This window comes from Dermacentor andersoni, chromosome 3 (assembly GCF_023375885.2).
Source record: "Dermacentor andersoni chromosome 3, qqDerAnde1_hic_scaffold, whole genome shotgun sequence".
Taxonomy (NCBI): domain Eukaryota; kingdom Metazoa; phylum Arthropoda; class Arachnida; order Ixodida; family Ixodidae; genus Dermacentor; species Dermacentor andersoni.
This window is the reverse complement of record NC_092816.1, coordinates 190249818-190321906: the sequence shown is the minus strand read 5'-3', so window position 1 is coordinate 190321906 and position 72089 is coordinate 190249818. Positions and strand designations below refer to the sequence as shown.

Genomic DNA, 72089 nt, shown 5'->3' with positions numbered 1-72089 from the left:
GGGGCGCGAAATATTGCTGTGCGCTCTTGCTACAACAGTAGAAAAAGGTTGCATCGCCCTGCTTTGCACAGGTAGTGTCCTCGGGCTTACGCTGCTCGCAGTACACTTTTCGGAAACTGAAACGCGTCGCATAACACTCGGGGCGCGAAATATTGCTGCGCGCTCTTGCTGCAACAGTAGGAAAAGGTTGCATCGCCCTGCTTTGCACAAGTAGTGTCCTCGGGCTTACGCTGCTCGCAATGCGCTTTTCGGAAACTGAGACACGTCGCATAACACTCGGGGCGCGAAATATTGCTGCGCGCTCTTGCTGCAACAGTAGAAAAAGGTTGCATCGCCCTGCTTTGCACAAGTAGTGTCCTCGGGCTTACGCTGCTCGCAGTGCGCTTTTCGGAAACTGAGACACGTCGCATAACACTCGGGGCGCGAAATATTGCTGCGCGCTCTTGCTGCAACAGTAGGAAAAGGTTGCATCGCCCTGCTTTGCCTAAGTAGTGTCCTCGGGCTTACGCTGCTCGCAATGCGCTTTTCGGAAACTGAGACACGTCGCATAACACTCGGGGCGCGAAATATTGCTGCGCGCTCTTGCTACAACAGTAGAAAAAGGTTGCATCGCCCTGCTTTGCACAAGTAGTGTCCTCGGGCTTACGCTGCTCGCAATGCGCTTTTCGGAAACTGAGACACGTCGCATAACACTCGGGGCGCGAAATATTGCTGCGCGCTCTTGCTGCAACAGTAGAAAAAGGTTGCATCGCCCTGCTTTGCACAAGTGGTGTCCTCGGGCTTACGCTGCTCGCAATACACTTTTCGGAAACTGAGACACGTCGCATAACACTCGGGGCGCGAAATATTGCTGCGCGCTCTTGCTACAACAGTAGAAAAAGGTTGCATCGCCCTGCTTTGCACAAGTAGTGTCCTCGGGCTTACGCTGCTCGCAATGCGCTTTTCGGAAACTGAGACACGTCGCATAACACTCGGGGCGCGAAATATTGCTGCGCGCTCTTGCCACAACAGTAGAAGTAGGTTGCATCGCCCTGCTTTGCACAAGTAGTGTCCTCGGGCTTACGCTCCTCGCAATACACTTTTCGGAAACTGAGACACGTCGCATAACACCCGGGGCGCGAAATATTGCTGCGCGCTCTTGCCACAACAGTAGAAAAAGGTTGCATCGCCCTGCTTTGCACAAGTAGTGTCCTCGGGCTTACGCTGCTCGCAATGCGCTTTTCGGAAACTGAGACACGTCGCATAACACTCGGGGCGCGAAATATTGCTGCGCGCTCTTGCTGCAACAGTAGAAAAAGGTTGCATCGCCCTGCTTTGCACAAGTGGTGTCCTCGGGCTTACGCTGCTCACAATACACTTTTCGGAAACTGAGACGCGTCGCATAACACTCGGGGCGCGAAATATTGCTGCGCGCTCTTGCCACAACAGTAGAAAAAGGTTGCATCGCCCTGCTTTGCACAGGTAGTGTCCTCGGGCTTACGCTGCTCGCAATACTCTTTTCGAAAACTGAGACGCGTCGCATAACACTCGGGGCGCGAAATATCGCTGCCCGCTCGTGATACAACAGTAGAAAAAGGTTGCATCGCCCTGCTTTGCACAAGTAGTGTCCTCGGGCTTACGCTGCTCGCAATGCGCTTTTCGGAAACTGAGACACGTCGCATAACACTCGGGGCGCGAAATATTGCTGCGCGCTCTTGCTGCAACAGTAGGAAAAGGTTGCATCGCCCTGCTTTGCCTAAGTAGTGTCCTCGGGCTTACGCTGCTCGCAATGCGCTTTTCGGAAACTGAGACACGTCGCATAACACTCGGGGCGCGAAATATTGCTGCGCGCTCTTGCTACAACAGTAGAAAAAGGTTGCATCGCCCTGCTTTGCACAAGTAGTGTCCTCGGGCTTACGCTGCTCGCAATGCGCTTTTCGGAAACTGAGACACGTCGCATAACACTCGGGGCGCGAAATATTGCTGCGCGCTCTTGCTGCAACAGTAGAAAAAGGTTGCATCGCCCTGCTTTGCACAAGTGGTGTCCTCGGGCTTACGCTGCTCGCAATACACTTTTCGGAAACTGAGACACGTCGCATAACACTCGGGGCGCGAAATATTGCTGCGCGCTCTTGCTACAACAGTAGAAAAAGGTTGCATCGCCCTGCTTTGCACAAGTAGTGTCCTCGGGCTTACGCTGCTCGCAATGCGCTTTTCGGAAACTGAGACACGTCGCATAACACTCGGGGCGCGAAATATTGCTGCGCGCTCTTGCCACAACAGTAGAAGTAGGTTGCATCGCCCTGCTTTGCACAAGTAGTGTCCTCGGGCGTACGCTGCTCGCAATACACTTTTCGGAAACTGAGACACGTCGCATAACACTCGGGGCGCGAAATATTGCTGCGCGCTCTTGCCACAACAGTAGAAAAAGGTTGCATCGCCCTGCTTTGCACAAGTAGTGTCCTCGGGCTTACGCTGCTCGCAATGCGCTTTTCGGAAACTGAGACACGTCGCATAACACTCGGGGCGCGAAATATTGCTGCGCGCTCTTGCTGCAACAGTAGAAAAAGGTTGCATCGCCCTGCTTTGCACAAGTGGTGTCCTCGGGCTTACGCTGCTCACAATACACTTTTCGGAAACTGAGACGCGTCGCATAACACTCGGGGCGCGAAATATTGCTGCGCGCTCTTGCCACAACAGTAGAAAAAGGTTGCATCGCCCTGCTTTGCACAGGTAGTGTCCTCGGGCTTACGCTGCTCGCAATACTCTTTTCGAAAACTGAGACGCGTCGCATAACACTCGGGGCGCAAAATATCGCTGCCCGCTCGTGATACAACAGTAGAAAAAGGTTGCATCGCCCTGCTTTGCACAGGTAGTGTCCTCGGGCGTACGCTGCTCGCAATACACTTTTCGGAAACTGAAACGCGTCGCATAACACTCGGGGCGCGAAATATTGCTGCGCGCTCTCGCTACAGCAGTAGAAAAGGGTTGCATCGCCTTGCTTTGCACAGGTACTCTCCTGAGGATTACGCTGCTCGCAATACACTTTTCCGAAACTGACACGTGTCGCATAACACTCGGGGCGCGATATATCGTTGCGCGCTCTCACTACAACGTTATTTCTATTTGCCTTAATAAGAACTGTCTGGGAGAAAGCATTTGATCATTTTTTTTCCGTAATTCGTAACAGATGGGGCAGTGCGGGTACGATTAGATCTGGGTTGGGACGGAAAATATGGAAAATCTAGGATTTGTGTTTTGAGGGAAATAGATTGATTGTCTAAGGTAAAATATAATAAATCCTTCCCTTGTACGACCAAAAACCACGACATAATTATGACGCACGTCGTACGGGAGGGGGGCGGGGGGGCTTCCGATGACTTTTGACCATTTGGTCGTTCTTTCAACTTGCACACAATGCACGGTACTCTTGCGCTCTTCCATTTCGCCGCCGTGGAAATGCGGCCGCCTCGGCTGGCATTCCATCATGCGCCCTTGGGCTTAGCAGCGCAACGCCAATCACTGCGTTAGGGTGGCTAGAACTGGGAGGCGTGAAAACCGGCCTCTCAAACCTTGTCGGCATGCGCGATCCCGTCAACGTGGCACTGTTTTGGGGGCGGGGGCAGGGGGGTAAAGGGGGCTGGGCGACTGGAAAACAGTTAATTAGGGTCTGATTTCTCTTGCATGAGTAATTGACAAACAGCGCAACAGAATGTCCCCGGACTGATGTTTGATGACGACACTCTGCCACTAGCGGAGAATGCACGTGTTTAGACACTTGCGAATACTTGTGGCAACGTAGCGACAAACCTAGGTTTTCAGTTTAGCACAGAGAAATCGGGAATTATGATCTTTAATGAAAATAGGAATAATTACGACGGCAAACAACACTACCTTCGTTCTGTCCAGCTACGTTGCATTTCATAGTTTTAATGTTTGGCTCAAGTTACGTGGGACAAACTGTATATTCGCATATGCATTTAGATTGTTTGACTATGGGCATGACTTCATGTTCAATTGAAGCAGTGTAATTATTCATCTTTTAATTAAACATCATAATTCCCGATTTCTCTGTGCTAAATTTAAGGCCTAGGTTTCTCGCTGCCTTGCCACAAATATACACAGCGTCCACGCGAGAGAAAGGGTGATTACGGAGATGAAGAGGCGGTATTTTCTGCAGCAACAAAGGAGTGAATGAATGAAGAATGAATTTATAAAGAAAATGGAGTGCGGAGTACAGGGAGAAGCACATCTTAGCGCACTACGAAAGGGGCGAAGGACATGAAAAGAAAGAAAGAGTCCCGGCGGCAGGCGAAGTCCCAAACAAGGGTCTAGAGAATACGAGAGGGCGTTGGTGAAACCAGTTGAATTCCAGTGTAGCTGTGTCATGTGGCGAGCAATCGATTGCAGTCACCACTCCACATCCGTCCTTTGTAGGGGTATAGGCGCCCGCAGTTCATGGTAATAAACGCTTTTTAAATACTATTCTTGGCAATTATTTCGTCATCGGCCATACCTTGTGGCGTATTTCTTAGCGGCAGGCGCTGTGAATTACAACTCCATTGTCGTGACAACTTACAACTTAGGGAACAGGTCATACTTCTCACTCTTGCGATTGTGGGAATAATATGGATTCAACGAAACGCTGTTCTCAACAGTCAGTTTGGAATAGCGTATCTCGGCTTACATACGTAGGAGAGATACATTACATGTGTTAAACGTAAGCAATACTACTGCATATTACGGTGCGCGTTCCTTCATAACTGAGTGTACTGCAGGAGAACGCCAGCATAATAAGACGTTAGAAGACATGGTGCTGTCTCGGGTCTCCTGACAAACATAACCAAGTCATCAAAATGCATTAGCAACCATCCTGTCGTTTCCAGGCGGACGGCACTGGTTAGATCTGAGGAGGCTGGACACAACGCCTGAGGCTCTGCGCTCGGCTCCAGCAGCTCAGCATCAACCGCTTGGATGGTAGACTGCGCTCGGAGGAAGATGCATCGGGAACTTGTCCTAAGTACTAATAGATGCTCAAGGCCACAAAGACCAACTGTGCTTCTCAAAAACCACTGCAGACTGTATACGAATGCTTGTGACTGCTAGCGGTTATTGCTGTTAGATTCGCCCACTCTGGCTATCGCTTCACCATTCTTCTTATCTTTTATTTCTGGCCTATCCTTCCCTAGATTTTCCTTCAGTTAGTATCAGCGTGCAAAGCAGAAACTCAAACGAATCGTTTCTAAGTGGACAGACTTTTAAATATGCTAAGGATATTTTTGTTGAATTTCCATTTCCTGCCGTCTCGCAAAACCTGCATAATAACCAATAAGATCTTCTTTTCTTTTGATACAACCTGCCAATATCCAAGTTCCGCTATTTTGCAATCTGTTAGAGGAAAAATTAGGTTGGGATTTATAAAATATTGTGATAGAACAGTAAAGGCAAGCGAAGCAAAAGTATATGACCTATTTACCCGTGTTCACTCAATGAAAATGTAGCATATCTTTACTGTCACGTAGAAGTGACAGTCGAGAACAAAGGCAGTTCCAAAATTGTGAGTCGCGTACCTAACTCCATATTTCTTGCACTTGTCCTCTGGAAAAGACGACAGCTCGAAGCACGATAGCGCAGCGCACTGTTTCGCTTTCACAGCGAAGCTGTATATGGCTAGAGTCCCGTGCATCTTTGTTCTACGCAAACAAAAACTATCATAATCAATGGCTCATACCTTCGTAAGCATTCATGCTTCCGTAAGCAAGCAAAAAATGCAATGCCTCATAGCCCCTTAAGGCGGGGTCTAGAAGCACTCAGCAAAGTGAAGCGAACAGTGCTTAAATCCTTTCTTATCACGTATACAACATACAAAACAGCACGTCAAAAAACGTCGTCATCAATGGCTCATACCCCAGTAAGCAAGCAATAAATGCAATGATTCATAGTCCCGTAAGGTTCATGGGTATTCAATGTGCGTAAATCAGCGGCGATGACATTACCTCTGTTGTCGTTGTCGGTGACTTCAATGTGTATGTGTCGGTACCGAAAAGGGAGCAGTTTACGCGTTTCGTGTTGCAGACATATCCCTTGCTTTGCCACTCCAATTGGGCCCAACCGACCACCCAGCTGCGTACGTGCATTGGTTTTACACTATAAAAGAATGTGATCTTGGATAGTAACGCGAATTGACACGGACAGACACTAGAAGCAGACAGAACGAGCGCTCGTCTTGTCTGCTTCTAGTCTCTGTCCGTGTTACTCCGCGCTACAATCCAAGATCGTGTTACCGTACCAACTCGCCCAACTTTTTATCCTTTTGCAAAGCACGTGATCGCAGTTGCGAGTGAAATAATGACGACCCATCAAGACAATAAATGAGTTCGTACCTTTGTTCAAGGAAGGAAGGAAATCAACTTTATTCGAGGTCCTGCAGGCCACGAGAGCTTTGGGCGCTCATGGAGTGGGCGTCTCCCACGACGGAACCGGGAGCTTGAGTTTCCTGGCGGCGTCGTGGACCTGCTGGACGGCCCAAAGTTGGGGAACGAGTTCTTCGCTCCGGAACCTTTGTTCAAAATTATGTGTCACCTACGTGTCATGTGCTAAACAGCTTCGCTCGTCAACCACCATCACAGAGTAAAATAGATGATGATTTTTCTTTCTTTCTTTCTTTCTTTCTTTTGTTCCTTCTTTCTTTCCTTCGTTCTTTTTTTTCTCGTATTTCTTCATTCATCGTCAGGCATTACGTTTTTGCTTGTTTACGAGGGTACGAGCCATTCATGATTATGTCATTTGTTTCGGGAATGAGCCATTGCTGCTAGTATTTTTTCTGCCATTCACCTACTTTTTTTATCACTCTCCTACTTTGTATCACTAGACTAGACACCGCTTTTTTTTCCGATATGAACCATTGCTACGAGCCAGTTCAGGCCTCCGCCCTAACAAACCAATATTTCATGTGCCAATGTAGCCGTGCAGTTTGGGACTTCTTCCAACACGGGTACTAGGTCGGATCTCATTCACTTGACTGTATACGTATATCAGCACTAATTCTAAAAAAAACACGGTATTTCTTTCTTTATGTGTTAAAAGTACGCAGTTAAAATATATTCCGCAAAGCGCTCATCCCAATACTTCAGTACGTTTTGTTCTAACACACACGTGCGTGCTACGCCATTTGATACAATGTACTAAAAAATTATCCATTGATTTCCGCCAGGCAGCTGTTGTTATTGTTAATGGCGCCAGGAAACCAAGCTTGATGCCACCAATGGTCATGTATGTAATCGGGAGCGCGCACAATGTACTCGCACACCTTGTGTGGTATAATACCATAGTGCTGATGTGCTTCTTGTATAACGTAAGAGAGTCCGTCGTAAAGGCAGAAGTGTACTGTTGGACGCATGTGCTTAAGTTTATGAATTTGAATTGCGCCAAGAAAACTCGTCCAAGCATTCGCACCTGCTTTATCAGAAGCTTAGTGCACCATGAATATCCAGGCAGGTATTTTTTAACGGTGCCAGACTTTAATAGAGCAATGTAAATCTTGCAGACATTATTGTTATCATTCGAGGGTTCAAATTTGCAACTTCTAGCTAGGGAGTAAGTTAAGCAGTTGTCTGCGTAATAAACGAAGCTGCGATAATAAAATTTTCAATAATTGATCTTAGGCGGCTAACAGAAATGAGTAATTTCGAGCCAGTCACCGAGATTATCTAGCTGAGTGAATAAATATTAAACATGCTTCTGTTCTGCCCAAATGTTTTGCAGATAAGCTCTTTTAAAGCATACCTAATGCTGAAAAAACGTTTTTAAGGGCGACCTGACCAAGCCCAGCCTTTTGTGATATTACCGTCGATGACTTCACTGCGCGAGCATATTCCTTGTAGTTAGTCCGCTTTCGACACGTATTTACGTTTTTTTTTTCGAAAGTAAGCAATGCAAAGTTTTAATGTCAATACAGCAGCGAACGTGTGCCGCCGAAAGCTTGCTTGGTCGCGGAAGGGATGCACGACGCAATGATGGTGCAGATTTAGCGTGTCAATGCGGTGAAGAGAATGGGCTGCCGCCTATTCAAGGAAGATAACGAACGCGAACCGCTAGCACCTCTTCGCGGGACAATGTCGATGGTGATGGTGCCATCGAAACAAAATAGAGGGTGGCAATACTGAGTGCACAGGCGCTTTCACAGCAAAAGTGTGAACCTTTGCTCCACCCGCCGTGGTTGCTCAGTGGCTATGGGGTTGGGCTGCTGAGCACGAGGTCGCGGGATCGAATCCCGGCCACGGCGGCCGCATTTCGATGGGGGCGAAATGCGAAAACACCCGTGTACTTAGATTTAGGTGCAGGTTAAAGAACCCCAGGTGGACAAAATTTCCGGAGTGCTCCACTACGGCGTGCCTCAATCAGAAAGTGGTTTTGGCACGTAAAACCCCATAATTTAATTTAACCTCTGCTCCGATATGCATTTGTCGCATGGGTGAGCAAAAATGTGGGCCGATCCCGGAGGTTGCGGTGTACCAGGCCGATATGCGGCGGAGGTGAAGCAGGCTTCAAGTGCCGCACCCCTAATAATAATAGTAATAATAATATGAAGAAGAAGAAGGAGGAAGATAAAATAAGTAAAGATGCATTGTTTCAAGACGATGGGTATGCTGGAATAGTTTGTGAACAGCACATAGACTCACGAGCAGAAGGCATTGCCGTGCACGCAGAAGAGGAAATGTATGTACAACTTTACAACCTGGACCCGTAAAAGGACAGGGGCACCGAATGTGGGGTTGTCTGCGCCGTAAAAACGAAAGACGGAATTATATCCACTGCAAATAAATATATATATATATATATACGTCCAGGCACACCCAAGTGTCATATCCAGAAGTTCATGACCACGCATTTTGCAATGGTTGACCACAATGAGACTACCCTTGTGATCAGCATTGCAGACTTCAACGTGGGCATTTCAAACCCAGAAAATAAATTGTTCACTGGGTTTCTGCGAGAAGAATTTGGTTAGTAGTGCAACACCTATCCAAGTAACTCAATTAGGTAACAACGGTCATGTATAGATTCTACTTTGGCCAAGATTTTGTCTGAGGTTGTAACAGCACGAACCCGCATATATCACAGTAATCACAAGGCTATCATTGCTACCATTACCAGATGACGAAAATAAATACATGCCCCCTTGTCTAATCCTCTGTGATGTACTACAGCTTAGCTGGTCATTCATCTTCACAGAGTGGAATGGCTCCTAATATTTCTTTTTCTTTTTGCGTCGGTTTCGCTTTCAGAAAGTGATAATGCTATAAAAGCAGTGTCGTTCGTTCTTGTCTCTGTGGATATAAATAAGGTTCAAGTAAACTCTATATCCGCGCCGGTTTTGCTTTGTGTCTGTAGTGTTGGGCTGCTAAGCACGAGATCGCGGCATTAAAACCCGGCCGCGGCGGTCGCATTTTGATGGGGGTGGAATGCGAAAACACCCGTGTATTAGATTTAGGTGCAAGTTAAAGAGCCCCAGGTGGTCGAAATTATTCCGGAGTCCCCCACTACGGCGTGCCTCATAACCAGATTGCAATTTGACACGTAAAAACCCCATAATTTTGAAGTATATAATAGCCATTTGCATCTGAGATTAGGTGTAAGCAAGGAAATGCTCGCTCGCTCACACACACATACACACAAACAGACATTCACCACACACACACACACTCTCTCTCTCTCTCTATCACGCATACACACGCACAGATAATAGGCACGTTTGCATCCATGCAAATTTACACGTGCCCACGCATGTACACATGCAGAAAAATGCGCACGAACGCACACAAAAATGCACGCATACACAAACACGCGTATGCTCGCAGATGCATAAACGCACTCGTGCGCATGCAGATTTGAATAGGAAGACCCAAGCGCGTGCGAAAACACAAACTCAAGTACACAGGCATGTACACTCAAGACGTGCACACACTTGCTCACACTCACACGTGAATCACACTTGCTCTGCAATTACAGTTCCAACGCCAGCTCTAATTAATCGCCTTACAGTTTAAATTGTGTGCTTCTTGAAATCAACAGGGCATTTTTGTTATCTACACTGGCTACACGAGTGTGTTATGTGCAGGAAGTCGTCATATTTTACTTGGTGTAGAAAAGTTTACCTCCGCCTACCTACACGAAGCCATGTTTTGTAGATGTAGCATGAAAACTACACCTTCTGCACTGTAGTTTCAATGAATGCGGGCAGCGAACGTCAAACAATATTAGTCATATAGCGATGATAGTAAATATTAACTGAAGACGGTAGCGAAGTGCTTGCATGACCATGTGTCACAGAGGGAGGTGAGCTAATCTTCCAAGAAGGTAAAATTGTCTTACTCATGGATGAAGCAGGCTGTTTCAGGCTCCACTCTGTCTTCGTGGACTGCGCATGCGCCGTGTATTTAGCTGCAGTTTGTCGACATTTGTTGAGAAAAAAAAATCGCACTCTGGAGTGTAGTTTCAGGGTAGCGTGATGTAGTTAATGCTACGGTCGTACGCGTCGTCGTTAGTCAGCGATTCCAGCCTGTGTGACGGCGATTCCTGCTCCTGAAAGGGGAAATGGCAAGAGGCTACGAGTAATGCTATGTTCAGACTACGTTCCTAAGGCGCCAATTTTTCATAACATGCGTAAACGGAAGCGCAACAAGCGTATGCGTCTAGTTCAGACTGCGAACGTGAAGGTGCGAACGTGCGCAATTCCCGCATAAATCGTGGGTGAGAGTGCTCACAGGTTCTCATAGGTTCATAGGTTCCAAGCGCTACGTATATGATGAAGGTTCGCGGACGATTAAAGAAGTATAGCAACCACTTCGTAATGAAAAAATAAATCGACGCCCCCGAATAGCAGTTGTAGCACGCACTTCTATCTCAGTAATCATTCCTAACATACGAAGCTTCATTGCAAAACGCGAACACGTGTCTAACCTTGTACTAACGTCTAAAAGCAACGTGCTGGTACTCACGGAAACCTGGCTTAGTGATCTTATTCCAGACTCGGAGGTGCTGGCTGATTTACCGAATTTTAACGTGTTTCGGAAAGATCGCATGACAACACGAGGAGGAGGCGTCCTTATAGCTGTCGGTCAACAATTATCGTGTTCTGTTGTTAACATCACATCCGACTTAGAAATCCTTTTCATTCATTGTCATGCCGCTCCACAATCAGTTCTTTTGGGCGTTTGCTATAGCCCCCTCGCAGTAGCCCAGATTTTGCCTCTCAACTTAGCAATGGACTCTGCAAACTAACTTTTCAGTACCCCAAAGCTGACCTCCTCCTCTTCGGAGACTTCAACTTTCCTGATGTCGATTGGCACAATATAGCTCCGTCTTTCGTAAATCAGACGGAAGCAAGAAATTTCCTTGATGTTTGTTTTAATTTTAACCTCGCTCAACTTGTATCTGAACCAACGCGCGTCACACCGGGCACAGCTAACATATTAGACCTAATACTAACGAGTCGACCAGACAGTTTATCGTCAATTACCTATCTGAAGGAAATTAGCGACCATAAGGTTATTCACGCTTCCTTTCACATTGCGCCAATTGCACGCCAGAAACTTCAAAAGAAAATATTTAACAAAGGCAACAACGAGGCTATACGCGATAATCTCTATTTCTTTATTTCATTCGAGGCATCCTTTAACAAACACGATATCGATACCAACTGGCAAAGCTTCAAAGAAAAAATAAATGATCTAGCTGACAGGTTCATTCCGAAGATAACGTTTCGAGGGCAACTTCAGAAGCCATGTTTCACCAATTATTTGAAGAGGCTTGATAATAATAATAATAAAAAAAGATTTGTACCGTGCAGCAAGCGGCAGGACAAACACATGTGCCTGGGATAAATACTACGCAGCGGAACGCGCATACTTATCAGCTATTCGGGAGGCAAAACAGTCTTTATTTCACGAAGATCTACTAAAAAATGCTGGCGACTAATCCAAGAAAGTTCTGGCAGGGGATAAATTCTCGGCAAATAAGCAGTATTGCGTTAGTCAACGAGAACGGTGAAACGGTCGATGATGTTGAATGTGCTAATGTTTTTATTACAGCTTTTGTGTCAGTCTTCTCCTGTGAACCTAGCTTGTCATTTTCCTGTATTGTTAACAACTCAACTAGTGTCATGCCACAAGTAACCTTCTTTGCCGATGGTATTTTGTCTCTAATTGACAATCTTAAACTAACCTTCTCAGCCGGAGTAGATAACATAAACTCAAAAGTGTTAGAAAATACTAAAGACATCAGTGCTGCTTATTTGTGCTTGCTGTTCTCGCAGTCACTCTCAACTGGCATCATACCATATGACTAGAAGGTGGGGAGAGTTGTTCCCATCTACAAATCAGATGACAAGAACTCTCCACTTAACTATCGCCCCATCTCACTAACAAGCCTACCTTGCAAAATCATAGAGCATGCCATTTATACAGAAATTGCATGCCCCGATTCTTTTCTCGTTTTCTCTGCCCCCCTTCTCTCTGGAATAGTATTCTATTTCAATTCATGCTGTTCCTGTGCACATGTTTGTTTGCCACGCTGAAGTGGAAAAGTTGTTTTCAGCAGCCTCAAAATGTTGTTCGACACTAACAGTTTATTTTAAAAATATAATCGCGTCCATTTCAATGTCAGTTTAAATCAATATTTATGTTTGAGTAATTTTGAAATCCTTCAGATCCAAAAAAATTGCACATAATGCATAGCATCTTCTTATTTTGAGTGGACACCTAATGCTGGCGGTCACAGATGTTGCTCTCATTTCTTTTGACGCAGCACTGTCCAACATGGAAAGAGGACCCAGCCATGTGACACCGAAAGTACGACGTCTGCGTACGTTTACTCCAAGCACTGATTCGAGCATGTCGGCAGAGGCACAGTTTCATTCATTGTATGTGGACAGCAGCGAAGATACCAATCTAATTGAAGGCGTTCCCATTGTCCAAGCTACAGACGTCACAGAAGTCGGCGACACACTAGCTCTGTCAACCTCACTGTCCGACAATGATTTCGTTGAAGGTAATCATCAAGGACATCCTCCAAGCAGGGCCAGCTGAAGTCTGTTTCGCTGCACGCCCCACCCCACCTACAGGCCACAAATAAAGCACTCTCCCAGAAGAGGAAGCAAGCGAACGTTGATGAGCTAATGGTCACGGCCTTATAGAAAATAGGGAGCGGCTAAATGAGCTAAAATCGTAATCGAATACCGATCAAGACTAACTTTTTTTGCTCAGCATGAAGCCGCTTTCAGCGAGACTGGATGACCGCAAGAAAGAAATTAAAAAGCTCCGAGTTCATAAGTTGTTAATGGAAGCTGGTTTCCCATCTTGTGTGCCGGGAAGTGACAATAAAGGTACTTGAAAAAGACACAGGAAGTGCTGCAAACAAAGTATTTTATTGCCATGTATTTGTTTCATGGAAATTGTTATATGTTTTATGCTAGCTCAGCTGCGCTCTTCTGCAAAATACACACTGCTTCTTTCTTCTGCGGTTCTTTTGTTCTGAGCGAAATAAATAATTGTTTCTTGAACACATGAAAATAAATTACCATGCGTTCACAGTGAAAGTACCCCGCAGGGGCGTCTGCGTCAGCAGGCGTTTGGTGTGTTGCGACACCACGTACCCGAGCACACGAGGGTTGGACCCTCCCGCGTGTAGCCGTGCGCGGCTTAGCCGTGTCCGGGGAAAGGGGGATCCTGGGGGTTGAGCCGATGCCGGGTGTTTGGACCTTTAAGGCCCCCCGGCGGAGGCAACACACCTTTTTGGCCTCTGCCTCACGTAGACGGCACCTCCGGACTGACCCACCCGGGGGAAATCGGCAGTCGCCTTTTCCTGTCCTCCTCTCCAATCTTCATCTTTCTCTTTCGCCTTTTTCATCTTTCCTGTCTTCTCATCACTTCTCCTCACTTCCTAGTTTCCCGGCGGCAAGGGTTAACCTTGTGTAGCTAGCCAGCCTTGATTATGCTGTATTTGGGTAGAGCAGCGATCTACGGCTGGCGTTGGCAGGGTTTCTCCAGCAGGAACTTCTGTCACGTCCCCCTGTTGGGCTCCATGGTGGGTGGTCGGCATCGCGGCCGAAAACCCAACTGTACCTATGGAAAACGCGTTTCCTAAACTACCTGATCGCCCTCAAAAACGAGGGCGCACCGAAGAAGTATTTCAGTTTTTCGGACGCCAAGTCCACAATTTTCCTCGTTTTCACGTGATCCACACAGAAAAACCAGCTAAACAAGTCCGAACAATCTCCCCCTTCCTTGTATCTAAGACCCTCACCGAAGTTTTTGGCCCAGGTTATAAGGCGTCGAGGATGGCCAGCGGTGACCTCCTCTTGGAGCTCCGCGATCAGAAACAATTCGAGAAACTGCCTAAACTAATATCATTTGGAGAGACCCAAGTAGTAGTAACCCCGCACCGCACGATGAATACCACCCGAGGCGTTGTCTCGGACGATGATTTGCTGGAGCTCACTGAGGCTGAACTCTTGGAGGGCTTCAGTGAACAAAATGTCATAAATGTCAAAAGAATCAAGATTAGGCGAGATGGAAAAGAAATCCAAACAAAACACCTGATACTCACTTTCAGCTCAAGTGTCCTCCCCGTGTCCATCGAGGCCGGTTACATCAAACTTCGTGTTAGGCCATACGTGCCCAATCCTCTCAGATGCTTTAAGTGCCAAGGTTCGGCCACAGTTCACAGAACTGTCGAGGCCGGCTGACATGTGCCAAGTGTAGTGACACTGAACATTCCTCCGAAACATGCCAGAAGACTCCCCATTGTGTCAACTGTGATGGCGAGCACGCCGCATACTCGCACGCCTGCCCGTCCTGGAAAAGAGAAAAAGAGATTGTGACAATCAAAGTCAAAGAAAAGATATCTTTCAAGGAGCCACGCAGGCGGGTGTCGTACCTGCCCAAGAAAACCTTTGCCGATGTGGCGCGTCAGGGGGCAGCGTCACAACGGCCTCCGGCGGCTGTCCGACCCACAGGCAGTGAGTCGGCAGTTACGCCATCTGCCCCCGCGGCGGTATCAGCTAGCGCTGCTCCGTCGACCCAGAATGAGGGACTGTCGACCCCGAAGGTGGCCGCCGCCGAGGCTGTCCCAACCTCCCCGGCCCCTTCCAGCGCTGCCAACAGCCGGCGCAGCCAAATCCCGCAGGGCGCCCCATCGACCTCTGGGCTGGTGGGCGCAGGGGTCTTGCCCTCCAAGGCAGGACTCTCTCTTGTAACTTCTCGCTCGCAAGAGCACGTGTCCGGAGCCTCACTAGAGGCAATGGGCACAACACCTATCCTCAAGGGCACAACACCAAGCGCCTAAGGAGCGGCGAGGCTCCCTCGAACGCTTCAAAAAGGGCAGAACTCCCGTTACAGGGCCTCGAAAGAGCTCTGTAACCTAAGACATCACCACCGTTTCCGTACACACAGCACTTATTTACTTCCAATATGGACACACAAATAATCCAATGGAACGTCAGAGGTCTTCTTAGGAATCTCGATGATCTACAAGAACTCATCTACCAACACAATCCAAAAGTCTGTGTTTACAGGAAACACACTTAAAACCAAAACACACAAATTTTCTTTGACAACACGTTACTTTTCGCAAAGACCGCGATGATGCTCTCGCATCATCGGGGGGCGTTGCTATTGTAATTCAAAAAAGCATAGCGTGTCAACGTTTGCAGCTACGAACGGCCCTCGAAGCAGTGGCGGTTCGAGTTGTCCTGCTAAACAAACTCATCACTATTTGTTCACTTTACATACCCCCACATTACAAGCTAAACAAACCTGAATTTCAGTCCTTCATAGATGAACTGCCAGAACCTCATGTTGTTCTTGGCGATTTCAATGCGCACAGCTCCCTGTGGGGCGACTCTCGTACAGACGCGCGAGGTCGTCTCGTTGAACAGTTCCTTTTTTCTTCAGGTGCGTGCCTTCTAAATAAGAAAGAACCCACATATTACTCTCTTGCAAACAGAACCTTTTCGTCAATAGACCTTAGTATAGTTTCCGCGTCTATACTGCCCGAACTCGAATGGGAAGTTACGAGCAATCCTTACGGGAGCGATCACTTCCCCGTACTGCTAAGAACGTCCAAAGAAAATGAATCTCCTCCACAAGCTCCTAGGTGGAAGATAGATACAGCCGACTGGGAGAAATTTCGAAATCTATCTAGCATCTCATGGGCTTATATGTCTTCTCTAGAAATTGATGCCGCTGTGGAGTATTTTACAGCGTTCATAATAGATGCCGCATCTCAATGCATATCTGAAGGAAGTGGTTTGGCATGCAGACGGCGTGTCCCGTGGTGGAACGACGAATGTAGGATTGCTCGTAAGAAACAGAACAAAGCGTGGGGGTTGCTACGCGCTTCCCCCACTGCAGAAAATCTTATTAACTTTAGGAAAGTAAAATCTCAAGGCAGGAGAACCCGCAGGCAGGCCAGAAGAGAAAGCTGGCAGAAGAATTTATCGAGTATTAACTCGTTTAGAGATGAGGCCAAAGCCTGGAACAGGGTGAATAGGATTAGAGGGCGCCAAACATATTCACTCCCTCTGGTAAACACAAAGGGCGATACACTGAAAGACCAGGCAGACTCACTTGGGGAGTATTTTGAGAGCGTGTCAAGTCTAACAAATTATTCGCAATCCTTTCTAAAATACAAACAAATAGAAGAATGTAAGCCACTCATAGGAAAATGTCGAAAGAATGAACCATACAACTGTCCATTTAATAGTGCCGAGTTCAGAGCTGCCTTGAGATCATGCAAGAGCTCCGCACCGGGTTCTGACAGAATTATGTATGAAATGACCAAAAACCTACACAATGACACCGAAGTTACACTACTCACAATTTTCAACACTATTTGGGCTGCGAGATACTTTCCAACTGCATGGAAAGAAGCAATTGTGGTCCCTGTTTTGAAGCATGGGAAAGACCCATCCATGGCGGCAAGCTATCGCCCAATAGCCCTTACAAGCTGCCTGTGTAAGGTTTTTGAAAAAATGATTAATCGCAGACTCATACACTTCCTTGAACTCAATAATATACTTGATCCCTATCAGTGTGGCTTCAGAGAAGGCCGGTCGACAACAGATCACCTTGTACGCATTGAAGGATATATTCGGGACGCATTTGTACATAAGCAGTTTTTCATGTCAATATTCCTTGACATGGAGAAGGCATATGACACAACATGGCGCTACGGCATCTTGCGAGACCTGTCGGAAATGGGCATCTGTGGCAATATGCTGAAAATAATTGAAAGCTATTTGTTGAATCGAATCTTCCGAGTGAAAATCGGCAACGTATTGTCGCGACCTTTCACACAAGAAACAGGTGTACCACAGGGAGGCGTGCTGAGTTGTACGCTCTTCATCGTGAAGATGAACTCGCTTCGTGCTTCGCTACCACCTGCCATTCTTTATTCTGTCTACGTTGACGACATTCAAATCGGCTTCAAATCCTGTAACCTCACAGTATGCGAGAGACAGGTGCAACAGGGCTTGAACAAGATTTCCAAGTGGGCAGACAAAAACGGATTTCAAGTCAACCCCCACAAAAGCACTTGCGTTCTTTTTACAAGAAAGAGAGGCCTGTTTCCGGATCCTTCCTTAGAACTGTGTGGATACCAAATACCTGTCAACAAAGAGCACAAATTTCTGGGTATTATACTTGATTACAGACTCACTTTCATTCCACACATTAAACAACTCAAAGAAAAGTGTCTGAAAACAATGAACCTAATGAAACGTCTATCCCAGATTACGTGGGGTAGTGACAGGAAGTGCCTAATGAATCTGTATAAGAGCCTCATCCGGTCACGATTAGATTATGGTGTCGTGGTATATAACTCTGCCGCCCCAAGCGCGCTAAAGATGCTAGACCCGGTTCACCATCTAGGCATCCGTTTAGCCACGGGCGCTTTCAGAACAAGCCCAATTGAAAGCTTATATGCCGAATCGAATGAATGGTCTCTCCACCTACAGAGATCATACAACAGCTTTACATATTTCCTTAAAGTACGCTCTAATCCTGAACATCCATGTTTTGACACCGTTACCGATATGACGTGCGCTACACTTTTCAGCAACCGTCCCTCCATAAGACAGCCTTTTTCGCTGCGTGTGAAGGAGCTTAGCAATGAAATGCATGTCCCACTCCTCGAGCATCGCCTAATGCACACAATCAAGCTCTTACCTCCCTGGGAGTGGCAGGTGATACAATGTGACATATCCTTTATAAAAGTCACAAAGCACGCTCCTGAGGCTGAAATCAGAATGCATTTCCTAGAACTACAGCACAAGCACTCCTGTGCAGATTTCTACACAGACGCTTCGAAGTCAAATGCCGGGGTATCCTATGCAGCAGTCGGCCCATCCTTCTCGCAATCCGACGTACTGCATCCCGAAACAAGCATTTTTACGGCCGAGGCCTACGCATTACTCTCTGCCGTGAAACATAGAAGATCAAAACTTTCAAAAGCAGCGATCTATACAGACTCCCTAAGCGTCGTGAAGGCCTTGATGTCAGTCTATACACACAAAAATCCTGTACTTAGTGAACTCTACACCGTCTTGTGTAAAGCGTACATATCTAACCAGCGTATCATTATATGCTGGGTGCCTGGCCACAGGAGCATTGAGGGTAATGTTCTGGCGGACGAGATGGCCACGTCAATCGCATCGCAAACTGTTAACCCTACCGCTGCGGTGCCTGTCACAGATCTGAGGCCTTTCTTGCGAAGGAGATTGCGGGACCACTGGCAACGCATGTGGGACGCGGAAACGAATAATAAGCTCCACCTGATAAAACCACAGTTAGGATTCTGGCCCTCTACTACAAAATCGCGCCGAACAGATGTCCTATTCTGTCGGCTCAGAATTGGACACACGTTTGGCACCCATAATTTTCTACTAACCGGAAGTGAGCCTCCAACCTGTGGTAGATGCGGGGAGAGGCTGACCGTACTCCACGTCCTTCTGGAGTGTCGCGAAGCCGAATTTGAAAGAACGAAACATTTTTCCTTAGCTTACAGACAGCACATCCCTCTCCATCCAGTAATGTTCCTCGGCCCAGAACCGCTTTTTAACACAGACACAGTCCTAGGTTTTCTGAGAGATGTGGTCCTACATGTTATTAGCCCCATGCATTCCTAGCGCTTCCTCTCTTTAGAGGATGCCGCTGGGATAGTTGTACGGTATAGCACATGCCTCCAGACCCTTGTGTTTCAAGGGCTCTAAGGAGGCAGTAGTGCTCTAGCATTTATTTTAATCTGATATATTTTACGTATTGTATCATTCTTTTTAAATGCATCGAAATGCTCATAGTACAGGTCATATGTCATCGCCATAATTTTGTTACACAGATTTTACGCAATGTAGAGCGTATATTTTAAGGCCCCTTTACAGCCACGTCACACCAATTTCATAGTAATCATAGTTACACTGCACACCCACTACCACAGACATGGCGCTCTTTGGCCATTCCTGGCCCTTGCGCCATAAAACCCCATACATCATCATCATGCAGCCATTGGCAAGCTTGGCTGCTGCCATGCGCGGGAGCACCAACTTGCTGATGCAAAATATCCTCGAACCTAGCCAGTGGAACTTCACAAAGAAAATCTTAAAGCGCACCATCAAGGATGTGGTTGACGTATCTTTCGACCGTAAGCACGTTATCAAAAAAGGAGGTGCCAGTGATAGTGCCACCGTAAGTTACCCAGCACTCGTTACCCGACCGTTGATATTGCTGATGTGAGTTCGAAACCCCTTGAGGGTTTTCGTCGCTATAATAGTGAGCGTTGTGGATGTTCACTTGGCCATTACAGGAGAAGCTAGCTTCATCGGTTCACACTATTTTGTTTACGAAGCCTGGGTACTCTTCCTTCTTGATTAAAAGCCAGTTTGGGAAGTCCTTTCGATTATGGGAATGGCGGCGCTCGAACAACTCGTGCAGCTGCTTGTGGCTCTACGCACTGAGGGTTTTGACAGTCCAGATTTAGCACTCGCACTACGAACACTTGCACGTTGGTCTCAAGAAAATTAGACAAAATATCAGCCTTCACGTCCTCGCCCAGTATTGAAGATTTCTTGTTTCTTCGTAAAACTCTGTCTCTCTCAGTGTTTCGTATGCACGCCCAATCGTAATTGACTTCCGACGCGTATCTGGATGCCAACGTTGAAATAGCTCAAATGCACGCCTTCTATGTCGACTTTACGCACATAAAGCCAAAACTATATCTGCATTCTCCTCATTGGAGCAAGCCTATCTGCTGATCAATGGTGGGCACGCCCAAATAGCGTTGCTGTGTGGGACACTCAGGGATACGGGCGCCTCAGGAGAAGTGAATGTGCTACAGTTCACTGGGATTTGTTTAAACAAGGAACATAAGGTATGGAGTACGACCGGTAAACTGGAACAGCCTGTGGGCGCACTCTGTCACGGACTCACGCACCGGTTGCGGTGCACAAGTGTGAAGCCAGACGCGGCCACCCGATACTGCGAAGCGATTCTGAGTGCGATATCAAAAAGAACGTCTGGTAGACAGTAAGTGTGGGAAGCAGAGCAGATTGTACCAGTGTGAAATGATTCATCGTGTGAAGGCATGCTTAACCTTCTTTGAATATGGCCAGGATTTTTTTTAGCATTACTTAGTTTTGTCCCCGTGTTATTGTCCGCCATTATTGGAGTCCTAAGGTTTAAAGTTGTAGCATCCTCGTTCAATTCAAAAACCACTACACGGTCATTTGTTTACAACGGGAAAATTGTAGCAGCCGTCATCGCCTTACGTCGTTCTCACGCGCTTCGCAATTTAATTCTTTCAAGCAGAATCAAAATGCTGCTTTCGTCTTTTCTATTTCGTGGCCTTAGATGCTTAATCAGCTCGGCAACGCTTGGCTAGGAGCATGTGAGCACCAAAGCACCACGTGAGATATATCATGTTGGAAACAATTTATTGAGAGGTATCTCAAGGTGCTCTGGAACATTGCGTATCGCACTTGGCCACTGCAACCAACACCTACGAAGTTGACTAATTAAACATCACTACTCCATTACTTAAGGCAAAAAATAAAAGCAATGGCCTGAATAACTCTAGGCCAGTGCCAGCATTATGCATTTGGTTCACCTTCCATTCTTTAAAAGATGACTCAACTTATGTGGGACAACCTGTATACCTACACAAATGTATATGAAATACGTGACATGTTCATTACTTCTAAACAATAAGCAAAAGACATGGCAGAAAGAAAATAACATTGTAATAAAAAGATAAATACACATTATCACATAATTTTGCAATCGTCCAGAACTGGAGCAATGGTGGCAAGGGGGAGCAGAAGGTAGTCAGCTTTTGCAGCAGCACATAGGTCTCATTAGGAGACAGGCCTGTTGCTCAATCAAATACCAGCGGAATAAGCCAATTGCGCCACTTTTCTTTCACCACGAATGCAATGTTTAGAAGGAAACTTGCGTCAATTAAGAAGAGCGAACTGCTGGGCTAGGTGGTTATCCGACATAATAAACAAGGTTTGCGCCAAACCACACACAGAAAGCGCCCGTGTTGTCTCCTTTTTTCTGTGGGCGGTCATGGTGAAAAACTTGTTTATTATGTCAGTTAAGGCACTAAGTGATACCCACTAGGTACTCCGTTGTGTAAAAACAGGGACAGCAAAAATCTGCATATAGGACACTTGCAATGCTCATGCTTTCAAGAAAAAAAAGAAGCGTATCGTGCCTTCGCATTTACGTTGTTTGCGCGGATTTCACATCTGCGATTACTGAGCTAATACATAAACACGTGCATAAATTTTTCATCTGTTTGTACGTTGGTATAGTGGTGACACAGGGAAAAAACACTGAGAGCGGAATGGAAACCCTGGCGAGGTACTGAAGTTCCAGAATGAGACTTGGACCCAATCGGGTAAATCTAGACGATTCTACAGGTCCCTCTCTTCTAAGGATTGGTGCTGGTTAGGTAATACCGGTTGATACAGTTGCTCAATTAAATCTCGGTAACGAAAAATATTGCTGGAAGCTACTCCACTAATAAAGGGGAAATCAGACATGCACCCGTTCGTAGCTATTGCTAGATAGGAAATCCAAAGCGACCTACAAGGGTATTTTTCAACTGTAGCTTTTCTTTCGAGGAACACGATTGTGTTTCCTTTGTAGCAGTTACTACGAGCGGGTAGATGTATGATTTCCCCTTTAATAATTATCGCCACCTGACGGGCTCCCGCAGAACTATTACTTCATCTACTCCACTGTACTGTAAGCAATATGCACCACGTTTTCTTCCAGTAACACATTTCTCCTCTTTTTAAATCTTGGTGCGCGATTGTTAATTGGGACACCCTGTATATATTTGACAGTTGAATGCTACTGACGGCGTTTCCACCCATAAGAAATGTTGTAAATTGTTAGAAATTTTTTCTTGAGTCGTTGGCATTGCTTACTGGAAAGTGCAGGAATACTGACTCACAACGTTCACGTGAATTTCGCCCACTGCTGAACGGATCACTGAAGTCTTTGTGTTTTTCCATGGTAAAAAAAGAGCACGCAAAGCAGTTCGAAGCATGGGGAACATACAGCAATACATTTTTTCTCTAGGCACACGCTACCCATATCTTTAGAAATAATTTTTATTGGCTGCATAAATCTCTTTAGAATATATATTGAACTTTGTCTTGTGCGTATATTTAAATATATTGCGTGTGAGTATGCTGTTTACAGTGGAAATTTAAAACAATATTGGAGTTCAAAATATACGGATGAGGCAGCCCCCGCTAGTGCTTCTAATACGCGTGTCCTCCGATAATCAGGATTTGAAGAAATAAAGCTAAACAATGAATTAAAAGCCGTGCACGTCTACGCCAGCAATGACGCAGTAAGTTTTTAGCCGTAGTGCACTTTCAAGTGAAAGAGGTCGAGCAAAGTCCAAAGAATCCTCGAATGATGTAGGCGACAACGCAGTGGTAATGTCACTTTAGTTGTGACCAATGGGCTCAGCGCTCCCGGAAAACTCTGGAGGGGGATCGGGCCCCGGAGCCCCCCGTAGTCCCTGCCTATGGTCGTAACACTACACCTTCTGTAGTGTTATGCGAAACTCGAGGCTTCTTGCGCAGGCAGCACTGGCGGACCGTCCAGCTTCGCTATAGTTCTAGTTTGGCGTAGCTCCGCTGATGAGCGGAGCGGAAGCGCTCATGCGCCCTTCGCATAGCCACAAACACGGTACGCTTGCAAGCTTCCTGAGCGGAGCGTGCTGCGCAGCCGTTCGCTAGCGTTGGCGCCAGAACGGATTGGGTGCAGAAAGCAGGATCGCTGGCTATCACGTGGCATTCCCCAAGACGGCGCTTTGTTTTCCACTGGATAAAATTTTCCGGTACTCCACTAGATGCGCAAGTCTAGATACTTATTGGACAAATAAGTCCGGACAACTATTTGCCTGTATTGGCTACGTTTACACGCGCACACGCGCACGCGCACGCGCACACGCGCACGCGCACACGCGCACACGCGCACGCGCACACGCGCACACGCGCACGCGCACACGCGCACGCACACGCGCACGCGCACGCGCACGCACACGCGCACGCGCACGCGCACGCACACGCGCACGCGCACACACGCGCGCACACGCGCGCACACACACATCTATGTATACATGTACGTGCATATCTATATGTGTATATGTATATAATGAACGAAAAGAAAGGAAACGGCCTGATATTTGTAGTCTCGTCTGTACGCCACGTAAACTGACATTTTATAACCTGCAGTACTCTCCGCTATAGCTGCATATATGCCTTTAGGTGCTCGAACTTATAGGCGAGCGTGCGCTATTACGGCATAACGGTTGCACGCGCGCACTTCCTGGCGCAATTATGACTCAGGGGGTGGGCGAGGTCGGCGCCATTTGCATGGCCACGGCCGCTGCATAGGCGCGCGCGGGGGGCTCCGTCTGTTTTGCTCGCAGGCGCGCCCTCTCGCGTCGCCTCCTGTCACCTCCGTTTTCCCGCGGTGCTCGCGACGGCGTTGGCTCGCTGTCGGCGCCTTTGGTGGTACTTACCGAATATTGCAAATTTACGTTTTTAAGAAAATAAAATACAATGGAATGATCTTGAACTGCCAGAGAAGCATGCTAAACACTGTGGACACGTTTGTATGTCAGTAAAGGCAGCTCTCCAGTGTCTGCTGTCTGCTTTCAACCACGGAGCGAATGTGCAATTAGTAGCGGACATCCGACTACTCCACCATTACGCAATCGACAAGGGACACATAATCTACTAGTGGATACCGGGTCACTGCGGAATTTCGGGAAATGACAGTGCGGATGACGCTGCCCGGTCGGCCCATGATGGTGCCCAGTTTATACCCATACTGCTGTCAATAACAGATGCAGCCACAAGTCTTCGCACGCGAGCTTACGCTAACTCTGTGGAACACCAGTGAATTCACGAACACATGTCTTCACAGATTGGATCCAAGTTTGTAACTCCGTCTTCCACCAGTGTTGCCACGAGCGGAAGCAACACTTCTGTACCGCCTATGGCTCGGCGTGGCATTCACGAACTCATATTACTTCCGCATTGGAATGGCCGATAGTCCTGCTTGCGACAGCTGCCGCTGCGAGGAGACGATCGCGCACCTCCTCCGTGACTGTCCACGTTACAATGTGCCAAGAAAAGTGCTCGTGACCGCGCTCGAAAAACTGCACAATCGCCCCTTCCCAGAAGAGAACGTTCCAGGACACTTGTCCAGACGGGTTTCGGCACTCAAGGCCTTAAGCGCTTTGCTCATGTTCTTAAGGACATGTGAATTGTGCGACCGCCTTTGACTATTGTTGCGCGGAACATCGCGTTACTGTGTCCATTTTTCTTGTTTTCTTTCTCTTCCTTCTCCTTTTATTCCGTTTACCCCTTTCCCCAGCACAGGGTAGCCAGCCGGTATTTACACTGGCCAACCTCCCTGTCTTTCCTTCCCTTTTGTCTTTCTCTTTCTTGTATGTCAGAATAACACAGCGGTTTGTCCGAAACGGAATGTAATGAATGGTGCTGCACTTGTACTTCAATCCGCTTGGTCAAATTTTATGAACATGACTTGTACTTCCATTGTGCTCTGTGGTTGTGGAAGCTTCCTTTTGTAAAACGCGCCTTGGTTCGTTAGCACTCTGCCTCAATTGCGGCGTATATTAGTACACTCATGACACTTTGCTGCAAGGATCCAGAGCTTGAGGGATTTCTGCAGTGCCCAGTGCTTAGACTAATTATGCTAGCCTGCGCATTTCGCTACACTACAATAGGCCCAAGTTCCTAGCTTACTGACATTCACAGCAGTTCACTGAGCTTGTACTTTCAGTTGCCTTGATATGATGTGCAGCTATTTCGACATGCAACTTACGTAACCTGCATGGTTTGACAAGTATGATTAAATTGAACATGCAAATAGGGCAGTTGCCGTAGCATTTTCACATGCAACCTGAACTGTGCCAGCCGTTGTGTGTTGTCAATGAATGGTGGATATTAAGGAACGAGTGTTGTGGCTTATGGTGGATTGAACTGAATCTGTCAAACGTGTATATGGAACTATGAAAGCATTTACACGAGTTAGAAGATGAAAGTCAAGTCTAACCTTCCTGCTTGCAGATCTCAAGGAGATGGCCATCGGGCTCTACCGTAACGGTAGTGAGCTGCTCCAGAAGGGTATTGCTATTGACTTCTCCCAAGGACAAGGTCTGGTTCCTTATTTCTTACTGTTGTGTTGGCTTATAATCAATTTTCAGTCTTTTGGGAAATAAAACATGGGGGTTCTGCTTCACATGTTGCAGTGTAACAGCAGAGCCGCTTTACTAGCTACTTGAACTGTACTGTCATCAGATGAACCATTAGCTTGGGATGCACTGATATTTCCGTATTCAAATACTGCATTTAAAATGTTGAAAAGCTCGAAATTCGCAACTGTTCTAACAATTTCACTGAAATTTGTTGCTTTGACAAAAAACGTTTCTCTGCCAACTGTAGGAAGCAGAATCTTTTGTATCAAAATTTATGGGAATTGGCAAGCATAGAAAGAATAGACATCACATGGCAGCATGATCAAGCGAGTGATAGCGGTCAGGTGAGCATATGCATCTCCCTTGGTCCTGCCATGGCTGCGCATTGCAGCCTGTGCTGCCTAATGCACTTGCAGCGCATGTGCTGTATCTTGGAGGTTGTCCGCGGCAGCTGCAAGCGCTGGGGGAGGCTGAGATGGTGATCACTTCACGTGCACTATCTTTCCGAGCGCCTAGTCTTGTGTGTTATGTAATTTCAAGTTTTCAGAAGCGGAAAGGAGCTTGAATCGCTCGATTTCAAGACGAGACCGGCGCTCTTCATCATGTCAGCATTGTGACACTGAGTGTTTCTAGTCATACAGTTATAGCTAAATGTGCCTGTGCGTCCGTGATGCCATGCCTCTTTAGTGTTATTTTAACAGCCGAAACTTTACTGCTACCGTATTTACTACATTCTAGGCCAGCCCCGATTCTAAGCCGACCCACGAATGTCCGAAGGCATGAAAAATAAACTTACCTTAAATGTAGGCCGCACAAAAAAAGGTGAGGACAGCGTCCGCAATATCATAACAGCATTTACTTAACTTGCCGAGGTCACTCTACGTCGTCGCCACCGTCACCCTCGTCACTATAGACCGGACCACACGTACCCTTGCGGACACGCGCCATTGACGCGCCCATGCATGCGCAGACAGTGGCGCATCGGACGCGTCGAAACGCGGCGCGATCTCGGTGAACAGCTCCTTCCTGTTATTGCGCGCTTATCTTCCTTATCCCTGTAATCTCCTTATTGCGGCACGGCAACGGGAGACGCAAAAGCGTCTACCGTTGCCCCTTCCAACGACCGTCTTTTCGTTATCGGTGCTGAAGTCCTGCCTGCCTGGCTTGCTGTGCCTTTGCTACTTGTAGTAGTTGTATTAAACTGTATTAAGAAAGGGGGTGGGGGAAGAGGGTTCAAAGAGCCATGGGTGGCTGCCTTAGTCCTGGGTTCCACTGGCTTTGTCGGTCCGGTGGTCTTGCTGGAGGAGCGTCCTCTGCACCCACAGGTCCGAGCTAACAAGCTGTACCTCCCACTGATGGGCTAATGATTGTTTGTTTATGTTAGGCCGAATAGTTATGTTAGGCCGAATAGGTCGAATAGGCGAAACGGGGGAAAGGGTTGGTCTACCGCCACACCACGGGCATCTAGCTTGATATTGTGTAGGGTAGAGCGCGTGAATTTTCGTATGTGCGGTAAACATCGTTCTGGATTTTTCTGAAGTTTGTGGCCTCTTCACCTTTAAGGTTTTGCATTTGATTTATATTTGTAAGCGTATTTTTCGTGTGTCAAACGCTGGTGTTCCGACATTTCGCGTGGGTGTTCCGTCACAGGCAAGGCGCGTGAGCTGGATTGCTCCACTCGGTTACGAAGATCACGAGCTAGAGCATCAGCGCGATCGTTGCCTGCGGGTCCTGGGCACCATATTGCTGTGCGGTAGAGCTGTAGCTTACGGACTAGCAACCTAAGGGTAGTAGAAGGTAAACGGCCTGTCATAAATAAGCGACACACCTCTTGAGTCAGGTACGATGGTTGAAAGGGTGGCCTCTCCTCATTTTGGATATCTGGGACTAGGGCTGCAGTCTCCGCAAATGTTATGCAAGATGTGGTTAAGAATGCGATGTCAAGGGTCTAGTGTTTCTTGCCTACAACTACTGCTGTATAACGTCATTTTGCGTGTGAAGCAGCATCTACATATATTAGACGTGGTTTGAGTGCCAAGTGGTGCGTAGCTATTTGACCCTGGCCAAACAACGAAATTTGTGGGTATCGTTATGCAGATGCTTGCAAACGGTATGGTGCATATGGGATTGCGATACTCTTTAGTCGTATCCATATAGCATCTTATGTATTCATAGGGGGTGGGACTCCTATGCGGGCTAACATATTTCTGCCTGCAGCGGTAGTGCTGAGGTGGTCCCTCTGCGAGACCAGTACCGCACATTAAAGCTCCGCAAAAGTGTTATGTAGGCCGAAGGCCTAAAGCCTCTTAGTCAGTTTGCATAGGCGGCCCTAAGGCAGATTTATAAGCGCTACGAATTATAGCTTTTACTTCGTATTGTTCGGACTTGCTCAGGTGGTGGTACGGAAGCCCGTACGATATTAGACTAAGGTAGAAGGCTTAGACTAGTCGTAGGGTGTCTTTTTCATTCCTTTATGGTGATACTTCCTGCGGCGTATCATCTTAGAGATTTGTTTAGTTGTGCTACGTAAAGTTTTGATTGTGTGTAGCCTTGTCATTGCTTTTACTCAGAAACCCAGAATTTGGGCTTGGGTGACCGGCAATGGTGCGGCCGTCCACGCTGAGATTTATTTGTCCATTCGTTCTATATCGAGGATTGTGAACACCGATAACGTTTGATTTATCCGGGGCGCAGCTAAGTGCGTTGTTCCTAGCGAAACCAGACTATGTCGGCTGCCTCCTTAAGTGTTTGCTGTTTCGGCGCTAGAGAGTCCTATGTAGCCCAAAGGGTTATATCGTCCGCCTATAAGGTGTAGCCCAATTGCGCGACTTCCTATAGGGCATGAGCGAGTCTGCGCATAGCTATGTTAAATAGGAGTGAGCGTTGTTATTCCTCCTTGAGGGGTTCCTTTGTTAGGCATGTCTATAGGATCTGACCGAGTCTGTCCCATGCCTATTGCTGCTGTTCGGCTAGTGAGGAAGAACTTGACATATGCAAATTCGCTCGCCCCATCCTATGACATTGATTTATTTGAGTATAGCCTCATGTAAGACGTTATCGAAAGCCCCCTTGATGTCGGGGTCAAGAATTAGGTGCTCGCTACACGTAGGTATGCAACATAAGACTTCTTTCAGAAGAAGAAAGGCGTCCTGTGTGGACAATCCTCACTTGAAGCGTAGCATCGTAGGTGGGAAAAGGTGATCGAATTCGATGTAATTTGTAACGCGGTTCTGTATGACACTCATACAGTTTGCCAGTGCAAGAGGTGAGCGAGATGGGACGAAAGGCCTTGGTTGCTGGGGTTTTTTCTCGTTTAGGTATGGTTGTTATATTTGCTTTCTTCCACTCCAGGGGTACGTGACCTTGTTCTCATCAGCGTTGGTTGAGGTAGTCGGTAATGTAATCCAAGATATCATCACTGAGGTTCCCTAAGCATAGCCTTTGTAATTTTATCTGCCCCCAATGCCGTGTTTCTTTTTGCTGCTTGTGCAGCCACAAGAACTTTTGCTATTGTGATTGCAACATCCAGTTCTGGGTTGGGTGCCCCACTATACTAAGTGTTACAAGCGGGTGAGGTTGGTCTAGACTAGAGCGTGCGACTAAGGCTTGAATCAACTCTTTGTCTGTAGCCGGGATCTCGTCCGCCATTCTTTGCAGCGTTCTACTCAGTCATTTTGCATTTGTCGCATTCCAGCATGTTACGCAGAACGCTTGACCTTTGTGCAGGGCCTAAACTGTCCTGTAAAGAAATACATAATTTTAACCCATCCTTCGGTAACTAGCTGCGCTGCGTAGGCATTGGCTTCCACTGAGGGGGCCGCTAACCTGTGTTACAAGGTGCGTTTCAGGCGTTGTTTTTTCCAGTATGAGCAAGCTTTTGCGGCTCTTCCACAAATGGAGTGGGTGGTGGTCTATTGCTGGTGTTTGCAACGAGTGCGCGAGCTTTTTGAATGTTACTCGTGGGCCTCTTACATGTGTGGAGCCCATTCCTGGATATTACTCGCAATGTGGTCAGGCAGTGGGTGGGAGCGGAAGGGAACCCTGTCCGTTAGGATGGTGTCACCTATGGCTCTAGGGAGCGTGGGAGATGATGTGGATACACTCGGGATACGATGATAGCTTCATGAGTTCTCTTCTAGATTGGTCCAAGTTGCTCGTTTAATGTTGTAAGTGAAGGTGAGATCTGGCATTGTGTCACTACTTATACTGTTGCCTAAACATGTGGGTGTTGTCAGTAGGGTAAATAGTTGTAGTCTTAGCTTTTCCTCCAAGTTGAGGATGTTCTCTCCTTTAGGCCACGTGGTGTGGGGAGCGTTGTAATCTCCGACAACCACTGCTTTGTCTTTGGTGCCCGTAATAATTTTACGAGGTTAGGAGGGTAGTAAATTCCCCGTGTCTGTCTTTTGGGGGACTGTACGCGTTCAGAACGTCTGGATTGGTTTTGTCCCTTTTCTGGAGCGTAACCGCTATTGTTTGGTGATAAGTTTCGGTGCGACGATAGGAATATTGGGCAGTGACAGTTATAGTTCTGGATATCAGCGTAGCGACGCGAGGGTATATTGCGTTGAATAGCGTATAATAGGTCCTAATAGCCCAATACTGTTACCGGGCGGTGGTTCGCCTGTTATAAGCAGATTATATCCGGTGGGCTTAGGGTACTTGATAAAAAGTATTGGAGGGATGCTGCTCACTTTGTGGGATGCACTGTAATTCCACTGGCATATCTCAAGTTCTGAAAAATTCGGCCTCCTGCAGTGCCATTTGTAGCGTTCCCAATGAAGCGGTAGGCTGGATTTCTAGAGTTGGACAAGGGGTCCGCATCTGTGCGCTTACGAGCTTCGCGTTGTGCGGTCAAATAAGTGTCGTTAAGCTTAGATCTTTCCTGTTGTATTTATTGTTCCATTTGGTGCGTCTGGTGCATTAGGCTTAGCAATATGCTTTCCGTGCCTGATGGGGGTCCTATGGCTTCTGGTGGTGTAGGATTATCTGGTCCCTTCTGCTTGCTAAGCCTAGCAATGTTGTTGATTGCAAGTGTTGCTGGTTCCTGTGAGATGTCGATTCTCGGCTGTGATTTTCTGATACTTGGGGGTGTTCTATTATAGGAGTAGGGAGGGATACGACTCGAGCCCAGCTCACCTGTTGGGTGTTGTGTGGCACTGGAGGCATCTTCTTATCTTGTATCTTCAGTTTCTTTGGCTGCTGCTGCGGCTCCGGGGCTCCAGTCTTGGAAGAGGATGGCGACTCCGTCGAGGTCTCGCGTTCAGAGCTGAACCATCTAGGTCTTTGCTTTCGCCAGTGTGCTTGGTCTTTGCGACTTCGTCTTGGTTGTGCAGCAACCTTGGCTTTCTTGCTTATAGGCTTCAGGCGACGTTAACATTCCTTGGCGCCAGTAGCGTGGCCTTCCAACTTTGCTTTTGAAAGCGGCATGACACGCCGCCTGAGGATACCATAGAACCAGCTCCGATACGACAAAGGTGAAAACGACGACATAGCTCATGTTATTTAGCTGGCTACGGCCGGGCTAGTAGCGGCTGCGACACTGCCTTTTCTGGATGGTGCTAGCTATGGACCATATTTGTAAAAACAGGGGTATTTTTAAAATCCTCGAGTCTAATCCGAACCTAGAGTTCTATATATGATTATTTGGAAACACTATCGGCCTAGATTCCACTATATACGGTATATATACAGCTGACATATCTATGACCCGTACTTTGTGTATTTGGCTGCTGCTTTGCAATCACTATGAATGCTTCGCCAGTCAAGCGAAACAAACTTTTTTTTTCACATAGAGCATGTGGAAGAATTCAGTGTTACAAAGTTCGCCTCTGACATATATATGTTGGCAAATGCAGGTCCTACATGGGAGTGGGCCAATACCCTGAAGGAGAAAATGAGGGCCAACCTTGAGATCGCCAAGGACAGGCTCGAATTTCTAGGTTGGTCATGCGGCTCTTCTGTTGGCCCTAGCTTGACTAGTCATCCTGCGACTGCCTCGAGGCACCTACAATCGCAGAGCTTCCTGGTGTGCCCATTTATCCAGTATGACAGATGTTTAATCTGTTTAAGATGTAATCCTAATATATATTTTTGTTTTGGTACCTTTACTATAGATTTAAGTATTTTTGTGAAAATCAAGGAAACTACATTAGGACGAGTTGGACTTGGGAATTCGAAGAAATTAGAAAGAGAATCATTATCATCAATTAGTTTCTCATCGTTCAGTTCGGCACACGACGACACCGCGCTGTCGACGTCTGCAAAGTCTTCAAATGCAACAGTGCCACACTGCAGCCTTTCCGGTCATCCATGGTATCCGCATATGAGCACGTTGTGATAGGCGGTAGGTTCAGGCTGTGGAGCCATTTGGGCTGCGGGTCACCGTTGTTACCATTTAACGAGGCCTTTCAATAAACTCACGAGAAGGACTTCCTGGAGCCAGCAGTGCGCAATCTAAAACGCAAACTAAACAAGCGTAGAATAGCGGAACGCTGTTCCAAAGGGAAACTCAAACAGAATGGCGAGAGCAGCCCATCGGCGGGGTTGGTGTTATAGGATCTCATGATCGCGATGTTGATTTGCTGTAAAATTCACGCAAAGCCTCAAATATAGGCATTTACAGTTAAAACTTTAAAACGTAGTGCTGCGACCAAGGCAAGGCCTCGGGAATTGCCGTCTAACGTGCAATATGAAGCCATAATTGATGTCTCGGATATCAGAGGCGATACTTAGTGCCTTGTCGATGTTTCCAGAGGAGTTAATGGCAGTAACTCAGCGTATGCTCCAGCCACGGAGTGTGGATAAACGAATGTAAAGCTGGCGGCTGTCCAGAAAACCCGTAGTCTTTACAAATTACCCCTATGAGGTCATTTGTAGTTCCGCGAAGCTGTATGAATTACTGTGTCGTGTCTCCTTCCTTGTCCCTGTGACAATGCGCGCTGTTCTGTTTTTAATGGTTTACCATCTCGTCCAAATGTCAGTTTGAACGAATTACCGATCACGTCCGGATTATCCGTGTCCGATTTATTTTTTCGGGACCTATGTTAGCAATGTCGACGCGCACGCAGAAATGTAAAGGCTGACAATTTGCTTGGCTGGCGTTTCGCATTCACATTTTAGGGAGCTTATTAGAGTGATGCTATCTTTCTTGCACTCTGTCTTGCTGCTACATCTGTGTTTTATTTACATGCTGCGCAGAAGCTATGGTGCAGATGGAGCACCTCAGCGATGAGGTGCCCTGGCATGCGGGCTTGGCCCGGCGCCCGGCCAAACCGAAGCGGCGTCAGTGGGAGAAGGTGGTCACCCCGAAGGCTGCAGTGACCAGTAATGACGGCCCCTCGTGGCTGAAAAGGGCCATGAACGGCGTCGGAGTGGCCACCCAGGTGAGGACAGGCGGCGCATGTCGCCAGCGCACTTTGCCAAGACACAACTTGGTGGTTTACTGCCTTTGTTATGCAATCTGCACTGCCGGGCACCTGAAAGTAATTCGTCGCCTTATAGCAGCAAAACACATCTTCATTGAGAATGGTAAATGGGTCCTTGATAAGCAGTGGCCAGTGTTTGTGGTACATTGGGAATGGATAGAAATTAGTACTTGTGACCAGTCGTAGGCGAGGTAATATGAAGATAAATGGCGGTTCATTTAAGCTGTTTGCAGCGAGAGTGCCAGGCTGTTTCAGCTTTTCGCACTCGCATGTAGTTCGGTAGATAGCTGCAGTTTTGAATGGTCACCATATGAATGCCAATTCGAAAAGTGCTATATATTCATGATTGCTCTAATGCTGCTTTTGTGGATAACTACCCAATTTCTCCGCATCACTTGCGTGTTAAGAGCCCAACGTTTTATCTGCCTATTGCTGCAGTGTCAAGTGTAATGTTTAACTATTCCGGTCTCTCGAGCTAGACCTTTTATTTTAGTGGCGACGTGCCAATGTTCAGCCATGTGGAGAGCACACATGCTCCCTCTGTCACCCCGAGTGGTTGCAGCTTTGGGCTGTACTATGTGCTGAGTGTACTTTGACTACACTTGAATCATGATTAGGTAAGTGCTGATCATGATTTAGTAAGTTAGTCCACGGACCAGCCATTTGACAGATAAAGGACGTTGCCACCACTCCTACCGAAGGCGCCGTTTGACGATGAGTGCCTTCTGATGGAGTCTGTTCTAAGGGTTGATGCTACTCGGAGAAAGATTATTTGTACTAGAAGTTTGAGAATTGTACAAGTTCCCGTTTATTCAAGAAGATTTCGAATTTGTCATTGGGTTTGGTTTAGCAGCTGTATTTATTAATTGCTACACGTCAGAATATATAAACATCTTTGCAGACACTTTATTTTGCATTAAATATTTCGCAAAAGACATTTCGCTGTACGTTCTTTAGGTCTCTGTAGACTGCAACGTGCCGATTTCTGTCCAAACAGCATGTACAATTAGTGGAACTATCCACTGATCACACCTAGACTTCCATCAGTGTAGAAGGCGCAATGCAGCAGACCAAGGAAGAGAAAAATGAAGTAGGCGGGGCTTGACGACTTGGTTTGTTACTCGGATCCGGTATGGGAGAATGCAGCGACGTAACACTACTTGGGTGCGCTCCTAGAGCTAGAGGGTTGACAGTGACCCGTGCCTAAAGATGGCAAGGAAAGAGGACATTTAATCTCTTATATTTCCTCCTCGAATAAGTCAATCTGAAAAACTATTTCGGAAAAACGCAACTTAGATAAGTTGCTCCACATCAAGGGTGCATAAAATATTTCTCTACCGCAGTCTTTTGCAGTTTTAACTATATATATGTGCATAATGCTATATCTCAGATAAAGTGGCTGTAGGCAGGATTAAAGTCCAGCGTACAGAGATTTATGGGGGCGCATATCTGATTCAATATACAAGCCTCTTATTGCTTATAAAAAACATTCTCTTTATTAATACTACCGTCATTACATTATAACATTTATTTGTTGGTACTTAGGCGCTCCCTTTAACAGTGGGCCATACTTGGACACTGCAAGCGAGTCCACTATATTGGAGAGCTGTAGTAGTACTGTAATGTGAGACGGGCATTCTCAGTATGGTGAATTCACATGCACTTGTGCACACAAACAAGACCCATTTTCGTTAGACAGCCTACGCTCGTTACAACGGACCCACGTACACAAGGCTTTCGGATACAACGCACCATATTTCCACATTTGTCTGCTCTACCTATCTTATTGGCACGTGTACTTGTCTTTATAGGGCAACACGTTCTGCCGCCTAACAAATGTTATCGCACAGCGCGGGACGCGCATGCATGTATCCGAAGTTTCTGGAAAGTTATCGATGCTTCTATCCGGTGTCTGTTGTCGCCGAACCTTGTGTTATCTGATTTCATCGCTTGACACGAATGCTGTAGACCTTTGTAGAAGGCATGCGGGTCCCAACGTTTAGTCTGGAACATTCGATGACTGCTCTATAAAAGCCGACGCGCTTGACCCGCTGATCAGGTTTCGACGATCGCCGACCGTGTTCGCCGCTATCGTTGTGCTATAAGTGTAGCCTCTTTTGTGGGCACAGGTTCGCCCAATAAATGTTAGTTTTGTGTTCCACAGTATTGCTACTGTGTTCTTTGACGTCACGACCACGCGACATCTGGTGGAGGTGCTTTACCTTCATGTACCGGATGCCCCCGACAAGCCGTAACTCAAGCCCGGACCGCAAAGACAACACCAGCGCCGTCCCGGAACATCGAGCAAGCAGCCGTCTTCAACAGCTGCCCCAGGAGCACGGACCTGAGACCAAGAAGATTGTGCCCAAGGCAACTCCAATGGCAGCCCCAGCGTCCCCCATTGTGCTGCCGCAGCCCAGGGAACCACCGACGTTCCGCGGTTCCACATTTGAGGACCCGGAAAGCTGGCTGGAAACGTATGAGAGGGTCGCTAAATTTAACAGCTGGGCAAACGAGGACAAGCTGCGACATGTTTATTTCGCATTGGAGGACGCCGCCAGGACGTGGTTCGAGAATCGAGAAGCCACCTTGACGACGTGGGACCTCTTCCGAAGCGGCTTTCTGCAAACATTTACAAGCGTCGTGCGAAAAGAGCTAGCCCAAGCTCTACTGGAGACCAGAGCGCAGCTGCCGAATGAGACGATCGCGATCTTCACTGAGGAAATGGACCGTCTGTTCCGCCACGCCGACCCGGAAATGTCCGAGGAGAAGAAAGTCCGCCTGCTGATGCGTGGTGTAAAGGAGGAACTTTTCGGCGCAATGATACGAAGCCCACCGACGACCGTAGAAGAGTTCCTTCGCGAGGCCACGAGCATTGAGAAGACACTCGAAATGCGGAACCGGCAATTCAACCGCCGCACGAGCTCGGCAAACTACGCCGGAGTTCAGTCACTGGCCACCGACGACCTGCGCGAGACCATCAGGGCAGTCCTACGAGAGGAGCTTCAAAGGATCTTCCCTTCATCGCAACCTCAAGTGGCCACAGTCGCCGAAATTGTCAAAGAAGTTCAGCGATCGCTCGGAGTTCCCGAGTTACAACCACAATCATCGCAGCCCCAGCCAGAAGCGATGACCTACGCATCCGTCGCCCGTTGTCAAGGTCCCCCTCCACGACCGCGGCAGGGCCCTGCAACGCCGCAATTCCGTCGACCACCGCCGCCGCCGCCAGCGCGCCCACCCGTCGCCCAGCGCAGCTACCCGAGAAAGACAGACATTTGGCGAGCCCCCGACCACCGCCCGCTCTGCTATCACTGCGGAGAAGCCGGCCATGTGTATCGCCGATGCCCATACCGCGACTTGGGACTGAGAGGGTTCGCCGTCAACGCGCCGCGTCCAGCTTGGAAAGCGCCCACGTGACATCGCCGACTACCTCGCCGCTACTCAATGGAGCCCTCGACGACCGTCCCGTTCGCCGTCACCAGGCCGCTACCTGTCGCCGTAGCGCCGACCATACACCGGCCCAGCCCAGGGCCGCTCTGGGAGCCCATATCCGGAAAACTAAAAGCAGCAACCGATGGAGGTGCGGTTGCTGTTCATCGAACTGACGAAGATCCTCCGCCGCCGACGAAGACGACGAAGAAACCATCTCGACGACCTAATGACGACACGACGCCGTCCCGAAGAAGTCGGGAAGCCAAGACTACACCGATGAAAGACGACTTGACGACGCGACGTTCCAGCTTCAGTTCAACACGACGCAGCCATGATCCGGCGCCAAGACCGAACTGCAACGCCAGACAAAGAACCACCGACCTCGACGTGCTTCTCGACGGCCACGCAGTCACTGCCTTAGTCGACACAGGGGCCATTTACTCCGTAATGAGTGGACACATCGCCGCCCAGTTGAAGAAGGTTAAGACTGCATGGGAGGGTCCCCAAGTTCGGACCGCTGGAGGACACCTCATTACGCCAACTGGAATCTGCACGGCAAGAACTACCGTTCATGACCGGACTTACCCGGCCACCTTCCTTATCCTCCAACAGTGTTCGCGAGACGTCATTCTCGGCATGGACTTCCTGAACCAGCACGGCGCAATCATTGACCTGAAGTCGAAGTCCATAACGCTGTCGGAAGATCGAGCGATATCGTCGGAGAGCTCTAGTAGTCACTGTGCCTTAAGTGTGCTCGAAAGTCAAGTCAGCATCCCGCCTCGCTCCAGCATTGTCATTTCTGTAGGCACCAAAACGCCTGCCGACGTAGAAGGCGTTATCGAGGGTGGCCAACGTCTACTGCTAGATCGTGAAATTTGCGTCGCAAGCGGGATCGCTCGACTGCATGGAGGGAAAACTGAAGTGTTGCTGACAAACTTCAGCCAGGAGTTCAAGCACATCAACAAGGGCACGACGATCGCGTACATCGAGGAAATTCTGGAAACCAGTAATGCGTTTGTCCTCTCGGATTCCGCCGCATCTACCGCGACGACCATGGTTGCCGAACCAGACTACGACATTAATCCAAGTCTCTCCGTGATTAAGCAACAGCAGCTCAAAAGTCTGCTCCAGCGATACAAAGGCTGCTTTTCGACGTCATCGAGGATTCCACAAACACCAGTCGCCAAGCATCGCATAATAACCGAGGAGAGCGCTCGACCACTTTGCCAGAGCCCTTACCGAGTTTCGCCGCGAGAACGTAAAGCTATAAGACAAGTCGACGAAATGCTGCGCGACGACATCATCCAGCCGTCGAAAAGCCCGTGGGCATCTCCTGTTGTCTTGGTGAAGAAAAAGGAAGGCACCTTACGTTTCTGCGTCGATTATCGTCGACTGAACAAAATCACAAAGAAGGATGTATACCACCTACCACGGATAGACGACGCATTAGATCGGCTCTGCAACGCAAAATACTTCTCGTCGATGGATCTCAAGTCTGGCTACTGGCAAATAGAAGTCGACGAGAGAGATCGCGAAAAGACCGCCTTCATCACGCCAGACGGCCTCTACGAGTTCAAGGTCATGCCATTCGGACTCTGCTCGGCGCCTGCAACATTCCAGCGCGTCATGGACACGGTGTTAGCAGGATTGAAGTGGCAAACCTGTCTTGTTTACTTGGATGACGTCGTCGTCTTCGCCGAAAAGTTCGACGATCACCTTAGGCGGCTTGCGACAGTACTATAGGCCATCACGTCATCAGGGCTCACTCTGAAGCCAGAAAAGTGCCGCTTCGCTTACGATGAGCTTCTGTTCCTAGGCCACGTCATCAGCAAGTCTGGAGTTCGCCCCGACCCGCAGAAGACAGCTGCCATTGCAAAGTTCCCGCAGCCAACCGACAAGAAGGCAGTGCGCAGATTCCTTGGCATGTGTGCCTACTGTAGGCTCTTTGTCAAGGACTTTTCACGCATCGCGGAGCCGCTAACCCATATAACCAAATGTGACGTCGAGTTCAAGTGGGAAACGCCGCAGGCCCACGCATTTCAAGAACTCAAACGACGCATGCAGTCGCCGCCCGTACTTGCGCACTTCGACGAGCACGCCGATACCGAAATCCACACTGACGCCAGTAGCCTAGGCCTCGGTGCCGTGCTAGTCCAGAGAAAAGATGGTCATGAACACGTGATAGCTTACGCTAGCCGGTCGTTGTCAAAAGCCGAAGGCAATTATTCTACAACCGAAAAGGAATGCCTCGCCATCGTTTGGGCTACAGCGAAATTTCGCCCGTACCTATATGGCAGGCCATTCAAAGTCGCCAGCGACCATCACGCTTTGTGTTGGCTAGCGAATTTAAAGGATCCTTCAGGACGGCTGGCGCGGTGGAGCCTAAGACTGCAAGAATATGATATCACTGTAACCTATAAGTCCGGACGAAAACACTCTGATGCCGATTGCCTATCACGCGCCCCCATTGACTCGCCGCCGCAAGATGACGAAGATGACGACGCCTTCCACGGCATTTTAAGCGCAGAAGACTTCACTGAACAGCAGCGAGCAGACCCGGAGTTGAAAAACCTCATCGAGTATTTGGGAGGGCACACGAACGTTGTCCCTAGGGCATTTAAGCGAGGATTATCTTCGTTCTCGCTTCAAAACAACCTACTCGTAAAGAATAACTTCTCACCAGTGTGTGCCAACTACCTTCTTGTTGTCCCGTCAGGACTGCGTCCAGAAGTATTGCACGCCCTACACGACGATCTAACCGCTGGGCACCTTGGATTCTCCCGGACGCTGTCGAGGATACAGGAAAGGTATTATTGGCCGCGCCTGACCGCCGACGTCGCTCGTTATGTCAGAACATGTCGAGACTGTCAGCGACGCAAGACACCACCGACAAGACCAGCCGGATTACTACAGCCAATCGAGCCTCCTTGCCGACCATTCCAGCAGATCTGGATGGACCTGTTGGGACCCTTTCCGACGTCAACAACCGGAAATAAGTGGATCGTCGTGGCGACGTACTACCTCACCCGCTTCGCTGAAACTAAAGCACTGCCGAAAGGTAGCGCCGCCGAAGTAGCGAAATTCTTTGTCGAAAATATCCTGCTGCGACATGGCGCCCCAGAAGTCCTCATCACCGACAGAGGAATGGCCTTTACAGCGGAGCTCACCCAGGCCATTCTGCAATACAGTCAGACAAGGCACAGGAGGACAACTGCCTACCACCCACAGACGAATGGTCTTAGGGAGCGACTGAATAAGACCCTCGCCGACATGCTAGCAATGTACGTCGACCTCGAACACAAGGCCTGGGATGCCGTCCTGCCGTACGTAACATTCGCTTACAACACGGCGGTGCAAGAAACAACACAGATCACGCCGTTCAAGTTGGTTTACGGCAGGAATCCGACGACGATGCTCGACGCCATGCTGCCGCACGTAACTGACGAAGAGAATCTTGACGTCGCTACCTATCTCCAGCGCGCCGAAGAAGCCGGACAGCTCGCCCGCCTGCGAATCAAGAACCAGCAGAGGACCGACAGCCGACACTACAACCTCCGACGACGCTTCGTCGAGTACTAGCCCGGCGACCGTGTTTGGGTATGGACCCCGATACGCCGACGAGGACTGAGTGAGAAACTATTGCGACGCTATTTCGGACCCTACAAGGTCATCCGACGTATTGGCGCACTGGACTATGAGGTCGTGCCACACGGCATTTCGCATTCACAGCGACGTCGCGCACGACCTGAAGTGGTCCACGTGGTGCGTCTTGAACCGTTTTACGAACGCTAACGAACTTTCCTTATTTTGTTTTTGTTTTCTTTCTTTGCTACGAGTGCTTATTTATTACTTTCGTTTGTGTGCAGCATCGGGTCGATGCTTTTTAAGAGGGGGGTATTGACACGTTTACTTGTCTTTATCGGACGACACGTTCTGCCGCCTAACAAATGTTATCGCACAGCGCGGGACGCGCATGCACGTATCCGAAGTTTCTGGAAACTTATCGATGCTTCTATCCGCTGTCTGTTGTCGCCGAAGCTTGTGTTATCTGATTTCATCGCTTGACACGAATGGTGTAGATCTTGTAGAGGGCATGCGGGTCCCAACGTTTAGTCTGGAACATTCGATGACTGCTCTATAAAAGCCCACGCGCTTGACCCGCTGATCAGGTTTCGACGATCGCCGTCCGTGTTCGCCGCTATCGTTGTGCTATAAGAGTAGCCTCATTTGTGGGCACAGGTTCGCCCAATAAAAGTTAGTTTTGTGTTCCACAGTATTGTTACTGTGTTCTTTGACGTCACGACCACGTGACATTATTAATGCCACGAAGATCGCTTTTAACGATCCGCACTACAACTAAGTATCGGCTACAGCCGAAGAAATTAGCGGATTTGTTCTTCCGAATAGGCGGTATAAAGCGGACTTTGCCGTGTTGATACGGCTGAATATTGTGCGAGCGAGAGGGAGTGAAGCAGGAGAGAAGTACGCAGTCTGTCGTGCGATAGGCACGGGGATGAGGCGCGAGGTTGTTCTGCTCTGGTGGCTGCTGTTAACGGTGAGGACGCCGTATCTTGAAAGCGACCTGCGACGTGGATAAAGTGCGCCAGCGCTCGGCCGCCGTATCTTCAAAGTGAGCTGTGATGTGGAGAAAGTGTACCTAGTGTCGGCAGCTTCGTATGCGCTGCGCTTTCGGCGTTTAGTTTGCGTTGAAGGGAAAGGCAGCACGAAGGTGAATTCGCTCACTGTTCCTTCCGCGTTTCCTCGCTCCAACGTTTCGACCGTGACCTTCCGCGGTTATCGAGCGTGATGTGTCCTTTACATGTGCGCACGTGAGAGCGTGCTTGTTAATATAGCTGTTAAGCTAATCTGTAGAACTTCGTACGGTCGAGAAAACTACTATATTTAATGCGCATGGCTGTCTACTAATTTAATATTGCAATTTCACGCCTCGCCTTTTGAGCAAATCCGTGACGACGGGCGTCACCATCTTTTTACCGTTGTTACATATCGCGACCAAAAGTACGAAATTGAGGCGCTTTGTGTATTACGTGCTTCGGATAAAACACACAAATGCTTGCTTCATTTCCCAGGGTGACCTGCCACCGTCCCGCATTCCACGACCCATAGGCAGGCACGTGTCAAGGGCCTAACAATTTAACTTTTCAGTCTAACTTTTCGGTGTTCGTGTTCAATCTAACTTTTCGGTCTTAGTGTTCAATCTAACTTTTCGGTCTTAGTGTTCAATCTAACTTTTCGGTCTTAGTGTTCAATCTAACTTTTCGGTCTTAGTGTTCAATCTAACTTTTCGGTCTTAGTGTTCAATCTAACTTTTCGGTCTTAGTGTTCAATCTAACTTTTCGGTCTTAGTGTTCAATCTAACTTTTCGGTCTTAGTGTTCAATCTAACTTTTCGGTCTTAGTGTTCAATCTAACTTTTCGGTCTTAGTGTTCATCTAACTTTTCGGTCTTAGTGATCAATCTAACTTTTCGGCGTTAGTTTTCAATCTAACTTTTCGGTGTTAGTTTTCTGCGCTTATGTGGGGGAGGGGTCTAAACAGGTTGAACTAACGGAGCAACAGTGTTGGGCGTGACCGTTGGAATAGATGGTGACAATTGAACGCATTTCGAGTTAATCGCGCGGGCACGTAATCGATGTGAAAACTTTCATTCACGCCCTTTGGAGATGCCGATAACTACCACCATCCAAAAGGAGGGATAACGGCAGCATAATGTTGAGCGCCCAATAGCTGTCGAGTCTCAAGAATGATTTGGCGGTGCTTTAATAATGTTTGTAAGGAGTACTTGCACATTTAGGAGGGGTATGCCTCATAGTTTCGGGAAGGGTGCCGGGCACCCTCGCTCCCTCCCCCCCCCCTTGGTACGTGCCTGCCCGGCGGAGGCTCCTTCCGTGGCGAGGGAGGCAAGTGTCAGCACTGAAGGGTGCCGACTCTCGTTCGGCGCACATCATCCTGGACGAGATCGTCGATGGCGGCTCCAAGGTGCTGTTCAGCGACATTACTTCCGAGGAAGTGGCCAAGCAGGCACTCAACGATATAGTCATACTACCTACAGATCGGCCATAGGTGAGTTATCAGCGGTTATGATACTAGGGATGTGGACGACAGAGGTTTTACAGAATTCTTCTTCACCTGTTTGGTCGAACGTACCAGTATAAGTATCTACTATATCACCCACGCAAAAAAATGCGGAAGATAACCTGCATAAGCCCCACATAGGGGTGGCAGAATTGAATAGGCTGATTTCATGTGAGGAGGCTGTCCGCCGCTTTTAGTTATTGAATATAACGACTACAATTAGGGAATTTTCCCAAGTCCTGCATGATATCAAAAGGCTCTCGGTATGAAATGCAGTATTTTATTATTGTGCTTATCACATCATAGTGCAATGTGTACTGGTAGGATAGGCGTATTAACTCTGGTTACCAAGAGAAAATTGTATTTTTTTAAAGGTCACGGAGAAAAATTCTTTGCCACTACAAACAACATTACAGAACATTATGCAGCCTGTCAAATTGTACAAAACGAAGCTTTCTTTCCAATATGTTCAAAGGAAAAAATTTATTGGTTAACATATACTAATTTAAGAAATCGCCATTTTTGAGGCCAGCTGATAAATATAATACAGGAGGCACACCTGCAAAAGCAATCATAGCATAGGAAATTCAGAATTTACATTTGATAAATATATGACCTATGAATAATGTCCGAAAGAATGCTTGGTACACTCTATTTATCGGATACGAAAAAAAAAAACAATCCACCAACAGCTTCATTCCTCCTGCCATTCGTTCAAGCAGTTTCTGAGTTTTTGACGCATAGCTGCACTCCGCAATTTTCCCACAATACGTTCTTTCTCAACACATTTTGCACTTTCACCTTTTCGGCATCTCGTGATGCAAGTCCCATGAGAAGTTCAATAAACCTCCCCAGTTCATCTGAAGTTGCCTATTTCCAGGACGCAGCTCCCTCAGCGTCGCTGTGCAGCTCCAGAATATGCCTCCCACCATATTTGCTTATATTTATTCAAGCGGTTTTGTCGCCTCTGTAGTGAAGAGCAGAAACAAATCCCGCGCCATTGTAAACTGTTCTGCGTTGCACAGTAGTGCGGGGCCAAGTTGTGCCTGGGGCGGCACTCTTGGCGTGAACTCAATTTGCTGCTGGTGGCAGCGCATCCTGACCAATCGAGGTACGCACCTTGCAGATAATCCTTCCAACTCTCAGGTGTCGCACAAGGATTCGCAAATAAGCGCGCTCAATAAAGACTACTCAATGCCATAAACGAAAATCGCCGAGTGAATAGCTGCGGATGTACCGGGCTAACATAAGGAACTGTGACCATTGAAGCTTGAATCTGGTTTGCTGTTATCTAGACTCGTTATTCGAGTCATCACTAAATTAAAGTGGGCGTGTTGCGTAGTTCCGTGTGGGACGCTTCTGTCGCTGCATGGTTGTGCCAGAAGCCGACGCCATGACAGCCACTTTTGATACACGCATAGTAACAACGGCAGCACCTGGATTTTACAGAAGAAGCGAAATAGAAACTCTTTGAAACAAACCGAAAATGCCAGTTCCACATGTTCGAGCTCCGTTAGAAATGCCTCCAACATGGAAATCTGGAAATTCAGTCGCTGCAATCAATGTGAAAGGGTGTAACGAAATTAAGTAGAATGCAAGAGGCATGAATGGGACAGCACTAACACTATCAACTGATCAATTGTCATTAGTGCAAAAGGAGGCAGCAGCAAAATGTATTCCTCCTCATGGGAAGGCATCGACAACCTACTAGTATTCATGAACTTGCATGCTCATATTATCGAGCGATATCTGTTTCAATGTGCCTATTATTCTATATGTATGATAATAAAAAGATGTCCTATGCTCACACTAATGCACTTACTGAAATTCATTCTTGTACCCAAATAAATTTCACCATAGATTCTTGCCAACTTGCTTAGCTTTCTGTTCTGAAACCGTTGGGTATAAATTACTGAACATTAATCTTCTTTCACCTGGTCGTGCTACATGTTTAAAGTTGCTTTTTTTTCATCTACAACAGCTGTTCCCAGATCTGAGGGTACCAGCCAAGGGCCTGTTCCTCACTGGGCCAACAGGCAATGGCAAGCCAATTCTGGCCAAGGCAGTGGCCCACGAGTCTCACTGCACGTGCCTCAACATCGGTGCAGCTTCGTTCACTTCTAAATGCGTGCGTACCTCTTCATGGCGAAACTTGTAGGTGCACTTCAATAGGTAGCAATATTTGGGCTCAGAATAATTGCCACAGGAGTTTCAAGGAGCATTGCACAAAGCCGCGCAGTCAGCTGCAATTTAACGAAAGGGGCTTTTTCATAGAAAAGCCTGTGCTGTGCCTTTTGTTCATACACCCTTTTGATCGTCCCATTCATCGACCATGACAGCAAACGTTTATCAGCCTAAGCGACCATTCCCCCCACCGTCTCTTAAGATCTCTTCTTCTTGTTCATCACTAAAATTTTCATTTTCCTCTAAATGGCAGCACCTACCGAACAGCAGCTGCCTTAAAAAGCATTTCTCCACTTTACCTGTCATTGAACAGGTAAATGTAGCTAGGCCCCTATCTTAAAGCTTTATTTTAGATTATTCTCCTTGGCAGCATGCTCTTTGAAATCGCAACGGATTGTGCTGTTCGTTGTTGATGAACATCTTTTCTTTATCTATGAAGGTTCGCCATGGTCAGAAGCTGGTGCGAGCCCCATTTGCAGTTGGACGTGAACTGCAACCTATCGTAATCTTTATTGGTAAGTGATGAACACAGCCTTCTGTATGCTGCTCAAAAGCTTGCCCGGACGCGCGCATTCTTCGGATCTCGCGCCGCCCGCATGCAGACTCGCATACATACAATGGCATGCACACATTCACCCGCAAACACATTTGCGCATATTTGTCTTATTGAACGTGGGCGTGTGCGCCCACATTCGTATGCGCGCTCATACATCCATGCATACCGCACAAATTTTAATCACTTCACCATTTTCGTTTCCATTTATGAGTCCTTCAATTGAGCTATGCATAAAATACTTTCCACTTTGTTCTCCATGGTGTCATTGTTTGTTTACATCTAATGCTCAGACTGAAAATTAGCCCCTCGGTTTGCTTAGTGAAAATGTATATACAGGTAAACCTCGATATTGCGTAACTTCCGAGGCAAGCATTAGGCGGTCCCCCGTAGGGATTGCCTGAAAAAAACCAATCAAATGCTCTCCTAGTTCATAGGAGGTCACTTTTGTTTGCTTGAAAAACGAATAACATTGCCTCCACTGAGCGGCTTGTGTTAACCGCAGTGAATATCGATAACCGGATGAAGAGGTTGGTGCCAGCGTCTGCGATTGGTCCGCGTTCTTTTACTTAGCTTAACGGAAGCTTAAGAATGACGCTAAAACGGATGATCAGCAAAGAAGGGTTGCCAGAACGGGGTCGTAAACGTGCCGAAAGTTGTCGAAGACGTTAAACGGCCACGCAAAAAGCCAGTGCTGCAGCGATCGGCGGCAGCCGGCTTTTATTCCTTTCGGAACGGGGCAGCCGGCGGCAGTTCAGAAGAAAATTAACTTTTGTTCGGCATATGAATGCATCATTAATGCGTACACGTCACTTTGACGCGGTAAGTTTCTGCGGTTTTGTGACGTCGCGTGAGAGGCAGGTGAAAAGGTTGCAGCCCGAAAACTTTTGACCAATAGCCGAGGGCTAATGGCGAAAAGGCGTCGAATCAGAAATAACTGTTTTTTTTTTTCGGTCAAATTATGCAGCATCAATGTGTACGCGTCATATCAGAAGGGGAGCTATCGCGGTTTCCCTGACGTCGCGGGATAGACAGGTGAATTGGGGGTGTGTCGACAAAAGTTTTTTGACCAGTCGCAGTGGGCTGATTGCATAATTGGAAGAGAAAAGTTTGTAATAGTTTTACGTTATAGCGCCCAGTAAGTGGGATCACGAAGAGGCGAGCAGTGTGAAGACGACGACGGCGATTAGAGATTAGGGCGGGCTGTTGCCTTTTGACCAAGTGCGGCGTATTTCCTTGTAAATATACTTGTATATATCTTTTAATAAGAATGGGATGGGGTGCGTTTGGCAGGCACTCTCAGATTATGAACAGCAGGTTGCGATTATCGTTGTGTATAATAGCTGTGTCTTACCAGTACTCACCTACGGGGCAGTAACCTGGATTCTTACGAAAAGGGTTCTACTCAAATTGAGGACGAGACAACGAGCTATGGAAAGAATAATGATGGGTGAAACGTTAAGGTATAAGAAAAGAGCAGATTGGGTGAGGGAACAAACGCGAGTTGATGACATCTTAGTTGAAATCAAGAAAAAGAAATGGGCAGGACATGTAATGAGGAGGGAAGATAACCGTTGCTCATTAAGGGTTACGGACTGGATTCCAAGGGAAGGGAGGCGTAGCAGGGGGCGGCAGAAAATTTCGTGGGCGGATGAGATTAAGAAGTTTGCAGGGATGACATGGCCACAATTAGTACATGACTCGGGTAGTTGGAGAAGTATGGAAGAGGCCTTTGCCCTGCAGTGGGCGTAACAAGGCTGAAGATGATGATTATCTTTTAGTCTCCGTCTTCCTGCGTAACATATCTGGTGAAGCTGGACGTTCCCTGTACCTCGTCATGGATTTTCGCGGTGGATGGTACGTCGAACCTTCCTTCATGGCTACCGGCGGCGACAACTCGACTATGCCGGCTCCGACACCTGCTGCCACTTCGACGACCTACATCACTCTCCCCGCTCCCCTTGATCCTGACGTATTCTCGGGAAAAGATGGGGAAGGCGTCGACGACTGGATCAGCCTGTACGAACACGTCAGCCGCAATAACCGGTGGGACCTTACTATCATGCTCGTCAACGTAGGCTTTTACTTCGGTGGCAAACCTCGAGTTTGGTTCTGGACGCACGACGATGAGCTCACCACTTGGGATTCGCTTAAGCAAAAGCTCCGAGACTTGTTCAGCAAACCCTACGGTCACCAACTTGCCGCGCAGAAGGCGCTTTCCGGCCGTGTGCAGACGTCAACAGAGCCCTATGCCACGCACATTCCGAAAGTCTTGGCTCTGTGGCGCAATGTTGACGCATACATGATTGAGTCGGACAAGGTTTCCCACATCCTCAAAGGCATTGCCGATGACGCCTTCAATTTGCTCGTTTGCAACAACATGGCGACGGTGGATGTAGTTATAAGAGTGACGCCGCATGGAACTCGCTAAGGGCCGACGTATTGACCAGCAGTTTGCCCGTCTGCCCAACACCCCATTGACATCTTCCTGTGCCGACGCTCCTCGTGCCAACAGCACTGGCGATGTTACCAGGATCGCCCGGCTTGAGATCGAGGCCGCCTATCCGGCTGCCTTTGACTCCAGCCCCACCAACGCACCTGCAGTCACGATTTCCCTGATCCAGGCAGTTGTCCGCCAGGAGTTCGAAAACATGGCTCAGCGTATCGCCCTGATAGCGTATCGCCCGTATCGCGTATCGCCCGTATCGCTCGCTCATCGTATCGCCCTGATAGCCAACCGGCTTCTTCGATTTCGCCCCGACCCGTATCTTCTTACCCACCACGCTTCCGCAACCCATCTGAATGGCGCACTGCTGACGACAAGCCCCTTTGTTTTCACTGCCATCGAATGGGGCACATTTCTCGGCACTGTCGCCGTCGGTGGAGTTCCCCGACCCGGTCTACTTATACTGCCTACTCTCGCCCCCGAGGAGGCCCTTCTCGTCCATGTGCTGCACGCTCCGATAATGCCGCCACTGATTTGCCCCTATTCTCGTTCGCCTTCGCCCCAACGACGACAATCCGCTATCCCCATCTTGTCACTCCTATTCACCAACTCCCTTCGGACGCCGCTCACAACCGGCTGAAGAAAATAATCACGCCCACCACGACGCCTGTTGTCCGTGTCGCCAATGGCGGAACAGCCTCCGTAATTGGTATGTGTGCCGCCCGTGTCTCCTCCGCCGATCGCTCCACTATCATGATATTCAGTCATCGCCCGCTGTCCCCACGCCATCATCCTCGGCTTAGGCGTCCTCTCCACACATTCTGCTCTCATCGATTGTTCTGCCAGTACACTCCGCCTTGACCTGCCTGTTCTGGATCCCGCTGAACCACAACCCAGTCGCCTCAGTCGCCTTCGGCACAGACTTACGTTGACTTCGTGTCATCCCCACCAGTTCCCGACGGTCACTACACCGCGGCTCCTATACTAGACGCCCTCCTTACGCACGGGATCACAGTACCTCATACAGTTTTATCTATTACGGCGAATTGCGTCTGCCTGCCAGTGGTCAATTTTGGCTTGACCACATATGTGCTGCCACGCGGGATGTCTCTGGCTCAGCTTTGCTCATTCGAGGATCACTCAGTAGCATTCACGCCGTAGTTAGTTATTCGCGCCGAAGTTCGCAGAATGCTTGTCAACAACATTATTGAACCGGTATGTAGTTCTTGGGCGTCACCTGTTGTACTGGTAAAAAAAAGGATGGCTCATTGCGCTTTTGCGTGGATTACTTGCACCTTCACAAGGTTACCAAAAAGGAAGTGTGTCCCGTATCTGGCCAATCCCCCACAGTGGGTGTGCGCCATCGCATAAGGAATACCATACCATACCTCGGATTGATCGCGCACTTGTCTGCCTCCACGGTGCTCGCTATTTCTCCTGTATTGACCTTCGCTCCGGCTACTGGCAGATTGCCGTGGACGATCTCGACCGCGAGAAGACTGCTTTTCTAACATTCGGCGGTCTTTATCAACTCAAAGTGATGCCGTTTGGTCTATGTAACGGTCCTGCCACTTTGAACGCATGATGGACTTCCTTCTTTACGGTTTCAAATGGTCCACGTGCCTGTGCTACTTGCACAACGTTATAGTATATTCACCAACGTTCGCTACGAACCTCGAGCGCCTCTCAGCACTCCTAGACGTATTCCGTCGGGCCGGTCTGTAACTCAATGCATCGAAGTGCCTATTCGGCCGTCGCCAGATTACTGTCCTTGGACATCTCTATGACGCGAACGAAGTGCAGCCGGACCCAAGCAAGTTCCATGCTGTTACGCACATCCCTGTTCTGAAGTGTATCAAGGATGTGCGCCGCTTCATCGGCTTTTGTTCGTACTTTCGCCGTTTCGTGAAAAATATCGCCGTCATAACACGACCACTAACCGAGCTTTACAGTGGGCCGATAACGAGGCCTCTGCATTCTCGCATCTAATCGACCTGCTCACAACGCCTCCCCTTCTGGCCCATTTCGATTCTTCTGCTCCTACCGAAGTCCGTACTGATGCCAGCGGTCACGGAATTGGCGCAGTACTGGCACAACGCCAGCGCGGCCACAACCGTGTTATCGCTTACGCGAGCAGGCTCCTCTCACCCGCTTAGCGCAAATATTCCGTCACTGAGCGTGAGTGTCTGGCCCTAGATTGGGCGGTTGCGAAATTCCGCCCATACTTACATGACTGACCCTTTTCCGCTGTCACAGACCCTCACGCGCTTTGCTGGTTATGTTCACTGAAAGATCCTACAGGAAGACTTGGTCGCTGGGCCTTACGCCTCCAAGAATATTCGTATACTGTCACCTATAAATCTGGCCGACTACACAAGGACGCTGACTGCCTGTCTTGCTACCCGGTCGATGAGCCTGACGACGCCGACAGTAGTACCGCCAACGGCAATTTCTCTGCGTCTGCCTTCACTAACATCGCCAATAAGCAGTACCGAGACCTATCTCTGCAAGCAGTCATCGAGCGTCTGCGCTCTACACCTACCGAAGCACCTGTTCACCGATATGTCCTCCAGGGCGGCATTCTCTACCGAAGGAACTTCCTCCCTGACGGATCTGATCTTTTTGTCGTGCCAAAACATCTGCGACAGACTGTGCTCTTTGAGATGCATGACGCATCCACTGCAGGACATCTCGGGGTAACCGGCCCGTACGACCGCGTCCGCCGCCACTTCTATTCGTCTGGTCTCGCTCGCTCCGTCCGACGCTATGTTGCTGCCTGTGATCCCTGCCAGCGTCGGCAAACAACTCGGGTGCTACTTGCCGGTCATCTCCAGCCGATCACCGTCTCTGTAGAACCTCTCTTTTGTGTTTGATTAGACCTCCTCGGTCCCTTTACAACGTCACCCTCTGGGAACAAATGGCTAGCCGTCGCAACTGATTACGCCATCCGATACGCTATCACGCGGGCTCTCCCTACCAATTGCGCCACTGACCTCGCGGGCTGTCTCTTGCGTGACATTATCTTGCTTCATGGCGCCCCGCGACAGCCGCTTACTGAGCGTGGTCATAACTTCCTCTCGAAAGTTATCGCCGACATTGTGCGTTCCAGCTCCATTCAACAAAGGCTGACTACCTCATACCATCCTCAAACCAATGGCCTGACGGAGCGGTTAAACCGTACTGTGACCGATATCCTGTCCGAGTACGTTTCCAAGGACCACCAGGTGTGGACTTGCTTACGTCACATTCGCTTAGAATTCTTCCCGGCGCGACACCGCCGGATTTCCTCCATTTTATCTACTGTACAGTCGCGAACGGACCTTGCCCCTTGACATGGCACTTCCTCGTGCGGCAATCTCTACAAGCGAGTATGCGCGCGACACCCTCGCCCTCGCCGACCATGCACGCCAGCTTTCCTGTACTCAACTGACGGCCTCGTAAACCACTCAGCAGTGTCAGTACAACGCCAGCCACCGTGACGTACAGTTTTCGCCTGGTGCGCTCGTACTCCTGTGGTCACCCTCTCGTCACGTCGGATTTTAAGAGAAGCTCCTTTCGCGATACACAGGGCCCTACCGCGTGCTGCGCCAGGTGACGCCTGTAACGTACGAAATTCCTCCTGTGAGTTGAACCTCGTCCTCTGCTCTGGCATCTGGTGATGTTGTGCACGCCAGTAGGTTGTGCCGCGAGACGCGTCTTCTTCCACAATTTTCCTCCAGATCAAAAGAACCATGCTGGCGTCTTAAGAATCGGGAGGAAGAGGGTCGTGGTAGGGCTTGAGACGTGGACAAAGTCACGTCCATGCCGGCGGAAGTTGTCAGGTGGTGACAGCGTCTCAACGAGAAAATTCCCCTGGGATGTTCGCTCCAAGAGTTGGTCAGACCCTTAGAATTTCGGGGCGAGTTGTGAGGAAAGCCCCGGCGTTTGGAAAGGGACTGACAGCCACGCAAGAACACCTTGATCGTAGGTGGTGTTTGGAAGCAATCCGGTGCGTCAGGACGGTATGGAAGGAGCGTGTCGATGGCATGAATAGGCTCGCGGTCAAACAGGAGGAATAAAGGTGAAAATCCGGTAGTGGCCTGGATCGCGGTGCTGTACGCGAACATGATGAATTAAAGGATGCAGTCCCAATTACCAGGTTCAGATGCCACGTACATCGAGAACATCTCACCAAGTGTGCGGTTAAATCGCTCTGTGAGCCCGTTAGTCTGGGGATGGTACGACGTGCTTATCGGATGAATAATGCGGCAATCCGAAAGCAAACATTCGACGACTTCAGTGAGGAAGGCGTGACCTCGACGGCGGAGGAGTTCTCCAGGTGCGCCGTGTCGAAGGATGAAGCGACGTAGGGCGAAAGAGGCTACATCCCGCGCTGTAGCACTGAGTAAAGCAGCAGTGTCGGAGTAGCGTGTCAAATGGTCAACAGCAACTACGATTCACCGATAGCCGTCTGGTGTCATAGGAAGCGGGCCGAATAGGTCGATTCCAACGCGATCGAAGGGTGTGGCAGGACACGGGAGCGGCTGCAAAGCACCAGACGGGTGTAAAGGCGGCTATTTGCGGCGTTGACAGTCAAGACAGCACCGAACAAACCTTTGTACAAATTTGTACATGCCGCGCCAGTAGTAGCGGTGGCGAATTCGTTCGTACGTCTTGAAAACTCCAGCATGGCCACTGCGCATCGTTGTGGAAAGAGGCACCGATTTCTAAGCTTAAGCTGCGGGGAATCACCAGAAGCCACCGACTGCCTTCACGAGCGTAATTGCGTCAGTGGAGCGGCTGGTCACGAATGGCGAAATGAACTGCTTGGCTTTGGAGGTTTCGAAATAGAGGGACGATCGGTAATCCAGATAGAAAGTCGAAAAGAGAAGCGATGCATGGGTCACGACGTTGTGCGGTCGCGAAGGAGTCATCTCGAGAGATAACACGGAGTGTGCGGAAGTTTTTCAGCAGGCCGAGTCTGGAGGTAAAGGTGAACGAGACAGGGCGCCTGCTCCTGAGTATGTGCGCCCGCTGCGGTATCAGACGCGAATATTGTACTCCTGGATGTGTAGTGCTCAAAAGGCTTGGCGGCCAGTGGGATCTTTCAAGTCGGCCAGCAAACAAAGCGCATATTGATCTGTGACAAAGTCGAATGGGCGCGCGTACAGGTTAAGTCAGAACTTGCCATGTGCCCATACTAAAGCCACACACTTCTTCGGTAACGCTATAATTGGCCTCAGGCTTCGTCAGCGTGCGACTCGCATAGGCGACTACGTATTCAGGGTAGCCGCGCTCTTGTTGGGCGAGGACGGCGCCACTACCGACCCCGCTGGCGTCTGTATGTACCTAAGGTGCAGCTGGCGGGTCGACATGGCATTATTGGGGAGGGGAGGTAGTTGGGGAGGTGAGAAGACGACGCAGCGTAGCGAAAGCGGAGTCATGCAGGGGACCAGGAGGAGAGGGCGGCGTCACCGCGTAGAAGTTGGATCAATGGCGTAATGATCTATGCGAAATTCCGAACGAAGCGCTGGAAATATAAGCATAGGGCGACAAAGCTTCAAAGTTTTTTGATGGTCTTAGGCTTTGGAAACTCAGCGACTGCTTGAAGTTTTGCAGGATTGGGTAGAACCCCGTGCTTGGACATAACACAGCCTAATATGGGGAGCTCTCGCGCGAAGAAGCGGCACTTTTTGAGGTTGAGTTGGAGGTCAGCGTTCGTTATACAGATCAAAACATGTCTGAGGCGGAGCAGATGAGTCGCAAAATCAGGCGAGAAAACGACATCGTCGAGGTAACAGACATATAGACCACTTGAGGCCACGCAGCGTGTTGTCCTTGAGTCGTTCAGACGTGGCAGGGGCGTTACAACGCCCGAAAGGCATCACGATAAATTAATATAAGCCGTCAAGCGTAATGAATGCGGTTTTTTGGTAATCAGCCGCCGCCATCGGGACCTGCCAGTACCATGAACGCAAGTCAATGGACAAGAAGAATTCTGCTCCCTGAAGACTGTCGAGAGCGTCGTCGATGCGATGTAAAGCATAGACGTCTTTGCGCGTTACCTTATTTAACCGACGGCAGTCGACGCAATAGGGAATAGACCCATCCTTCTTTCGAACTAGACCGACAGGAGATGCCCACGGAGTGTGCGAAGGTTGAGTAACGTCACGTCGCAGCATACCTTCGACTTGAGTGGTAATGACACGACGTTCTGCGGCAGAGACGCGGTAAGGTCCTTGACGTAATGGCTGATGTGAACCGGTGACAATGTAGTGCTGCACTTGCGACGTCCGGCCCAGTTGAGCTTGCGAAACGCCGAATGAAATTCTAAAGTGGCGCAGGAGATTAAGAAGTATAGTTTAAAAGAGTTAACTGCTGGGCTAGTTGGCGATCTTGCATACTACTCTGATAATACTTTTACTCTATGATGCCTAGTGCGCGCGCGTGGTGTCGTCGTCTTTCTTATGTGTGTTGATTTGGCGCAAGATCTTTTTAGTATGCGGGATCAAGAAGGTCGGCGCGTTCGGCAGGTGGGAGAGTATCGGCGATGGCATTCGAGAGCGTATCCCTGGGCGCCTCCTCAAAACTGAAATCGAAGATGGTTGGCCGGAGTCGACATCAAGTCTCCAGGGACGTCAATCAAAGACGAAGAGTCGAGCAATTCCAAGAAGCCAAGGCATTCACGAACTAGGAACGGAAAAGTCGCACAGGCGGGTTTGTAGAAGTATATGTTACTGCATCTGCAGGCCGATGTAAAGCGTTGCGAAGGCTAGTGCGAGAGATTTAGGACTCGTGAAGACGTGGGAAGGTGTGAAGAGGACCGTTGCATCAGTGACGGCATCGCAAGAGAGCGGTACGAGGGCGATAGAGCCAGGCGGAATATCTGTCCTCGCGCGCGGTAACTTTAGAAGGGCGATCTTCGGGCAATGGTGCGTCACACAGAGGGCAAAATTCAACTTCGGCGCGTGCACAGTCGATCACGACTTTATGACGAAATAAGAAGTCCCATCCGAGCATGGAGTCATGCGAGCAGGCGGGAAGAACAATACAATTGACGATGTAAACAATGCCTGAACAAGCACATGTACAGGCTGCGTACGGAGCGACGCGCTGCGCACTTCCCGTACGAAGCGACTGTCCAGAAAGCGGCATGGTCTCCTTGCGCAGTGACCGGCACAGTTTGGCGGCTATCACAGAAACGGCTGCGCCGGTATCCATAAGAGCGATTGCAGGAACACCTACACAAAGTTCGACCACGTTAGCAGGACAGGGGCGAGGACTTACACAGTTCGAATGGGCCTCTTCAACGGCGACGTTCAGTTTTCCTGGTCAGGTGGTGCAAGTTGCTGACGCATTAGGCATAGCGAGCGTCGGCGAGGGGATGGCGAGCGGCGCGAAGGAAATTCTGGGAGGTCAGAACGAGCAAATGATTGGGGGGAAGGAGCGGCGTATTGGCGAAAGGCTGGCTGTCGAACTGTAAGGGCCGAGAGGCGTCGCCGAGCGCTTGAGGGCGACGGCAGCAATATCGGCCGATATGTCCATGAGTGCAGCAAGAATAACAGATGAAACGATTGCCAAGCGTCCACCAAGGATTGCCTCTCGGTGCGGTCCAAGATGCAGCATGGGCTTCCGGTGGCACCGGTTGCGACTGGGTTGAGAAAGACGCCGGCGTACGCCTGTGCGCTGCCTGCCCGTACGTAAGAGGCGCGACCACACGTAGGACTAGCTGCGCATAGGTGAGAGGCGTGGCGACAGGCTGTACTGCCAGCGCAGAGTTGAGATTCGCGGGTGCAGGCGGCTGATGGTGAGCGGAAGGGACAACTTGAGCGACCTCTTCGGGAATGAGGTTGCGGAGCGTGTTTGGAAGACGGGAGGTGGGCTCCTGATTGAAGGTGACTAAAGAAAGTTGGCGGGCAGCTTCGTCACGCACAAAGTCCATGACCCGCTTAAAGAATGAGGATGGGTCGTACATGCTGTGAAGGCTCGCCAACGAGTCGTCGCTTCCCGGAGCGGGCCGAATCGAAGCGCGTTGCTTTCCTTAAGTCCTCGTAGCTTTGGCATAAGCTCGCCAATTTGGAGCATCTGAAATACGCCGTCATCGATGCCTTTCGGTATATGGTGAATTCGCTTAGCTTCGGGTATGGCGGCGTTGACTCGTTTACAAAGGTCCACGACGTCTTCAGTGTCGCTCTTGAAAGTTTGTGCCTTGTGCTGTGCTCGGGCAGTAATCAGGCCGTAATTTTAATGAGCTAGCACATGTGTTGCGTCGAGTAGATTGGAAACTGTGCTACTTCAACATAGTGGTGGCACTGGAATTAAAGCCCCACAGGTATGGGGCTGCAAACACCAGCTTACTACAGTCAGGTAACAGAAGACGCAGCCCCATTGGTTAACACGCAGTGAACTATTTCTCCGCGCTTCTCGTCGCCTTGACCAATAAGCTGTTAAGGCTGCTGGTTTTGGCCAGCGATCGTCAATGGTTATACATACAAACACTCCTATCGGCATTTATTTGGCGATTTAGAAAGCAAGGTGTTCCAGTACTGTGCCGTTTGTTGTCAGTGTTTTGCCTCTGCCCCTCTTTACTAGTTTTTTGTACACTGTAACATGTCTTATGAACTGTGTTCCAATACTGACAGTAAATGGCTAAGTAGACAGCTAAGCAAAGAGCTCCGCAAGAACAGCCTCAAAGTCAGAAACGACACAGGCTATATTCCTGTGTAACCAAGATGGTGTCCCACTAGAAGGTTTAGAAACATAATGAGAAGATTGTCAGCTCGCAGGGAAACAGATTGACACTTTTCACGCGGTTTATGTAAGTAACATTGTTTAGTAGGTTTGCGCGCTCAGCGCTAAAGCAATTACAATATGTGCATTTCTCAGCTTCTCCTTTTCATCACGAGGGGATGTCGTGTTACAGAGACGCCCTCCAGGCAGTTCAAGGCGTGTTACATTGCTGCGGCTCACAGTGGTCTTAGCTGTCAACGTAAACTGCCTACAGTACTGGCGAGAATTGGAGCATACTGATTGTATCCACGCAGTCATTGTAGCTTGCTCATGAAGACACGTAATCCACTTGAGTTTGGCTGAGTGTAATGCTCTCTTGTGCAGCTCCACACAAGGAATGAAGAGTGGATTCTCGTGATGGCTGTCACAAACAGGCCTCAAGAGTTCGACGCTGCTGCACTAAGGTGAGTACAATAATGTCTTATCAGTGACGTCAGCACAGGCTGTTTGAGCAATCATGGTCTCCAGTTATGTTCAGTACTTGAAACCAGGTGGATTCAAAACGATGATTCCTGCTGGCCAAGACCATAGGAGTGGTGAAGATTTCCAGCAAGCACCGGGGCATATTCACATTTCAAGTCATAGTCCACATAACAAGACTGACTTGGAGAGCTTAAGAACCTCCCGTTTTGCTTTGGTTACCTTGTCAGGTGATAACAGTGGTAGTGAATATTCTTCTCTACGCTTACTATTGAATCTAACACCGCGATTGTTGTAAAGTTGTTTTTCTTTTATACTTCAGATTGTATCGCAGCAGTAAATAGGATCGAAAACAAGCAACAACAAGCAACACAATGCAATACCAAAAAGCATTTTACCAGAAGCAAGCCTGTGCTTTCTTTTTTAAAGCAACACAGCCAGTGAAGTGCGGTTGAACTAGATTAACATCTTTACTATATCACATACATTATTATGGATAAGGTTGGCATGGGTAGCTGCAAAAAAAACATGTAACCTTTTGCTTCTCTTCAGAGTTACTTACACGGTGCTGGTGTAAAGCATGGTCCAACTTGATATTTCAGCTGCTCTTAAATATGATATGTAGCAATGTTGAGCTTGTGTTTCAGAAATGCTGCTGGTGCGGTACATTCTCTGCATCTGTGCATGAAAAGCGATACAATAGGCTTCTATTAATGCGACCCTCATGACACCAAGAAAATTGGTCAAATTAGCCATGAGGTCAAAATGAACAAGGTGCAGAAATAGTGCCGTTTAATATGGCAGTATTTTCCCAATTCTAACATGCCCTTGAATCAGAAGTGCACGCCGTTTCTGTGAGTCGTAAAATGGCATGTAACATGGAAATGACCATGAAGATTCTATACAATGTACAAATCTAACACGCACCCGATTTCTTTCACAAGAAAAATGGACAAGGCTTTAATGTGTATTGCAACGAAGCTGATCTTAGAAAACTGGTCACATCGTGCAATACTTTCTTGTTTCGAGGCAAAACATACAAAATGGTAGGTTTGGTTTGATGGTCAATAGCACTGCGCTGGCAATTTCCAACCCAATATATAAAAAGAGGCACATATTATAACTGGTAAGTACGGCAAACAGTCATTGTGACCTTTGGTTACCGTTCCAAAAGTTTGCTAGGGCAGACCATAGAAAAATACGTGTTTATAATGGCAGGTGACCTGTGTTGAAAGCACTCACCTGGCCCTAGGCTCCACCAAGACAGATGCTGCCTCTAAAGGGGTCGTTATTGGGCTAACTAAAAGGGGTCATGCAAGTATACGCTGACTAGTCCGGCCAAGGCAAGTTTCAGGATATAAAGAGCAAAAGTTTGGGGCCCATAATAATTCATGGACACTGCCTAGGACCTTTGGCCGAGATCAAATTACCGAAGCATCGAATATACCGGTGTTGAGGTATTGGAAGTCAACTGTAATGGTTTAGCGATGCAATACCTCTGCTTCAATTCAAGGTGGAATACAAACTGCGTCCTCCCACTCAGAGGGGAATCTGTGTTGTGAGCTGCAAGTAGCTAAGCGAGATCATTTTATACACGAATCTTTGCAGGCGTTCTACGAAGCGGTTTTATGTCGCCCTACTTGGCCGAACCCGCGGCTCATTATCCCTTAAAAGCTCCTAAGGAAGCAGAACAGCCAGCTGTCTCCAGACAACCTCAAATATTTGGCCAGGTATGCACTGTGCGGTAATGCTTCTTTTCTTTTCGTAGTATTGCATCAGTTTGCAACGGGTGTCCAAGTATTCTGAAATTTCTGATAACAAATTGAATAATACTTTATTCGATTCGTATTTCCCCATGAATAGTCACTATATCGAAATGGGATTATTTGTTCGAATCCTCATGTGTGCCACATGAAACTCCAATTTGGAACAAAAGTACAATAGGTTTCCTGTCCGTGGGCTGAGACTATAGAACACTATACGCATAAAGCACGAGAACCTGCATAGTGTCGTGAGCTATATGATCCGTGAGCTATGCTTTACCACTATATGGCGATCATTCACGTGAATCATTGAACATATTCCTTGAAAAGAGTTTCGTGAGCGAAAATAGGAACACAATGAGAAGAATATAAAGTTCCCATTTGCCCTGTATCAGCTTTGTATGATTGAAGTTCAATAGAAAACGTTATATAATTTCGTAAACTCATTGATTATGTATCCTCGGGTTGTGTTGGGTGGAGTACATTTTGGGGTAGCTTAGGCCATAATGGCCGCATTTCACTTGAAGTGAAATGCGAAAATGCTTGTGTACTGGGATTTAGGTGCACGTTAAAAAGCCCCATGTGGTAATAATTGAGTTTCCTACTACAACATGCCTCAGGCAGGACTCGTACAACTACCATGTGAAAAAAGTCGAGAGGTCCTTAACACTGCGAGTGCTAATTGCTAATGGGATGATGTTAATTGCAGCTTCCGTGCTTAAATTTTATGTGAAATTGAAGTGGGGGTCACAGATTTACTCAGTAAACGAAGTCGTTTTGACGTCAATGGTGACTTGGACCACTAGCCCTTTGATGCCAAATAGTCGACTGTCGTGCTTGAACCGTGATATACACATGAACTGAAGGCGTGGCGCAACTAAGATCTACTGCAAGGAAATAAACTGTGGCAAATGTAGAGTCACGAGCAGTACACGTAATCTCTTGTGCCGAACTCAGTCGCGTTACCTTTATCAGCATCTCCTTGCACTTGCCGCAGACTCGAAACTCTCCAATGTTCTTGCCAGGCAAAGCACCGCACTTGCACTATCACCACCTTGTGCCGTCACTTTTCAGACCATATGCCGTTGATTACCGAGCGGTGGTTGTCGAACCACAATCGATCACGTAGCCGACAGCTTGATCTGAAGTTCTGATCCAGGAAATAACTCTAGAACCTTGCGTATGCGCCGTCGAGTCCCGGTTTGAGTTGAGTTTATTGAACGTCACGTGAGGAGGGGATTACCTATGGAGAAAGGTATACAACAAAAGATGCCTCAGTGTGAACATTGCATTGGGACCTCTTGTTAAAATATACATAAATGTAATGCAAAATAACAGAAGCAATTAGCAAAGTGCAGGTGTGCAATACAAGGAAATACAATCAATTATGAAATACAAGAAAACAGTACAGACACATACAGGGAGTTGGCGATAGGAAGTAACCAATGGAATTAATCGAAATTGAATAATATATGCAAACAGGTGAGTAAATGGGCGAAGGGATGACGAAGTGTCACATATGCAATCAATAAAATTGAACACAAAAAATCGCCTGACATGACGTAACTGAACGAACATAAACGAGAATACTCGAAGTGGACTGGATAGAAGGAACTGAAGACAGCGATCGTCATATAAATCAACTGCTCATGAACAGGAGAACTGAACGTTTGAAAATAATTAATGAGGATGAGGGATTATCCTTCAAGGCTAGCCTATTCCACGCTTGAAGGCAGTTAGCGGACCGTGTCCTCGTGGAGTCGCTGAGGTTTAGCTGCGTTACCTCTTTTATCAATCGTGGCGTTGCCTTCATTGTGCAAGTCGGTCGTCAGTCTGGTTTATGGACGTTGTCGTTACCCTGCCGAACCTATTTGCACACACCGAGGGGTCATTGCATGGACCTACGTGGGAAAGGACAATGACGCTGAACAACCTTTATCCACGGCAAAACCTGCCCTGCGCATTTACACGAAGTCTCCTTCACTGAACTCAACTCCAATGTCGAATGGCTTCCTGGAACTCCTTTTGCGCGATCTGCTCCACAGCAGAGGGCGTGACCAGGTCCAGCGTAGTTCTGAGGCATCTCCACCAGAGCAAAAACAGAGGGTGCCTCTGCAGTAGTTGCTTGCGAAGTGCTGCCGTACAACACGAGGAAGCCTTAAAGGTGTGTGGGTGATGTGGATCGGCTGGACTTCAGAGCGCGGCCTTGATCATCTGGACAAACCATGCTGCCAGACTATTGCTTCTTGGATGGTACGGATCCGTTCGGACGTTCTTGGTTCCTACTCGCTGCAGGTACCCCTAGAAATCTGTAGAGGTGAATTGCGTGCTGTTGCCGGACACTAAGATGTGTGGAAATGTGAATGTGCAAAACCGCTTGTGCAGGCATGAAATGGTTGTTTCGGTTGCTGTTGTTACTAATGGAAATACTTCTGGTCACTTCGAAGGTACATCGACCACCGCAAAGTACGTCGCCCCGTTTACAGGGCAATCCAAATTGACATGTAACTGTTAACAAGGATGCATAGGCCGTACCCAAGTATGCAAAGGCACTTCAGTGCGAATTAGCGGTTAGATGCACTAGTTGTACTAGAGGTGAAGTGCTGAATGTTAGTGTCGATGTTAGGCCACCACATGTAGCTCCTTGCTAGTTTCTTGGTGCAAACTGCCCCTGGATGCGCTTAATAAACCTTGTCCTGAAATTTTTTTAGGAAATTGTATTAAGGAAATTTTATTTTTTAGGAAATTCTTGTATTTAGTAAATTTTAGGAAAGTGTATCCTCGGTGTATGGGCAGTTGTAGTCCCCTGCGCATAAAAGATTTATCTCATCAGGGACGCTGTGTCGCAAGCATGGCAGAATACCCTAAGTCACTGAACACCAAATTGCATCACGTGAGGTCCCTTGAGCAATATCATACTTTTTATTGGCATCGTACCGAAACATAGACAATCAAAAAAACTGTTCCTCCTCCTCGTCGACAGCCGGCTTACTTAACAGAAGCTGGAACTAGCCGTTCGCGTTAGCATTAGGCGCTGGTTATAAGACTAATGAAAACGAAAAGGATGACGATCCAACTGCCTAACAGTGGAATGTTGCGGCGGAAATCGCCACGATTCCAGTTTTCAGATATAAGATTGTAGGCAAAGGCTTGTGATCCTTGAGCAAAACAAAATGTCTTGCGTTAAGACAATGGAACTTTTACAGTTCCGAAAGCGAGAGCTAAGGTTTCTTTTTGTACTGACCGTACCGTTTCTCAACATGACAATGTGGGTGAACCAATGCATGACAATGTGCGTGAAATAACTCCACAGGCAGACGCATTGCAAGACAGTTGCAGCGACAGGCTTTGGTCGCCAGGATAGGGGCTGAAGAATGCAGTTGCTTAATGTGCTGAGAGGCATTGTCGCAAGCTGCAACACACTCGCGCAAGATGTTTCCGTAGGAGCGTGTTAAAAGGAGAATGAACAGTGGACAAGTTTGAAGCAAGCTTTCCGTCGTAGTCAAGACATGACTGAAGCAGGTGCCTGTGGATTGGCTATCGCGGCCAGTTTTTCAACCGTTGGGTGAATGGCGTACCGGTTAATCACATGGCCAAATGCTGAAGCTTGTTGTGAAAACATTCGCATTCGGACTGCTCTGTGCGAATTCCATGTTGGGAGTCTTCTCAAAACCGCGTCAAGGTTGTGCAAATGCAATGGCCTTGAATCTGTCAATCACGATGTCATCGATATACCAAAGCCGAACTTTCAGGTCCTTCAGAACATTCTCCTATATTTTTTTTAAAGTATTGTGCACACTGAAGGAATGCCGTCGGGTAGACGACTCACATCGTAAAGGCACTTGTGAACGTTTAGCGTAAGGCACTGCTGGAGCTCACGGTGTAATGGTTTTGTTGTTGTGCCCCGTTGAGGTCGATTTCCAGAAAGTAATGTCCGCCAGCAAAGGCCCCAAGGAGCTATGTCGTGTCTGACGGAAAATACCTTGGGCGTAGAGCTTAACTTGAAGGCTGTATTTAGCCGAAAAGAGGTAACTTGTCGGCAGCCTGCGACCCCGGGGATTTCTTAGCGAGCAAGACATTTATGGCTGCGTTTCGATGCTGAACGCCACTTGTGAGCAGCGGGAGCCGGACGCAGACACTTCATAACTGCGCATGCAATCTGAAGCATTGCTGTAGGCAGCTTCATTTGTCACCCCAGCCCGACAAGACTGGCAATTGAAGTTAATAACGTAGTCGCCTTGAGCCGTGCATTTCGTCGCTAAACTGGCAGGAGCAGCGCTGCCTCGGTCGGTTTAGCTGGCCTTGCAATGAAGTCGCTCCAGGTTTGATGTACTCGCGAAGTTAAATAAATGATAGTCCCAAAAGGGCAAACTAAGAGTGGAGCGCAGTGACACAGTTCAGGGGCCACTTTGAAACTTCCGCGTCGACGAGGCCAGCGAGTAAATAAAACCGGCAGTGGCATGAGCGGTCTTGAGTGAGAGGACAAGTATACGCCAAGACTTGTCTATACACGAGAATGAACACTCAGGGTCTTCGCCAAGACACAAGTCAGCTGTTACCCAATTTGCTCTACTCCTAATGCATGGCCTCTTCCTATCTTTTATTCCCGTTTTTTGTTGGAGAGGGGACGACTGCATTGACTTTGGGAGGGTGGAAGCAATAGCTTACTGGGGCAAGCGGGAACGGTGGGAGACGGCATGGCTTAGGTAGGTACCTCTGTTTTGCAGTCGCATAACTGCCTATATTTATTTCCTGTGTAAGAACGTAGGTGAAGCACGCTATGTTACACCACTACCATAATGGACCAAGAATACAGGGGAGGAACATTCGCGGCTGCCCTTCGTAACAATACCGTTTCCACGCATAATTAAAAATGTTTGCTCTCCTAAACTGCCTATTAATTTCAGAATGTGCTACTGCACAGCGGTAGAGCATAGAACATTTCCTGAGGGCACCGCACCATTCGCGTTCAGTCCTGGGAGACTACGCGTTGGCGATAATGGGTGAACAGAATGTTCCCTCTCTGGCAAACCACCGTTGTCCCTAATACTGCTCACAAGTGCTGTGGCTTGGCCTACAGCGTCTGCTGCTACTGCGGCATCGGCAGTTGCTGGCAGTGTTAGGTGTCCATTTTTCGCGCTGCTCAACGATTCCTTGCTGGCATGTCATGCAGCCATTACTGGAAGCTTGGTTCACCGCCACAATGTCTTGACAGTTACATTTGCCACATTCCTGTCCTGTTCCTGTCCAGTGAATGACTGTACGAGTTAGTGCTTATTCTGTGTGTAGGAAATGGCCTGCAAAAATTTACAATCAGGTGACATTTCATTAAAATGCACCAAGGCTCCACTGTGTGGTCTCTTAACCATCGGGCATCTTCCTTGGCCTTTTGTATGGTGGCCCTTGGATGCATCCTTCAGTTGCTGTCGGTGCTTTTCATCAGCCTTCTGGAGGACAATATCAAGGTCTAAAACAGTGTAACATGCATTACAGAGTGGCCTTACAGGTTCTCTGAATGTGGCTTTTTCAGAGCATGGCGGCTCATGGTCCTTGCCGCAGCAGTTCTGTTGTAATATATTGTGTTGGGGTCTCTCCGACAAGCGTAGTTTCCCCCTTCCCCTAAAAGAAAAGGAAGCGCACGGATGCACATTGCAGCGATTACTTGTGCCATGCATCATGCTGCAATTCCACCAGTAGTTCGATGCCAGTGGAATGCTGAGAAAATGTACATAACATACGAATGCAACTTCATGTTTAAAACGGAAACAGACCCGTGCTTTCTCCCGACTTTACCGTCAACCACATACAGCTGACTTTCATTGATGGCTATCAAATTTATTGAAAAAAAAATCTGCATTGCAGTACGGCGACACCTCAAAAACATCACATTGCTCACTTGTGGCAATGTGTGCCTGACTTCAAATAACTTTTGCAGAGGGGAAGCGCTTAAGCGGTGCGGGAAAAATGATACATGGGCGGGAAAGTCGATCGCTTGCAACTAAGTATATTTTGAGAGGCAAACCGCCAGGAACTTCATTGCGCATGCGCTGCTATCCAGGAATTAGTAGAAAGACTTTTTTTTTTCAAATAACAAGTCTCCTGAGAACGGGCCATACATCACTACATCAATAACAGCTTGTGTGGGTGATCGCAAGAACGGCATCTGCAGATTGCCTGACAGAAATAATTCAAAAAAATCTTCGGCGGAGGTTACAGAAGAGGGGTGCGTAGAAATGTGAGCCGAGGGCGATGAACGTAATTTTATTTCTATCAGATGCACTGGCGGGGCACTGATACATATTGTTTAAAATGCGCGTTAACACTGGGTCGGTAGAAGAGGTCGAGGCCAGGGACTGTTCACCTATGCAGCACAGTGTGTCGCTCAGAACATTTCATCATACCTGGATGACCCCATACCAGGAGCGCAAATGAAGTTTAATCAGGTTTTGGTCAAGTTTAGCGAAGGTTAGGCCTAGAAGAGTCGTCTAGTTCGTGCACCTGCTACCAACAGAACTAAACTGGACTATAAACGTAAACAGTTACGACGAAGGTAACTGCTGTTATAGTTCAGGTGTGGCCTTTGTGATTTTTCACGGCAGGCAAGAAGCAGGAGACGGCGATACAGTGCTGTGCCAAGATCTCTATGCCACCATTCCAGAAGGCTGGCCAGACGCATTAACTACTTAGATGGGTGGATCTCTATGTACTGTCATACTAGGACATTTCTTTAATTCCGGAAATGCTTTCTTTACCTCTATGTCCATCGGGAAGCAAGTGATGGTGCATTCTGAAAGGCAGCCTAAACAACCGCCTCGGTCAGTTAGCCATGGGGTCAGCGATGGCATCCGCATTTTCAAGACAACTACACGGCCTGCAGAACTACGTGGCTTTATTCAGCGTGCAGTCTGTCGCAGGAATAGCACTCTGCTTAGTCTGCAATGCTTTAATATTTTAACGATGTCGAGGAACACAGGTTAAGAAAACGATATTTATTAAGTGCGAGGCCGTGCCCGCAACTAAAAGGCTCTGCTGCCCTTTAGGATTCTCCGGCAGTCGCGCTCTAAAACTTGCCTCGAACAGTCCCGTTCTGTCCTCTCATGTGATACCTCGTGCACGTGGCCTGGTCCAACCGGCTGCCAGTGTCACGAAGCTCGCTGCCTGTTGCTGAACACCAGTGTCGAATACGAATGTTACCAAGCCGTCGTGTCATTTTCAGTCCCTCATTTCGTCTACGTGCTCAGATGGTTGAAGTGCCCCAGGGGCTGACTGGAGTGCGAAACCTCAGGCGACCCTGGTGAGCGGACGCCCACACGAGCAGCAGTCGTTCCTTGGGTCCCCTCGCTCTTTCTATTATTGCGGCGGATGCCGTAACTCGTCCTGATTCCCACTTTTCAAAAGCAGTTTTGGAATTGCTGACCACCTCTACTCTAGGTTGTCTAGCTTCAAGGGCTATGGACATATCTTCGGCCTCTATGGTTGTGACCCCGCTGAGCGTACAGCACATTAGAGATCAGTCTTCCTTGAGTGCTACCGCCACGTGCGCAGTCCTGTATTTATTCCACGGAGTCCTCGTACGCGTCGTCGTCCCTGCCTTGGTATTTGTCCATTAAGGCCTCTACTTTATCCTTCCTTATACTTTTGTGCAAGGCTGTATTTGTGTTTTGGGTAGTGGAAAATCATTAAGTTTGTCCCAGACGTGCTGATCTGTATCCCGCGACATCGTTGTTCTTGGGCTGAAATCCCAGTCTCTCCAGTAAGACACGTGTCTTACATTGTCAAAAGCTTTGGCAACATGCGATCACAGGATGACTTTTCTCTCCCTTGTGTTTTTTTTCTTACAGTTGCAGTATTAGATCGCAGGCCGACAACCTTGACCTTTCCATCTGTGTACAGTGTAGTCAGTGATGATGGGCCGTGAGTGCCGTCTCAACACGCTCCTCGACTGTGCCAGATACGAGTCTAGCCCCCGTTCGTTAGAGTCGCTTTGCTATCTCCGAGGGAATCTGACATAGTCGTACACTTTCTTGCCCACATGAAAGAAACTGAGGTTCACATTTACAGACACGTGCCTTACATTGTCAAAAGCTTTGGCAACTTCCAATCCGAGGATCACTCTCGTGTCCGTTGAGTTATTCTTTTAGTTGCAGTATTAGAGCGGAGCCGACACCCTTGACCTAAAGCGACACCCTTGACCACAGGCGCGTCTGTGTCAGCAGGAGTTTGGTGTGTTGCGACACCACGTACCTGAGCACGCGAGGGTTGGACCCCCCCCCCCCCGCGTGTATGCATGCGCGGCTTAGCGCGTGTCCAGCGCCTAGCAAGGGGCCATGTACACAACCACCAGCAAGATGGCGCCACCAGCACCTAAGGAGCGGCGAGGCTCTCTAGAGCGCTCCAAAAAAGACAAAGGTCCCGTGAACTAATCATAATCTCTTAAACACACAGCACCCAACACATTTACAAGAATGGACACAAATACTACAATGGACTTTTAGAGGTGTTCTTCATAAACTTGACGACATGAGAGACTTCCTATACAAACATAATCCAAGGTTGCTATGTGTTCAAGAGACACATCTAAAACCCAAATACACAAATTTTCTTCGTCAGTACATAATCTATCGTAAAGACTGCATGGAGGCTACAGCCTCCGGCGGTATTGCAATAGTGTTGAACTAGTCTGTAGCATGTCAACAGATCACCCGCCTAGACGTCCCTTGAGGCAGTGTCAGTTCGCGCAATCCTTCTTAACAGGTTACTAACAGGTAACAGGTTAACATGATACAAACCTCCTATCTATCATCTGAGAAAAACCGGTTTCTATAACCTATTTATTCAGCTTCCTCCCGCCTACGTACTCGTGAGCGATTTTAATGCCCACAACATGATCTGGGGAGATTCGCGATGCGACGCGCAAGGTCGATTAATTAAAAATTTTCTTTTGACAAATAGTGCCTGCCTGCTTAAAAAGGAGCCGACCTGTTATAGCATACAACACAGTTCACATTTATTCATAGATCTGGTAATATGCCGTTTCTCTTCTGCCTCATCTGCAAAGGAATGTGACCAATAATCCTTTTGGAAGTGACCACTTCCCTATAATATTAAACTTAATAACGCAGCATGACAACTGCCCCCGTGTTCCCATTTGCAAATTAGCACCGGCTGACTGGGAACATTTTAAAGTATCAACAAATTTATCACCCGCTTTTACAAACAATTTTAGTATAGATGACGGTGCCCCATATTTTCCCGCCTATATTTCTGATCGTGCTGAAAAGTTTATCGCGCAAACGAATGGTGGTTAATTTAATAGACATGTTCCCTAGTCGAATGAAGACTATAGAGATGCGCAAAAGAGGCAGAATAAGACATGGAGCATATTACGCAGATCGCCGAATACAAAAAATGTCATTGAACTTAAAAAAAAACACGAAATCGCAGGGGAGGCGGATACGACGCCAAGCGAAGAGATAAAGCTGGGAGAGGTTCCTCTCAGGTATAAGTTCAAACACACGGGAGGCCAAAGTTTGTAATGGTGTAAAGAGGCTAAAAGGGTAGCAAATTAATCTGTTGCCTCTGGTGAACGATCAAGGGAATGCCTTAGGAGTGCAGGCAGACTTCCTTCGAGAGCACTGAGCTCCAGCCTAGTCCACTATTCTCAATCCTTTCTTAAACACAAACAATAAAGGAACGTAAGCCACTCATGCGTAAATGCTGACAGAATGAACCGTATAAGCGGCCATTGAGTATTGCCGAGTTGAGAGCTGCCTCGATCTCATGCAAGAGCACTGCACTGGAACATGACCAAGTCATGTATGACATGATAAAAAAACCTACAGAATGACTCAAGTTGCACTACTAGCAGTCTTCAACACTATTTCGGCTGCCGGATACCTTCCACACGCATGGAAAGAAGCGATTGTGGTCCTTGTTCTGAAGCAGGGTAAATACCTTTCTTTTCGGCGAGCTACCGTCCGATAGCTCTTACAAATTGTTTGTGTCAGCATTTTGAAAAAATGATTGGTCGCAGACTCATACATTTCCTTGAACCCAACAATATGCTCGATCTCTATCAGTGTGGCTTCAGAGAAGGGCGGACGACAACCGATCATCTTGTGCGCATTGAAAGATATATCCGCGAAGCATTTGTACATAAACAGATTTTCTATGGATATTCCTCGACATGGTGAAGACGTACGAGACATGGGGTTTCGAGATCTTACGAGACTTGTCGGGAATGGGTATCCGTCAAAATATTCTGCAAATCATTGAAAGCTATTTGTCAAATCCTATCTTCCGCGTGAAAATCTGCAACGTATTATCGCACCTTTTTACACAAGAAATTGGTGTACCCCAGGAAGGGGTACCAAGTTGCACTCTTTATCGTTAGGATTAACACACTTCGTGCTTCTATACCACGTGCCCGAGCACACGAGGGTTGGCCTCTGCCGCGTCTACCCGTTCGTGGCTCAGCCGTGTCTGGGGAAAGGGGGATCCTGAAGGTTTAGCCGGTGCCGGGTGTTCAGACACTTAAGGTGGAGGCAACAAGACTATTTGGCGTCTGTTTAATATTGTCACGTGGTCGCGACGTCAAAGAACACAGTAGCAATACTCTGAAACACAAAACTAACTTTTATTGGGCGAACCGGTGCCCACAAAAAAGGCTACACTTATAGCACAACGATAGCGGCGAACACGGTCGGCTTTTATACAGCAGTCGTCGAATATTCCAGAATAATCGTTGGGACCCGCGTGTCTTCCACAAAGTTCTACACTATTCGCGTAGCGCATACATGCAATCAGATTACACAAGTTGCGGTGAAAGACAGTGGACGGAACCATCGACAACATTCCAGAAACTTCTTTTACATGCAGGCGCGTCCTGCCCTGCGCCATAACAATTGTTAGGCAGCCAAACGTGGTCGCCCGATAAAGATAAGTACACGTGTCATTACCCCCTCTTAAAGAGCATCGACCCGATGCTGCAAACAAACGAAAGTAATAAAAAAGCACTTGTAGCAAAGAAAACAACAAAATAAGAAAGTTCGTCGGCGCCCATAAAAGGGTTTAAGGCGCACCACGGAGACCACTTCAGATCGTGCGCGGCGCCGCTATGAATGCGAAATGCCGTCTGGCACGACCTCATAGTCCAGTGCGCCAACACGTCGGATGACCTTGTAGGCTCCGAAATAGCGTCGCAGTAGTTTCTCACTCAGTCCTCGTCGGCGTATCGGGGTCCATACCCAAACACGGTCGCCGGGCTGGTACTCGACGAAGCGTCGTCGGAGGTTGTAGTGTCGGCTGTCGGTCCTCTGCTGGTTCTTGATCCGCAGGCGGGCGACCTGTCGGGCTTCGGCGCGCTGGAGATAGGTAGTGACGTCAATGTTCTCCTCGTCAGTGACGAGCGGCAGCATGGCGTCGAGCGTCATCGTCGGGTTCCTGCCGTACACCAGCTTGTACGGCGTGCCTGTGTTTCTTGCACCGCCGTGTTGTAAGCGAATCTTACGTACGGCAGGACGGCATCCCACGTCTTGTGCTCGACGTCGACGTACATCGCTAGCATGTCGGCGAGGGTCTTATTCAGCCGCTCCGTAAGACCATTTGTCTGCGCATGGTAGGCCGTTGTCTTCCTGTGCCTTGTCTGACTGTATTTCAGAATGGCTTGGGTGAGCTCCGCTGTAAAGGCCGTTCCTCTGTCAGTGATGAGGACATCTGGGGCGCCATGTCGCAGCAGGATGGTTTCGACAAAGAATTTCGGCACATCTGCTGCGCTACGTTTCGGTAGTGCTTTAGTTTCAGCGAAGCGGGTGAGGTAGTCCGTCGCCACGACGATCCACTTATTTCCGGTTATTGACGTCGGAAACGGTCCCAGCAAGTCCATCCCTATCTGCTGGAATAGTCGGGAAAGAGGCTTGATTGGCTGTAGTAATCCGGCTGGCCTTGTCGGCGGTGTCTTGCGTCGCTGACAGTCTCGGCATGTTCTGACATAACGGGAGACGTCGGCGGTCAGGCGCGGCCAATAAAACTTTTCTTGTATGCTCGATAGTGTCCGGGAAAATCCGAGGTGTCCAGCGGTCGGATCGTCATGTAGGGCGTGCAATACTTCTGGACGAAGTCCTAACGGGACAACAAGAAGGTTGTTGGCGCGGACTGGTGAGAAGTTCTTCTTCACGAGTAGATTGTTTTGAAGCGTGAAGGAAGATAATCCGCGTTTAAATGCCCTGGCGACAACGTCGGTGTGCCCTTCCAAGTATTCGACGAGGCCTTTCAGTTCCGGGTCTGCCCGTTGCTGTTCAGCGAAGTCTTCCGCGCTTATTATGCCAAGGAAGGCGTCGTCATCCTCGTCATCTTGCGGCGGTGGGTCAATGGGGGCGCGTGATAGGCAATCAGCATCGGAGTGTTTTCGTCCGGACTTGTAGGCTACAGTGATGTCGCATTCTTGTAGTCTGAGGCTCCACCGCGCCAGTCGTCTAGAAGGCTCCTTTATATTCGCTAGCCAACACAGCGCGTGATGGTCACTGATGACTTTGAATGGCCTGCCATAAAGAGAAGGGCGAAATTTAGCTGTAGCCCAAAGGATGGCGAGGCATTCCTTTTCGGTCGTAGAAGAGTTGCCTTCCGCTTTTGACAGCGACCGGCTAGCGTAAGCTATCACCTGTTCGACTCCGTTTCTCCTCTGGACAGAACGGCACCGAGGCCTAGGCTACTGGAGTCAGTATGGATTTCTGTATCGGCGTACTCGTCGAAGTGCGCAAGTGCCGGCGGCGACCGCATGCGTCGTTTGAGTTCTTCAAATGCGTCGGCCTGCGGCGTTTCCCACTTGAACTCAACATCACATTTAGTTAGACGTGTGAACCGCTCGGCGATGCCTGAAAAGTCCTTGACAAAGCGCCTGTACTAGGCACACATGCCAAGGAATCTACGCACTGCCTTGTTGATGGGTTGCGGGAACTGTGCGATGGCAGCTGTCTTTGGCGTGTCTGGAGGGACACCAGATTTGCTGATTGCATGGCTTAGGAACAGAAGTTCATCGTAAGCGAAGCGGCATTTTTCCGGCTTCAGAGTAAGCCCTGACGACTTGATGGCCTCCAGTACTGTCGCAAGCAGCTTGAGGTGTTCGTCGACATTTCCGGCGAAGATGATGACGTCATCCAAGTAAACGAGACAGGTCTGCCACTTCAATCCAGCTAACACCGTGTCCATGACACGCTGGGAC

At 48.3% G+C, this 72089-nt stretch overlaps 1 protein-coding gene across 1 annotated transcript; it reads left to right on the top strand.

Moving 5' to 3' along the window:
• Positions 1-19940: 19940 nt before the first annotated feature.
• Positions 19941-57684, top strand: LOC126524111 (spastin-like). Its single transcript, XM_050172471.1, has 7 exons — positions 19941-20037; positions 25658-25744; positions 31641-31724; positions 32983-33167; positions 44717-44863; positions 57012-57091; positions 57660-57684. The coding sequence occupies exons 1-7, from the start codon at positions 19941-19943 to the stop codon at positions 57682-57684; spliced, it is 705 nt and encodes a 234-aa protein (XP_050028428.1).
• Positions 57685-72089: the final 14405 nt, after the last annotated feature.

Bases quoted from the DNA above. Each gene is read 5' to 3' on its own strand.
- LOC126524111 (XM_050172471.1), top strand. From the start codon at position 19,941: ATGGCGGCGCTCGAACAACTCGTGCAGCTGCTTGTGGCTCTACGCACT. The intron at 31,725-32,982 runs GTTGGTCATGCG...CATGCTGCGCAG, and splicing joins GGACAGGCTCGAATTTCTAG to AAGCTATGGTGCAGATGGAG. The intron at 33,168-44,716 runs GTGAGGACAGGC...CATCTACAACAG, and splicing joins GCGTCGGAGTGGCCACCCAG to CTGTTCCCAGATCTGAGGGT.